We start from the raw sequence: 60,948 nt of genomic DNA on the forward strand, positions 1-60,948 counted from the left end.
CCTCATACAAGGGAACATGTCTCCAAACCCTGCCAGGAAAACCAGGGCATTGCACAGTATGCATCTTTTGGGTCTGGAAGCTTCATGGCTTCCAGACTCAAGCCATCCTGCTGGGTCTGCTCCAAGTGCAGAAAGGAGGATAAGTGTGTGGCCATGGGCAGGCAACAGTGATGGTGCCACTGTTCTGTTCTTCTTTTGTTCGTTTTCTCTTTGGGTTTTTTTTTTTCATGGCTTGGAATTGAACATAGGATCCTAAAACTGTTGAGCAAGTGCTCTACCATTGAACTACATCCCAGAGCTCCACTGACTTTACCATATGCCCCATGGATCTCACCCAAGAAAGGTGGCTCTGTCTATCAGACACGCAGCTGCAATGGTCCCCCTCACACGGTTTTATTCTTGAAGTTGTCATCAGGCTTGTCTTTATCATGATCACACATGTAGATAGCTAAATCATCAACTACAAACTATTAGGATGTTTAATGCATTAAACAAAAGTACAGTATACAAGATTCATATGTAAAAATTCAGCTAATGTACTATATGACTACAATGAAATATTTTCATAAAAATATAATATTTGAAAAGATAAATATTTGCATTCGCCAAAGTCCATATGAGATACTGGAATGAATCTAGCAGAAGATGTGTAACATTAGCAAACAACATTCACATGAGTCTACAGTAATTGCAGAGAAATTGGAAAGATATTGCCAGTTATTCTCCATGGAGTGATCCTTAAAACCAGTGCACTCCTAATAAGATTCCCAAAAGGAAGTTTCTTGAATGAGAAGCTAACAGATGCTACAAGGACCTGAGGTCTACAGCCCAGCCAGCACAAGGCTACCCTGATGTCACAGTTCTGTGTGAGGGGACAATGAGGATGGCCTGAGTCCATGCAGGGCTGGGAAGGGGAACATGTGGGACAGCAGTGGGCCCAGAAAGATGTGGCCCAGACCCACATGGTTTGCTGCATATGGCTTCAAATACAATCCCAAACATGGAAAGCTGATTATCCATAAGGAAAACTATCAGCTCAGCATGGAGCTCTATCTGTCCTCAGACATGAAATTCAGTACACTAAGGTCCACACAGGAGAAGCAAGGCTGCAAATAAATAAATAAATAAATAAAGACCAGAACTTTAAGGCACCAAACAATATTCATGTAACTTAGAAAAAAAAAACACAGTGCCATTGATAAGACTGATAAACTCTATTACTTTGGAATGACACGTCCATTGGTAGACATACAAACTTGAAATCTTAAGCCAAGAAATGGGAGAATCTATTTATGTTACCTATGACACACAAAGCCTGTGTTCAGAACACGGCAAAGATGTTTGCACATCAATAAGGAAAAGCATTGCAGGGCTGGGGCTGGAGCGCAGAGGTACAGGGCTTTTCCAGCATGGGTAGGGCCCTACATTCCTCATCCAGAACAGCTGTCTACTAGTGGATTTCTGTTCACTTAGGGGTAAGATCAAAACAGTGGTATTTCTTAAGCTTCAGCCTACTTTTGTTTGTTTGTTTGTTATTTTATTTTCTGAGACAGGGTCTTGCTGTTCAGTTCATTCTGGTCCTGAACCTTCTATGTAGCCTAGCTGGCCTTGAACTCTCCATGATCCTCTTGCCTCAGCCTCTCCAGTTCTGTGGTAATAGATGTGTCTCACCACACCCTGTAGCATAGCAGCTTTCCTGCATTTGGGAATATTCTAGGTGCCGCTTGCTATTACAAGGTTCCTTGTTTTTCCACAGAGAGCAAGAAAACAAGGGGAGATGGATTTGTGAACAACAATATAGGAAGCCAAGTAGCCTAATTGACAAATTTGGAATTTAATTCACTGAGCTCACAACCACTTGTATACAGAGCCCCTACCCCTGGTTCTGGACCCAAACAAGTGGCCCCAAACTGGAAAGAAACAGAGTTTTAAAAAAAGAGAACCACAAAAGACATCCTGCTGGAAACTATTTGGCTCGAATCTTTCATTAATTTTCAGTTGACACCTGTATCCTGCTTCTTTCGTTGAGCAGGTTAATTTTTCTCCTGTAGCTACAGTGCATTCTGCTTTCTCATGGGACTTTATACCCTGAGTAATTTGCTATTTTTCTGAGTCAAATACAGGGCACTAGTTAAATGCATCAGTTAAGCCAAGCCACAACAAAGTGAGGGTGCATTTCATAGGTTGTTGATAAGTGAGAGTGGGGGAAACACACATCTTCTCTCTCAGTGGGCAATCATCATGGATTAAGGCTGTAGACCTTGGCTCTTATCTCCATCAGGGACCCTGTCTGCTTCATTAAGAGAACACATAGGTGGAGGGGTGGCATAAGTACACATTATACTTTCACAGAGTGACAGGTAAAGGACCTAGTGTGCCTCCATGCTCTGTCTCTTGTTGGGGCATTTTTAGTTATTTGTCTAGTTTATTTTTGAAGAGACAGAAATGAAGGCATCCTGATTTAATAATGCTCTTGAGTTTTTAGGTCCATAAACTTGGGTGGGAAAATGACCATCAGGGAAGACCTCATAGCACACTCTGCTGGGAAACTGGCCCTGAGCTAAGGCTCCAGAGCAGGCACCTGCCCTTTGTTCCTTTGTCCCTGATCACCTGAGCACCCCTCAGGGTGATGGACGAAGACAAGCAGAACACACAGCATGCTCTAGGCGCTCTGAGACACAGGAAAGGGCAGGGTCACCATGGAGCACTGAGTGATCAAGCATTGACAGCGTGTGGCTAAGATGTGGAGAACGGGCACTCGGGGCATAGCAAAAACTGCCTTACTGTCAAAGCTGTGCCCCCACCGATGCCAGGGATGGGGAGCACTTTTTTTTTTTTGACAGTTTCTGAACTGATTTCCCAGGAAACAGAAGAACCTATAGTGATGCTTTTATGTGAAGAGAAGAGCCTCACTGCAGGTGTTGAAAACATTTTTGGTGCTGAGGACCAAACTCCAGGGTCTCATGGCAGGCAAATGCTCTACCCCTGAGGTAAATGCCCAAACTCCAAAGGTTTTTTCTTTATTTGGTTGAGGTTTTTTGGTTTTGTTTTGGTGTTTTATTGTTGCTGATGTTTTGTTTTCTTCTTTGGTGTCTTGTGTGGTTTTAGAAGTGCATCTTTCTAGGTATTTCAGTGATCTTGAACTGTGAAGCCCAGACTTGCATGGAACACTTAGCAAGCCTCCTTCTGCAGTCTCAATCCCGGACCCCAGCCTGGATGCTGCCTCTGACACCAAGACCCCTGACACCAAGACCCCAGCCCCCAGGACCCCAAGATCGGGCCCCACTGTCCACTGCCCTGCTGTCTGGACTTCTAGCCTCCCTGGCACCCGGGTCCCCTGTCCCCCAAACCCGGCTTGCCTAGTCATGCACACAGGCCCAAAATCTAGCTCCCTGGGTCAAGGAACCCAGCCCTGCGAACCTGGCACCTGCCCCGATTCTGCCTCCCCCACACCTCCTGGCCCCTTGTACCAGGACCCTTGTACCCAACCCCTGAAACCTCCCACCCACAGTGCACCCAGCTCTGACTTCTGGCCCCAGAAACCTGGCCCTGGGCTCCTCACATCACCCCCTCCTGTCCTCCTGCCCTTCCCCTTGAATCCTCATCCCCTGAACCATTCCTGGCCTGAGGCCCCCAAACCCCTAGCCTACTGAAACCAACTCTGTGCCCCAACCCTGGGACTCGGTGCCCTGGGGCCCCAGGCCCAGCCTTAGCACCTCACTTCTGGCTCTGGCACCCTACTACAAGGGCTTCTTGGCACCCCAGTACACCACAGCAGCGCCTTGGAGCACACATGGCAGGGCCCTGGCCCATGGGACCTTGGCTTTCTACCACCCTGGCCCTGGTCTCAGCCCTGGTCACCCAGCCCATGAACCGGCCCCCTGGCCTCCAACACCTACACCCAGCCCCCGGCCCCACCACCCTGTCCCCGGCCCCTGGCCTCCAACACCTACACCCATGCCCTAGTCCCCAAGTCCCCAACTCAACCCCAGCTCCCAGAGCCCCCAACCTTCTGGCCTGTGGGCCCCTGAATCAGGCCAGGGCTCTGACCCAATCCCCCAAGCTCCCTGGTCCCAGTACACCAGACCCCAGCCCCAGTCCCTGGCCCCTCAGTGCCCCAAACCCTGGATCCAGGAGCCCCAGTCCATGGCCATGGGACCTGGTACCTCCCCAAATCTGGCCCCAGCCCCTGACCCTGCACCCCAGCCTCAGGTACCTGGGTCCTCTAGGCCCCAAACCCAAATGCCAGTCTCCCAAAGTAGCTGCAGGACCACTACCACTTCCCCATCCCCCCTCCATCCTCCACCCTCCCAAAACCTTCCCCACCACCTAAATTCCAGGACCCTGTCCTGGAACCAAGGCCCTCTCCCTGGACCAACAGAAACTGCCTGGCCCTGACATTGGCCCCCTGGCTCTGAACCCAGTCACAGCACAGGCCCAAGCCTCTGCTCTCCCCACACCCGCCCACACCCAACACCCCTGGTGCAAAAGTCCAGGGCCCTGGCCTCCACCCTTGGTCTCCCTGGACCCAGTTCTGGCTCAGGCCCCATACCAGAGACCACCTGGCCACCTCGCTCCTATTACAGGCCCCTGGTCCCTGGGCACAAGCTCTCAGCTTCAGCACTCCAACACTGGCAATGGGACTCAGAAGCTGGACCCTAGACCGGACCAGGGTTCCATTCCCCCCACCCCAGGCCGCTGGCTTCCCTAGCCTCGGCCCTGGCCACCCCCCAATCTGGTCCCACAACTCGGGCCCTAGGTAATGACCCCAGGTCTTGGCAACCTGGCCTTGCGACTCAGGTCCAGGCCTTCGGGACCCCGCACCAGGACCCCTGGCCTCTTCCTCCCTCTCTCTCCCTACTCCTTTCCCTTACTTCCTGCTCCAACAAGTAACACTAGTCCCCTTCCCCCCACCTACCCACCGAGGCGTCAGGGCAGCCTCCTAGGCAGGCTAGGGCAGGAAGCAGAGCCCTGCGGTGTAGCTCAAGGCGGGCCTAGGGCGGGGATAGGGGCGGGGATAAGGGCGGACCTAGTTAAAAAGACTGGTAGTGCCCTCCCAGACGGACTTTGCATCCTGTCTTCACCAAGTACTGGTCTTCACCAAGTACTGGTCGGCTCCCAGAGCTGCGGCCCACTGTACGGTGAGGACCTACACCCAGCATCTATGGTCGGACCCTCTGCTGAGCACTGCCCGGTTCCGAAGGGCTGGACCTTGCTGCGCGCTTTGTGCCTGTTTGTCCTGTTGGAGCAGGTACTCACGGTGAGCACGGCTGGGGTTCCGGTGGGGAACCCGACAGGAGCCTCCGAGAGGGAAAAGGCAGCGACCTGGCTGAGCGCTCGGCGCCTCCCAGACCGGGTTTGCATCCGCGATCCGGGCCACAGCGGACGCCCGGGGCTCCCTCCCCGCAGCCGGCAGCACCCCCCCCCCCCGAGCCCAGCCCGGAGCGCGCGGAGGAGGAGCTGTGGCCGGAGCCCACTCTGCTGTGCAGGGTCCCTTGAACAACCGCGACAGCGCCCGGGCCTCTGGGGATGGCTTGCACGGGGCGCCTGAGTGTAAGCCTCGGTGGGACGGAACCGGCGGACACTTCCCGCGGCCGGGTCGGGACCACATGGGAATTCCCCGGGAACAAATGGGGAGCGGGGCGAGAGGGCGCTGGCCTGTTTAGTTTTCAGTCCTGCTTTTCATGAGCAAATGCTTGAACAGGACTTGCCAAAAAAAAAAAAAAAAAAAAAAAGCGACAAAATGTATTTGAATGGGACTCTGCACCGGAAACCGCTAGGCGTAAACCTGAATCCCAGAAAACCGCGAACACAGGAGGGAACACAGCGGGCACTGTCGTGGAGACAGGAGAGCCAGCTCTTGGGGTGTCCAGTCTCTGTATCTCCCATACCTCCCTGGAACCCGGAGAAGTTTTACTATGCCATCCTGAGACTTATTTGGCGCGTATCTTGATATCCTGGAATGAAGAAGTCTGCCTTATTCCCCAGCCAGCTGTGCCAGACCCTGCACCACCTTGCCCTACCAAGGGATGCCCTTAGCTAACAGTAGCCTAGTTTGGGGAGAGAACATTGATATTTTCTCTCATTGTATCAAAGGTTGACCATGCCTGTTTTTATGTTTGCTGTCCTGAGAATCTCAGAGTGTGCACTGATTTGATGGAAGCATCCTGCAGGTCTCTTAGGCTCGGTGCCCTTTTTCTCTTTAGCCATGTTTCTCTGTACTCCACAGAATTGTCGATTGTTTATTCCTATTTTCAGGCTCGCTGGGTTTTTCTTCTGTCCTTTGAAACCTGCCTAGTAAATTGCTCATTTCACATATTGTACTGTTCATCTCCAGGATGTCTGTCTTTCTTTTCATATTTCTTCTTGGGTTTGATATTTTCATTTTACTGATACATCATGTCCCTGCAGACTTTATATGTCTCACTTTGGCTTTCTGATCACAAGTATTGGAGCCTCTCTAGTAAGCCTGTGGTCTGCTGTCTTTTTGTTGAATGAGTTGTATCTTCCGGTTCCTTTCTATGCCGATGATGTTGTTGTTACTCTTATTGTTCTTGGTGTTGTTGTTTAAAGCTGGACATCTGAATCTTGTACTACTTAAACTGGAGTCAATGCTTCATTCTTTCGGTTTTTGTTTTGTTTATATTTTTCTTTTTGTCTTTTGGCCAGGTATCTTTGTTTCAGGGATCAGCCTGCAACATCAATTTATGTGCTTCTTGGATGGTTTCTGGGCCATCACTACCCCTGAGGATGCATGATAATTTCCAGAATCTTCTGTTTATGCACATGCATTTCAAGGTTATAACCCTTGAGTACCTGGCCCCAGATGGAGAAAGGAAAAATAACAGGGAAAGGAGCACAGGCCTTGATTCTTTATAATCCTCATTATCAGCTGCAGCTGGTGACAGCTATCACAGCTACTCCTCTGCTGTATTTCTGCTCCTCCATGGTGAGAAGCAGCCATTGCTGATCACTAAATAGAGCATTAAATTGGGATGATAGTTTGAAACTTTAACAAATCGGCCACCTCAACTCTCATCTTTTCCTAGGGCACATATACATGACTGGCTGCCAGGAGGGAAGATAGGTACCTATTAACGTGTAAAGTGCCAACCTAGACTAGAATTCACTGCGATTTATTAACTCAGCCTTCTTGGGAAGCAGCAAGCAGTAAGGCTCCTCGCATGCTCAGCTCAGAGAGCTCCTGCTCATAATGATTATTGTTAGGAGAGGAGAGGAGAGCACTGCCTACTGCTTCCTTGTTCACCACTGCTTCATAATATTGCTTCTAGACGAATCATTACCAATAGGGGTAGGCTGCTAGTTAGACATTTCTTGTGATTTCATCCGGAAGATAATCACCATAACTGAGTCAATTTACAAACAGACCCTACAGTACTCTGGCCTGGAGTCCTGTAACAGTGATGAATACATGAATGCTGGCCGCTGCTGCAAGATGTGCCCTGCAGGTGAGTCCTGGCATGTGGGTTTGGGTGGCCACTGGAGCAGAGCAGAGGCTGCACTAGATAGGGTGTGTGAGGAGCAGGGACTGCGCTCACCTGCTGGCTACTCTTTAGGACCCTAGACAGGTGTCTCTTGTCCTATGTGAGGAGGACCCCTTGTATGTACCTCAGCCTCTGTGTATCTCTCTGTATTGAGAGGGCCTGGTGTGTCCAGCAATTCCAGCTGGGTTAGGGTCACCCCCCATGGTGAGCACTGAATCCCAAAGAGGGTGCAGGTAGGTTCATGGAGGAGAACTGGAGGGACAGCTTCACAGGGATGCCCCCAGAGGAGCTGGCCACTTAATCATGTCTAGATGCCTGTTACTTCCAGATATCAGTTTGAACTTAAACTCTAAAGCATCAGCATTGCTGTTGACTCATTAGAGGCCTGAACCCCCAGGGATTGGGTAGAGCATAGCACAGCCCAGTATCCAGGTGGGCCCCTGTGAGGACTCACCTCTGCCCAACCGCTTCTACAGGTCAGTATGTAGAGAAGCCCTGCATGAGACCCCACACCCAGGGAGTGTGTGTAAAGTGTGAGCCGGGGACATACACAGCATATGCCAACGGCCTGGAGTCTTGCCTCCTCTGCTCCACCTGCCGGGCTGGTGAGTTCCAGGGATTTGGCCATGGCACCTGCACCCCTACACCCTGCAGTGCTCTTACTGACAATGGGCTCTAAAGCAGGACTTGAAGCTGAGCTTCTGATATTTAGATGTTCTGCGTTTATCTTTGAAAACATAGAGAAAATAGAGAATAGCCATTCATCCAGCATTCGGAGGAAGCAGTTGCAAACTGATGGTGTAACAAAGCAGTGCGCGACTTTTCATTGGCCTAAAAACTGTTCCTTACGTATTGTCAGAGTGAGAACAATGTGAATACAGCCTTAATCCCAAAGGATTAAGGACATCAGACCCAAAGGAAAGCATTTCCTTGAGATTTTTGTTATTTCTTCTCACCGCAAATAGCCAGTTCAATCTAGAAGCTCAAAATACATGGTGAAACAAGAAGAAGCTCCATTCCTAGGCAATGAGCAGTTCTGGATTAGGAAAGTTGTCAAACATGTAGGAAAGCTGAAAGAATAGAAGCAGGTGGCTACCACAGAAATTTTTTTGAACTGAGGTTTCACTGTACAGTTCAGAATGATTTTAAACTGACTTTGTATGTAGCCTAAGCTGGCCTTGAACTCCCTGCAATCCTCCTGCTTCAGCCTCCCAAGTGCTGGGATTCCAGGTGTGCCCCACCACGCTTGGCTTCCCATAGATCTTCAGCTTGAGATTAAACAAGACCTCAGTGCACCTGCTTTGATAGATTAAGCTGTGTACAGGGGACACACTGTGTTCCCGTTTCTAGTAATTACACTGTCATGGGCATGGGTGAGGTCAGGGCTTCCACCTTGAGCTGACCCCAGTGTCCCTTGGACTGCAGACCAAGAAGTGGTGCGAAAATGCTCCCCAACCAATGACCAGAAATGCGAGTGCAAACAGGGCTACTTCTCTGAGGACACTGGGTGTTTGGAACACTGCACGCCATGTGATAAGTATGTGGACATGGGTTGGAGGGGGCATGACAGGGTGTTCTACTTTACCAGCTGACAATCAGCAGGTCTGTGGGGACCTCCAGCAGTCAGTTCAGTCTGCAGTAGCCCAGAGAGATGGCTCCCACGCGGCCAGAAGCTTCTCTGATCTTTTCTCCCCAGAAGGCAGCCAAACGAATCACAGCCCAGGCAATTGCTATTTGCACACCTTCTTTTTACCTGAGTTCTTTATGCTGTGATTTTCTGATTGGCCTTTGGCTCTCTGATGTGTTCCTTGGCCCTTTCATGCCTCCACTTTCTCCACATCTCCATGACTCTCCTGCTCTCTGTCATGGCCACTCATTCCTCACGGTCCCTTCGGGTTTCCTTTATACTAATCAGCTTCCAGCTGTCAGGTGCAGACTTGCTGTCCTCTCCTAGCTCATCATCTTCTTGGTTTTCTTCCTCTTCTGCACATAACGCCCTGTGAAAGGATGCTGGACTTGGCTTTGCAGCACTGTCTAATGGAAGGCCTCATTCTCCACTCACCATTCTCTGATGGGCTGCAGTGTGGCCCCCGTAACAACGGAGTCTTCACATCAGGGTCCTCGGGCCACCAGGGTGCTGAGGAGCTGCCTGATGCCTCTCTCTGTCCCATGAGTGCTGTTCTGTACGCTATGGAGTAGCACACAGGAACAGGAGTCACCTGGCAACATCCAAGGCTGGCTTCTGTCAAAAGGAAGCAAAGCAACAGCCTGAGCAAGGACTTAGGGTCCCTAAGGGGTGTTTGTCTTAGCAATTTCTCCAGTGTTTCTTACCGTGAGTTCATGGTGTAAGAAGAAGCCTCATTCATTGCTGGGAGAGTTGGCACACCCAGAAGATGAGCAAGGCATAGCAAAGAAGGAAGAAGAGCCAAGGAAGAAGGTCAGGCATGATTTGTAGATAAATGGATGACGTTCACCACACTGTGAAATGCAGAGTTTAAAGCTGTGAAGGAAGTCAGCAAGTAACAGATCCCCTTCATCCAGGCCGAGCTAGTACTAATGTTTACCAGCATGAGCAACAGGCCTGCAGGTTGCAGTGACTAGGAGGGAACCCTGAGACCCTGACGCTCTGATAAAATAAAAGGACAGGTTCATTTTTGCTTCTGTGCATGGGCCACCAGTGGGGCGGCCATATTCATAGAAGAGGAAAGTTGGTCAGCTTTAGGGCATTAGCGCCCAAATGCCTTGTGAAGATTGTGATCAGGCTGGGAATAGTAGGAATGGAGGGGAAGGTTCCTGTCTCTTACTAAGAGGGGTGGGCAGGCACCAAAAGAGGCAGAGCCTCCTTCTGCTGGTGATGACAGGGATAAGCTCCAGGTGGATGGAACTGAGTGAGGGAGTCTCTCTCTAGGTGTCCTGATGAGACTGCAGTCCTGCGGGAATGCAATGCCACATCAAACACAGTCTGCAGAGCAGCCCATTCAGGTAAGAGGGTTACTATATTATTTTTAACCTGGCTGTTTTATACTGAGGTAAAGTTTACTGAGATGAAATTAACCATATTGTTTTTCTGCTCTTCCTCGTTGTTCACATTGGTAACATGGGGTTATCAGGTTTCATATTTATAGATTTGTATATATGTTTAACATGGTGTGATCATTTCCCCCTTATCCCACCCTCCTAAAATCAATCCTTTAAAAGTTAATGTGTTAAGCTTACTTGACATCACCTTCCTCTTCTAATTCCAAAACATGCCCATCTCCCCAAAATGGAGTCCCCACCCCTCCTCAGCTGTGACGCCACAGCCCATGAGCCTCTACTCCTCAGCTTTCTATCTCAATAGGTCGGGCTGTGCCAGGCGTTGTGTGTCAGTGGCCTCAGAACCTTTGTGACCCTTTAGGGTTGGCTGCATTCACTGAACATCACAGTTTTGAGGTTCACCCAAGTTACAGAGTTAGTTACTGCTTCATTCCTTATGGCTGAATAAGCAATCGCACTGCGTTTATGTTTTTATATTTGTTACCTGTGTTTTAAACTGTTCTCCATGGGACATAGACCTTTGAGTCCAAGTCATTTAACGCGTTCAGGACTGTCTTTTCAACAAATGATTCTGGAAAACCAGACACTCACTTGGACCCTCATTACATACCATGAACAAAAGTTCATTCGAGATAAACTAAAAGCCTAAGACCTTAAAGCATGTCCTAAACCTGTAAATTCTTAGAACTAGGGGACACTTTCATGCCATTGGACTTGGCACTGATTTCTGATACTACAACAAAAGCATTGACCAAGAAGGAAAAATAGACAAAGAAGACTGAAAATGTCTAAAAAGCTTCTAAATACAGAGGTCACAGGCCTAGCATGGACGGCTGACAAACCATTTCATCCAATAGTCGGGCCAGGAGGCTGTGTGAAGCTGCCACCTGCCCTCAGGGGTGGGAGCCAGGCAGCCTCCCCACATCCCCACCTGTGCGCAGCTTGCTCCCCTTGAGGCTGCTGGATTTACAAGGCCACAGAACAGGGATGCTGGTTTGCTCTTATAATGGGACTAGGAGAGAAATTTGATTTCCTGCTCTTATCAAGACATTTTCTGTTTCTCAGTTTTAGAAAAGAGAAACCGGTTGTATACGTTCCTGTGCATCATACCTCTCCTGGGAAGTATAGCCTTCTTCTGTTTCCTTATGAAACGGAGACCCTGGGTGCATACTAGTCTGTCTAACAGCAGAACTAATAGTAACAGCTCCTTGAGAAAAGCAGCAAGTGTCCAGGTTGGAGGTAGGTTGTGTGGGGTCAGATTCAAAGTGGGATTGTCCTTTTCCTCCTTAGTACACTGTGGTCACAGGAGAGAGTTCTCCTCCCTTAGGACAATGTCTGAAGGAAACTGAGGCCACCAGAGACCACAGCTCTATAGCACCTAAGGTTTGCTTGATGGCAGATAGGTCTCTGACATCTGCATGAAGGAGTTTCCTCTCCACCAGGTCCAGTCTCAGACAGACTGGCCTCTCTGGGCAGCACTTGTTCAGCCAGATTCAGTGGGGATGTTAAATGGGTTCAGGCCACAGATGGCCACTGGAAGCTGTTATTACAAAGGGCCACAGGCCACTTGGAAACTTCCAGAAAGTGTGTGGAAGCAGATGACTAGGAAAAGAGGCATGGTCAGGCTCTCCCCTCAGCTTCCTCGAGGCTTGATATGACGTGATTGCCAACCTGGGGCGAGATCAGTTGACCTGAGTCCTAAGACCTCAGGGTGGAATGTGTAGTGGACACTAATTATGAGCTTTCTGTCTGTTTTTTCAGAAAACTGCAGTGATTTGCAGGACATGATGAATGCAGACCTGGCATGAGGATGGCTCATTCAAATGTAAGACAGATGGAGATGACACCTCTCGACCAGGGTCAGCTCTTAGATCACCTGTGGGGGAGGTAAGGGGTAGCAGTAGCTGCTCAAGGAGCTGCCTGTGTTTTCGGTGCCTGAGAATTAGGTAGCTAAATATTCTAATGGCCAGATGGGAACCAAAGCTCTTACACAGGTAGGATCTTCTAATTTTCAAAGATTTGATTTATGATGGAAACACTGAGACATGAGAAAGGCAAAAATATGCAAGGGATACTTTGGGATTTGTTATGCTTGTATCTAGATGAACCTCACCCTTTGCAACCTCAAAATTGCAAATGGCTTTTGCTTTGAGAAGAGAGCCCAGAGCTCCCTGCTGCAGAATGGTGGCAGTCTAGGGACATTATCCTCAGGATGGGTTTCATAGTGCTCAGCAGTCCAGAAAACAGAGAAGGAAAGCTGGCTACTGCTCCAGCTGGTGGCAGACCTTGCAGACGTCACTAGTTTAGGTGCATTCAAAATGCAAGAGTTGTGTGATCAGGACGGTCTGCCCAGATTTCAGAACGTCTGGGAGACCAGGTAGTGTGCCCCTGAGACAGCAGTGTGCGAAACTGTGAATGTAAAGCATAAAATGCACTGGAGACCCCTGAAGACTGCAGAGGCCAGGAATTTGGATCATCTGAGTGGGGAAAACTGCCAGGAATGAGCCAAGCCTGCCCATGCTGGAAGCCAGGAGAACTGCAACCACCTACAGTGCCATATGGTAGAGCCACTCAAGCCCTTGGGAGTTGACATCTCTTCTCACGGATTACACTGGATGCTGGACTGGGAACTATGGAATTTAATGTGTGCCATGCTGGGTTTAGTTCTTGCTTTCCCATTCCTTTCTATTCCCCTATTTTTACCTTCTGGATTAACAGTGTTTATCTTGTGCCATTGTATGTTGGGAGTGTGTGGCCCACTGGGCATCATGTCTACTTTGCCATAAAGGTGCATTACTGAGTGTATATAATAACTATTTTTATTCTTTAGAGTATTTCTATTGAACAATTATTAATTTTAATTTATTATTGTTTAATTTATAATTTATAATTGTTTAATATTAAACAATGAGTATGTAACAGAAAACAATAACAAAATGTAAAGTGATCTTTTAATATTTATTGTTTATAAAAAGACATTAAAATTTTGAATATCACATTTTTGGTGTCCAAAGTCTAAAAAATACCAGCAGAAATAAATTCCTGTGTGAACTACAAAGGAAATACCCATAGAACACTATAGCAAGACTAATTGTCTTCATACATGACAACAACATGTTCCATACACACCCATCGCTTACATTGCCAGCACCTGTGTTTTGTTTTCCTGGCCTTTTTGTATAACATATGCGACATCTTGCTGGTCTAGCTGTTCTGACAGGAAGTTCTTACTATATTATACATTGTGTAGTTAAGAGGAACATAAAATAGCAAGAAATAAAGTAGTAAATGCTTAACACGTATTGCCTGTTTAGAATAAACATCAACATTTTCATATTAGCTGTGTAGTTGCTTACAAAACATAAAAGATAGCATCAGGAATAAATTCCTGTATGAACTACAATGAAAATATCACTACAACTCTACCATACAAATACTCTTTGCTTCAGCTGTCACACCTAAGGCAGTCTTCACGCGTGACAGCTGCATGATCCACGCACACATCTCACACTGAAAGCACATGTGCTTAGCTGTCCTTTCCTATGTGGCAGCCATTCTTGTCACCGCTCTTGTCCTGTTTTTTCAGGAGTTTCCAAATATATGTATAATGTGTACTTAGCAGGAAAATAAGATATCAAGAAAATAAAATCAAATATGTGTGCTAAGAATAGACATCAAAATTTTCACATCAGCTGTTTACCTGCTCACAAAACCTAAAAGATGGTCTGGGAATATAGTTCAGCAGCACAGCACTTGCGTGGCAAGCACAAGATCATGAGTTCGATACCTGGTAACAAAAGTAAAGAAACCCTGAAAGATAACGTCAAAGGTAAAAAACCTTTGTGAGCTACAATGTATATACAAACAAAATCTACCACACAAATAATCTTTGCTTTGACTATTACACGCTACAGTCTTTACACATGAAAACTGCATGTTCCACACACAACTAATGCATACACTGATAACATGCGTTTTGTCTTCTCCTTTTCTGTAGGCTACAGTTGATGTCTTTTTGCATTGCCTCTTGTCATGGTAGGTCTTTGTGATGCTACACATGATCATCCACCTGTCAGCTCAGCCAGTATGCGCCACAATTTTTTTCATAGTTCCCTGAGTAGAAGCGTTTTGGTTTTCCTCTGCTGTAAATAATCTCTGATGAGCTCACGTACCTATCTTCTTTTTTATGTAACACTAAGTACATTTATTGGAAAAGGAGAAAGTTATGAAATATCCTCTTATGTTTCCTTAAGAAATTAAGAATAGAAGACAAGGAAAGCAAAAACAAACAGAAGAAAATAAAGATCCGAAAACGATCCCATATCAAAATGCCTACGTTTTCCATAAAAATTAACAATTTAATTCTTACATTTATGAAGAAATAAAAAAGACTCAGAATAGCCTAAATAATTTGGAAAAATGAAAAAATTAGAGTTTCAGCCCTCCCCAATCTCAACTAATCAAAAAGTTAAACCAGTCATGACCAAACAGCATTGATATCGAGACAGACAAACCACCAAGATGCCATATTGAGCCCCAAAATAGATACCCACATAACAGACAATTGATTTCTGGCAAAGCTGAAAAGCAATTCAGAGAAGAAAGGATTTTACATTCAATAAGTACACTAGAACAACGGATATCCACATACAAAAAAAAAAAAAAGTAACCCTAAAGAGTTCTAATTTTCCAAGGAAATTTCATCATGATATTTTGCACTGATTTCCCCCCAAAACTATTAAACTATTTATGCCACACATGTTTAGGATCAAGTAAAACACACCTTTGGCCATTGCTTTGTGTTTCAGGTGATGTCATAGTTGCTGCATAACTCATCAAAAGCACCTACCCTGCCTTTGGTTATGTTGGAGAAAGGTTTCCATCTCAGGCTTCTCTTTTGTTGCTGTTTCCCTATCAACATTTCCATCATGGTGCCATGTCAACACCAGCAATACCCGTTTGTTTTCCTTTGTCATGTGTGAGGCCAATGTTAAAACTTTCTGAAATCCAAACACTGTACTATCCAATTATCTGTTTTGAAAGTGCAACCTCTCGTGTGCATTTTCTGCTTTGTTCCTGTGTCCTGTTCCTACACTAGTCAACTTGTGTTCTGTTAGCAAATGTAACCTCAGTTGGGAACTGGGAAACCAGTTATCAAAAGTCACATTCTAACATCTTTATTCCATATTTTGAAGGTTTTTGGGGAATACACAACGTGAAGGTACAGCAACCATGAAATGCTAGGAGATGTTAATCAGTGCTCATGTGTTTAGATGGTGTGCGAATTGCTTGACAATTACCCACAAGTTCTCCAACAGTGTGTGGTTAGCGGCCAGATTATCAGTTCTCTTTGTTTCTTGGAGGGTGATTTTGGGCAAATTTGAAGGAAACAAATATCCTCAATGTCACTGTAATTCTAAGATAGATCCATCACTTTTTGTTAAGTCTTTTCTATTCCTGTGATGACCATGAGAAATTCCTGCTGAGTACAGCAGACCTTTAAAGGCTCTGAGTTCAGCTAATGAAGTGAAATAATAAATACATTTTTCAATATATCTATGAGTGCCTTCAGAATGTTTCACTGTACTTCAGCATTTGTGTGTTTTCACAACGTCTTGGCGCATTCTATGTGTTAGAAAAAATTTCTAATATTAAGTAGTAATGCTGGTGTTATCAGTCACATGGCAAGACTCTCACTATGTTTGTGGCCCTGCTTCTAACATTGGTTCTTTGGTATTTGGTTGTATGACTATTTTGTACTATTTTGGTAAGTCAAGTATGTCCTCACATTAGCGGCTTTGGTCATCTAAATCAAGGAGGTCTGCAATCCCTGTGTCTCTATTGATCAACTCTTGCTTCATTTCACTCTCATGAGATGTTTGGTTTACCTGGCCATCGTCAAAATCATTACCCCATTCATCTTACATGCATCAATGATTTGATGATTCACTGTTCTTTTGTTTTGTTTTGTTTTTGTGTTTTCTTTTTGGTTTTTTTACTTCCTCCAAAACTTACTTGTATTTCACAAAGCATTTTACTGAACTGGCTAACATCTACCAGAAAAATCAAAATAAACCCACTTTTCATTATGGTAAAGTAGTTGTTTACATGGCAGAAAAATGGGATAATTGTATTGTATCCCTTGTGATGCTCAGGTAAAAATACACAAGACTCATTAGATGGAGCATTGTTGTGGGTAAAAATCTCTTGGATTGCCTTGGATCTCTTGTTTGCCTGTGAACATATTTTGCCATGCATCCTACCATAAACAGAAAGAATGCTTTCTGTATGCCATAGGCACAGCTCCTGAGATGTACAGCCAGGTACTGTCACGCTAAAGTGCCAATTTACAGCAGATAATTATGACATGGATTTTTTAATCCAATGTTATGTCTCACAGGTTTAAATTTTTTTCCCAATTGTACAGGGGCTCACAGCTGAGAGTTTGCCTGAAATCTCTGAGGAGACTTTGGAATTGGGCTCTTCAGCAATGCTGAAACTGTTGGGATTTGGCAACCCTTAGGGGCTAAGCACCTTTGCATAAAGGGAAGTGCATGATTCTTTTGAGAACCTGGGCTTTTGGTCCTCTTCTGTTGTGTCAGTGCTTGGAGGTTGCTTTGTGCTCTTTCTCTACAAGAGTACCATCAGCCAAGCCTAGTCTACTTCTTAAGAGATCACAAGGCTCACAGACAAAACTGGCTCAGCTGTGTGTCAGTGGGCAGGCTGTGACCCCAGCTTTAGGGACCTCAAACAACACAAGTGTATTCTCTAATGGGTTGGGATGCCAGAATCTGACATCAGTGTCAAAGGTTGTAGCAGTCAGTTCTGCATCGATGTAACAAAATTCCCACAAATCATCTAATGATGAGGAAAGGTATGTTTTGGCTCAGATTTTTGGGTAGAAAGATCCCTTCTGTGATTTAGTGACCTGGATGTGTGGTGAGGTGGACATCAAGATGAGACACAGCATGGCAAGCAAACTAAAGTGAAGATGCACAGATTGGGTCCCTAAGCCCCTTTAAGGACTCACCTCTCAGTGCCTAGAAGCTCCCCTCTCACCACAGCCTGTCTCATAAAGGGTCTAGCATTTCCCAAGCCAGGGCCTTTAGAGGATGCTGATCCAAACCGTAACTACTGCCTTTGGTCTACACAAAGGCTTATGATCCTCTCACAGCACAAAGTAGAAACATAGACTTAAATGTTAGTTTTATACCTCGGACACCAGACTGCTATCTAGGATATATAGATGACTCAGAAAAATTAGACTCGGCAACAAAAAAAAAGACCCATTAAAAATGGATGACTGAAACAGACACTTCTCAGAAGTACAAATGGCCAATAATTAAGTGCAGAAACACTGGACATCACTGGGTAGTAGAGAAATACAAATTAAAACAATACCAGGATCAAACTTACTGCAGTAAGAATGGATATCATCAAGACATCCAATAATAACAAATGCTGGTGAGCCCTTCGGGTAAAAGGAGACCTTCAGTGTTGTCAGCAGAAATGTAAAATAGTACAGCCACTACGGAAGTCACTATGGAGATTCCTCAAAAGCCTAAAAATAGAAATTCCATTTGACCCAGGTATCCCCCTTCTAAGACATCAATTCAGTGATCCATGCATACCCACATTTACAGCAGCAAATTCACAAGAGCTTAATCTTGAAAGTAGCCTATATATCCATCAAGAGACAAACAGATAAAGAAAAATGGAATTTATACATAACAAAGCACTACACTAGTGTCGAGAAGGATAAATTTGCATCATTGTTTGGGAAGTGGATGCACCTTGAGACCATAATTGTAAATAAACTCAATCAGACACAAGCTTAAATATTGTACAGTTTTTCTCACATGAGAAATCTAATACGTAAACAAAGAGCAAAATGAAAGAGAGATAAAAGGAAACTGTGGGATAGATCTTTTGTGAAGAGGAAGGAGAACAAAAATGGAGGGAGGGGGAAAGGAAGAGAAGGAGACAAAAAATGAATTAAGATGTGTTGTAATCAATGCAGCAACTCCCTACCAGAAATGTAATAATTATGCAAAGCAAACATGTACTAATAGCAAATTTAAAAATCAACAAATGATAGTTTTCCCAGACCAGACTGACTGTTCCCTTGGACCTGTTCACATCCAGTGTATAACTAACAGCAGGTGATGTTGGCATCTCTACCTGCACAGTCAACTGTCTTTAGTCCAAGTCCTTCTCCACAGCAGTCACTTTGGCTTCCAGCAATAACAGGTCTGAGCAATGACCATGTTGTGACAAGAGTCAAAAGCACTCCTTAGCTAATAACTTTATTTTTTTTAGGAGGCTCTGGGGATCAAATCCAAAGTCTCTCATGTGCTAGATAAATGCAACCCACTACTGAGCTCCTGCCACTTTTTAATTTTTAATGTTGAGAGAGGCACTTGCTAAGTTGCCTAGCCTGGCATCAACTTTGTCACCCTTCTACCTCTTCCTCCCAAGTTACTGGGATGACTGGCATTTACACTGTACATTGCAACAGTAATTTTTTTTTTTTTTGGTCACAAGAAAGAGGCACTGCCTGACCAATCCTCAGATAACGATCACCCAGACCATAGCCTCACCAACATTGCCATCTGTGGGAGCCCCTGACCCCTGTTCTACAACCCCAAGGCTATCATTTGCCCCTTATAGAGACAGACTTTATGTCACTACTTTTTCTCCCCAGCATGATCACACTGAGAATGGGTTTTTCCATTCATCTCTTCAATTTGCCTGTTAGAATGAGGACTCCAGGCACATAAACCTGGCTCCCTGTTGAGTCTCTTACTTACTTTTAAACTTGTCAAATAGCCACAATGTATCAACCATAAAAAGACTAAAGCAAGACTAAAGGCCAGCAGGGAAATCATTCAATCCTATTATAGCTCTGTATCCAGGACCTAGGGCACATGACTGTAGGGTAGAAGCACCCAAACGCTAGGGTGACTCTGCCCTCTATGGTCATCTTGGCTGCCCCCATGTGGCCTGGCTCAGGCAAGTTTTGCACAATCCCTATGGCTTCCCTAAGCATGTTCTGCCTTCCTGGAATCTCTTGTCTCCAAGAATGTCTGCATTCTTTAGTCTTCCAGGTCACTCTGTGGCCATGATTTAGAGATATACCATGTGGGTCTCAGTCATTTTCAAGTAGCTAAACATCTACCAGTAACACAGTGGATATTTCACTGGACTTTCCTTTGGTGTGGATACCTTGCTGTCCACATTCCTTATAGAAAGCAACACAGGTAGACATAGAGACACAGAAATCAAAGGTAAATGATAGATTTAAAAATGGTTTTCCAGGCACCCCAAGAAGAGAACAGCCAGCACCTCCCGAGATCCCACCATGTTGGAACTTAGGGTGCTGGAAAGAAAGCAATTCACTCCCCTGCCTAATAAGCAGCTGTGGCCCCAGCAAACAGCGGTCGCCCCAGGGAGAGAACCAACCAGCATCTCCCAAGATCCCACAATGTTGGAACTTAGGGCACTGGGAAAGAAAGCAACTCGCCCGCCTCACTGGTAAGGAGCCATGAGCCTACTAGCTTGCGGACTGAAAATCAAACCTCCCATCCCCACCCCCCTCCGCCATGTTAGTGAATGGGAACCAGAGGTCTGAGCATCTCTTGAGAGGTTGACCATATGCAATATAGCAAATAGGGGGATTTCCTTCTGCCATCTCTTTGAAGGCAAATATTTTTATCACTGTTTTGCTTTGTTCTGATTAATTGTATTGTTCTATTCAATATTGTTTTGATAAATTTTATAATGTTCTGTATTTCATTTCATTTTGCTATACCTCATTGAATTGACACCTATTGTAAAGATAACAAGATATACCGTGGTATCTATTACTGTTATCCCGGTAACTTGCTGTAACGTTCTGTACGAATTTCACTGCATTGTCTCAATTAGCTTTGTTCTTTCTTGTTCTGTTGTATTTTACTACCTATGAGACCAAGAGGTAGTCTCAGGCTCTTGTGGCTGAACTTGCTCGCTGCTGTAACCTCACCAGTCCTTCTCCACTCTGCTATCAGGAGTCTGTTAACCACCTCAAGTCTGCAACAGCATTCACAGATCTGGGGGAACCTCCAAAGAAGGGTCGCAAGGGGAAGCCACTTTTTACCCATGAATAGGACAGAAGCACTAGACCCAGGAGTCTGATCCCTAGAAAATGTCACAGTATAAAGGGGTCTGTCGGGACATGCTGCCTTTTTTCACCACCTCTTCTTTCAGGAGTCAAACCACAAAATCCCATGAGCCTCCACGGGAGAGAACCTGTCTCATCACCCAATCTATTATGGATTCCTGTGGATTCACATCTGTATTCACTAATACACAAAAAGAACAACCAGTAGATAAACAGTGGACAAGTGTGTATTACCTACAGCAGGAAATGACAGTATCACTGTTCTATGTAAAGCTCTACCCTCCCCAAGGACCAGAATATGGGTTTGTATTTGAAGAGCCATTAAACAATTGCATATAAAGCATGTTATAGGTAGACACATTTCTGAGCATGCTCAGTATTAGGCCATACTTCAAGAAAGGAAGATTCTGATACACTACACTCAAGGTCACAGAGCACATGATTGAAAAGCTGTATCCATAGTCATAAAGGTATAAATGTCTCTGAGCATGCTTAGTTTCATATCATAACCACCAAGTTTACTGTGGGTGCCAAAAAAATGTGGTAGAGAGGCTAGGTGACCTTGGATTGCTTCCTCCAGAGAATCTCAGTAAAGGGAGACAGAAACAGAGAGAGAGAGAGAGAGAGAGAGAGAGAGAGAGAGAGAGAGAGAGAAATTCCTAGCAGCTGATACAACTCTTAATTTCCATGACGAAGGGTGTTTGTTAAAATATCTGATGCAATCACCTCTATTTTTCTCTAAAAACTGCCTTTCCCTGCCCCTTCTGAATATTCTTGGCATTTACTACAGCAGTTCTCCACTGTTCTTCCTTTTGCAATGCTTGTCCCAATGCAGTGCTCCCTGGACCCTCCTTCTCTAATTAGGTTTTGTTTTTAGATCAGTGCAGGTGCAGGCACAGAAATGAGCTAACCCTTGGTACCAGTTTTCTGTGGTATTTTGGTCACCATCCCCAAATACTCACTTTGATAATACTGTAGTCAAAAGCTAGTGATAAAGTGTTTCACTGTAGTCACAATCCCCTGTATTCACTGAACACAACTGTAAAAATCAAACAAAAACAAACAAGGGAAGAGTCTTTTTTCTTTTTTGTAGGAAGGTTTGCTGTGCGAGAAGACTAGCACACACAGAGCCATTGTTGCCTTCGATCTCTGTGTGGGAACTTATTTTTCTTAGGATATCTGAGAAGGTTGAGAACAGAAGGACAGCATCTTTGACACCAATCATAGGATGTATTTTCTGCATCCCTGGTTGAGTGCATTGGCACTTTCCCATGTCTGGTACAAAATATTGACACTCACAATTAAGGAGAAGAGGTTTATTTTGGCTCATGGTTTCAGAGGGTTCAGTCCATGGTTCACTCCAAGGCAAAAGCAGCATAGTGCAGGTGTGGTAGAAGAAAACTGCCGACATCCTGACCACAAGAAAGCAGAAGGAAAGAGAGCTGTCTGGGACAAGAACATACCACTTTAGGTCCCCCGCCAATGACCCTTCTCCTCCTGTACCCCACCTTCTGCAAGTGTATTCACCAATGTCCCTGTGACCCCTCACCTTCTATCATACTAATCTCTTAATCCATGAGGTATATGGGGACATTTTAGATCTAAACTTAGATCTAAATTTAGATCTATAACTATTTAGAGACATTGTTTTTGAGTCAGAATTAAGGTAGGATTTAATTAAAGTTTGGGATTTTGTGATGAAAACATTGTTTTGGAGGGATTTGTTTGATTTTGGGGTGGAGTTAAGAGAGCTCTTATTCTAAGCAGCTGACTATTTTTACCCGTAAAATCATCTTTCTGTTCCTGTGATACAGTACATCAGAAAGTCAATTTAAAAGAGGAAAAGATTCTTTTGGTTCAAAGTTTCAGAGGATTCAATCCAGAGTGGCTGACTCCTGGCAAACTTCATGGCAGTAGGTTGACAAAAGCTATTCACCTCCCTACAACCAGAAATACAAAGTACAGAGGTAGGGAAAGGGAGAGAGGGACAAAAACAGGGAGAGAGGGAGATAACGAGGTTGAGTGGGGTGGAGAGAAAATATGGTAGAAAGCACTACAGTGGCAAGGACCTGTGGGCCACATGACGAAACAGAGAGAGAAGAATGGGGAGGGGCTGGGCTGACTCTTTCATAGCAACGCTCAGAGGGGAACTAACTGGAACCTACATGAACCACAACAGTTCCTTCAGAGAGCAGCACCATAGGCCCCCTCTATCTTTTTTCATTTCTGTTTTCTTTTTCTTTTTACACCGCAGATTGAACCCAGGGCATTTGCGCTGACCCATTTTCCACACACTTTTTTATTTTTTCATTTTGGGTCAAGGTCTGAAAACTAGCTAAGTTGCCCAAGTTGAGCTTGGGACCTTTCTGCCCTCAGCAGTCCAGAGTGCTAGTACTATAGGGTTCACCTGACTTAGGCACCACCTATTAAAATTCTGCACAACTTAGCATCAACATGCTAGGAGCCAAGTATCCAGCAGAAGAGCCTTTGGGATACACACCCATAATATCTCCCAGTCACAGCAACCTCCCAAATGTTTTTCAGGTTCAGGTGACCTGGGATTTTTGTGGGTAAATTAAAGATTGGTTTAAGGCTGTTGGTTGAATTAAAGCAGGCATGTATTAAGATAGCACTAGAAATACACCTTCTGGGATCTGGGGATTTAGCTCCGTGGCTTAAGTCCCTGTCTGGCAAGCACAAGGTTGCAAGTTCGATCCCTGATACAAGACTACTTCTTCCTAAGTTTCCTGTTTGAAAGCCCAGGAAATAGGATTTCTCTTTCCAGGATTCACTATAAATATAACTCAAGGCTGGGGGTTTAGCTCAGTGGTAGAGTATTTATTCAGTAGGTATACGGCCCTGGATCCATGTCAGCACCACAAAACAAAACCTACAAAATTTCCTCCAATTTTATTGACCCAAAAGCTTGCATATGCTTACCATTCTAAAATTCTAGTTGAACCCAGTAACAAAACCAACCACTTAAGTAAAATATGACTGTGATAGATTAATAGTAAACTTGGATCACTCTATTGAACTAAATCAGCATGGTTCTTGGTGTGGATGGCCCACCTCAGGATTGTTGCCAACAGCATAAAATAGGACTAGACGGGAAATGGTATGATTGATGCTCCTGGAGAGCTTGTCATGCTGGTTTTCCTGATATGAACCAGCTGTTCTTATCAGAGTAGGAGCTCAAGTCCTTCCTTTTGCTGAGGATGGCTGAGGGTCTTGGAACAGCTCTGGTCCTTACCTTGAGCATCGATTCCTGTCTCAAGTGCAGATCCCTCGGCCTGTAGGCACAGATCCTTCATCCCACTAGCACAGACTTTCTGGCTTCCTCCTTCACAATGGAGAATCTCGATATAGAGTAGCACAAGATATTGTCATGGGCTGTGGTCCTCCAGCTGGACTCAGAGAGGACATTACCATGGGTGTAAGGTTTTCAGCTGGACTTGTGAAGGACATTGCCATGGGATCCAGGCCCTTGAGTGAATTCTTTTGATTTGTAGTATGTGGACAGATCTCCTGGGTTTGATTGTTTGGGGAACTATTATAAAATAATCCTGTAAATTGTGTCCAGTATTAAATCTATTCCCTCACTAAGATGCCCATTCTGGTTTGACTATTATCTCCTTTGGAAGTCCTGTAATGTTTACAATGTTTAAGTTTTATTGGTCTTGTTCTCTACTGTTTTGTTCAACTTTATAATACCTAATGAGATAGACAATTCTTTTTAAGGAAACAAGAGACATTATGGTAACCATTGTTGATAACCTTGTACTCTGTTCTTGCATCATGTACTATGTCTATCCTTGGTTTTGACTGACAGCTTTGTTTTGCCATATTTGACTTTATTCTCTTCCAAAAAAAAGTAATAAAAACTAAGGAGTAATAAAACCCAAAATGTGTAAATTTTGTTGTAAAAAAGAGAGGGAAAAAAAGAGCTCTAAAGGATACAACTGCAAGTGTGTTTAGGAGTGTTAAATAGCTGACCATATTAATGTTTTTGGTTGGATCATTGAACACAACTGTTTGTAGTCTCACTGTTTGAATGTTCACTTTGTATGCTTTGATACTGTGACTTGAGCAACTATCTCTAAGACGATAGTGTGTGGTCTATTGACTGGTGATTTTTTCCTGGTTTTTTTTTTTTTTTTAGTTCTGTATTACTTGTACCCTTACACCGCTTTGTTTTGTTTTGTTTTTTCTCTTTTTCCTTTTAAATAAAATGAAAAAAAAATAAATCTATTCCCTTGTAAACTCTGACAACCACAATGACAATAAAATAGAGCAAAGCTAAAATCAGCCATTTAACTTCTAAGTCCTTTGCTTCTGTGGATTTTTTCTGATGCTTGCCGAAAGCACAAGAAAAATAAAGCTGGGCTGATGTTCTTTAATGTTTCATAAAGTTCTAAAGCATTTAAACTACCATTTTTTTAAGTGAAATAAGTTAAATATACATACACATGATGACCTCTGATGGCTTCTTGTGGTGTTCGTTTCTTTATGAGAGCTACAAGGCCATATAAAACTTATACCAAGGTGATTATTTGAGCCAACTTATGAGCTTGTACCTGACCCAGGGGCAACAAAGACAAAAAGCAAAGAGACACTGAATCAAGTTAAAATGTGGAGGGTGGGGGCTCTTGTCTCCCTTGAAAGAGGAGCTCTGAGTGCCTGGCACACGTTGGCTTTATTCACTCAGACACAGGTACAAGTGATTAGAATTACACCAGATTCATCTGCTTCCTACCATCCATGGTGCTTATCCAGGTAACCATCAGGATTCCAGCTGTTTTTCATTTTCTGTAGGGTGTCAGGAGGCTTGCACACTTCCTTTCTCCTTAGTGCTAATGGAGGAGGTCACTCAGGCCTCCATCTTCCTATCTGGCCTCCCACACATGTACATCTGTGTCAGCTAAATCCTTGTGCTTATCCAGAACACCCACCCCTGTGGGTAAATTCCAGACATGTGCTGGTACAGCATCAGGTATTGGGAAGTGGACAGTGAAATGACTCAGGGAATGGAAGTCTGGTTTTGATTCAATGACTGTCCCATGTGAAGAGCAGCTCTGCTGAATTTCCCCAAAGGGATGTTGAAGTCCTGACCCCCAGCATCTGTGCCTGTGAGCTGACTTGGAAATGAGTTGTTACACCATTGGGTGGATTCTAATCCACCATTGGGATGGATTCTAATACCATGTAGTTGGGTAAAAATGGAAAATTTGGGCACGAACACACAAATGGAGTAAAGAGCACGTGAAGACACAGGGAGATGGAAGCTATTGACAATCTGGGGTACCTGAAGCCATGAGAAGAGAGAGGAAGCTTGAAGCCAACTTACCCAAACCAGGATCTCAGACTTCAGCCTCCAAGATTGTTGTTACATATCAGTCTGGCCGTCTGGTATGACTGCCCCCAGGAAACCAATATAAAGTTTCAGAACAAAGTATCACAGATATGATTTAGAATGTGACCTTATCCCCAGATCCTTCCTCTCAGACTCTCAGGCTCTTCCCTTCTCTCTTTTCCCTGGCTGCCATGAGATGAGGAACCTCCCCCACCACACCCTTTTACCATGATGTTTGGCCTTGTCTTGGGCCTACAAGAAATGGAGCTGGATAACAGTGAACTGAACCTCTGAACACATGAGAAAAAATAAACGTTTTCTTCAAGTAGACCTTCTCTGCTATTTTGCAAAGCTGAGTAATACAGTTTCTCATGTTCCTGGGTGGCATCAATTCTAGTTTCAGTTAAATATCTGAGGATTGAAAGTGATGGAGAAATTTGAGGCCAAACGAACTGTCTTCAAGACGAACTTCAAGTAAATCTTAGAGATAAAGTAAAGAAAGAAAGAGACTTGGAGCATTGAGAAGGAAGAAAAGCAACTGAAAGAGTAAAACAATTGTCCTTCTGGAGATTTCTGAGTTACACTGTTATGATCAATCCTGAGGCATCGAGCCTGAGGGGAATCTGCACAGCAAGCATCCTTAGTGCGACTCTCGCCTGCTTAATCACTGCTATACCCAGTTAAGCACCCAGCCCAGGCCCCTTGGCATCATGATTTCTCATATCTTCCACCTCAGCTCCTGTGTGCTCAGCTCTGCCCAGGCCTTACATCTTCTTTCTGCTCACAGAAGCGCCTGTGCTGCATTAAATGTCAGTAAATGCACCTCCGTGTGCTTCCCTGCTGTGCATGGATGTGCCTTATGTTTAGCAGGTTCTCAGGCCCAGCAGAAAAGCCCTCCAAGGGCAGGGGTAAACCTTTCATCGCTGAAAATGTAGAAAGTAGTAATAAAGTTTTCACAAACCACATTACACAACGCTGTTGGTAGATCCAAATAGAATTCTTCATAAAACGCAACTCATTCTCAAGAAGAACCAAACATTGGAAACAAACCAAACATCCACTAACAGGCAGACAGGTGACACCATGGAACTCTACTTCAGGATGGGCTGTTGCTACACATAAGAGTGTGGATGGATGTCAAGGGGCTGATGCCCCTGGAAAATGTCATCTCGAAAGCTCACATGCTGTGTGAGTCTGTATGTGTGTATCTCCTCACCTTGCCTTGAGAAACCTGAGGGGCTGGGGACAGGTGTGATTGACGCATGGCTCTTCCAAGAGGTCTTGGTGGTGGTGATGCATTGCTGAGCTTGGGTTACGGTTGCATTACTTTGCCTGTGTGGTAACATGACCCAGACCTAAATAGGACATTGTGGGGAAGTTGCCTTCCTATATTAAAATCATACCACAAGTTATGTGAACCATAACCACTGGGAGAGGCAGGAAGACGAGGGGGGCCTTTTTGTGGTCTCTTTGTAACTGCTTGTCAATCTGCAGTGAGAAAGAGAGAGAACCAAGCAGTACGGGCATGGCATTCCTTGTTCCCATATTTATTAGCTATCATTTACACATCAAATGCATGCATCATCAAGACCAAATGTACCAGATTTCCACACCTACACAGAGTAGCCAACATAGTATACAGTTTAAATTTACACAAGAAAGTGTACAATTTTAATAGGGCTTTGTAAACTACCAACAATAACTGTGCTAAAGTAATTTACTGATCAAGAGATAAACACTGCAAAGCCGCCTCCACATTGAGCCCTTGTTCAACAAGATGTTATTCTTCATGTTTGCAAAGCAGATGTGCAGGCAGATGTCTCCCACCACTGTCCACATCAGCTCCCAGGCAGTTGAAATGTGGATTCGAATCACATCAACACTGGCCCTTGCCATCTCAGGTATCTGAAGATAAATCTGTATGTCTCCCACACATTTGGATACACAGGCATACCAACAGAAGAACTACGTATAATCACCAAGGCGGTGTTACCAGGTATTATCAATCCATGCTTCTCAGGGTGGTGCTCAGATTCTGTGGCAATGCTCCTGCATTTGCATTTCTTATCTTCCTCTTTCTTTTTTGTTTTGCTGCCTTCAGTGTATTGTGCAATCTTTCAGGAACTTTCAAAGTATTCTAAATCAAGTGGTCCCAAAAACAGAGTTCAGAAGACCTCTCATAAAACTTCACTCTTCCTTTTCCCCTAAACAAAAATACCCATTTTAAGTAAAAACAAATAAATATCTTGAAGTAAAATCATTTGCCACACATGTTATATGGCCTTCAGGGAGCTAACACACAAAGTACTCCTTGCACATTCCTTAAACTTCATTTTCTATTCATAAACAATCTTTTCCTAACATAGATTGCATTTGTTTTTGATCTGGAAACTTTTACTTTAATGATATGCCACCACCTATAAAACCTCCCATCTGCCTCGTACATCTCTAACTCACAATTGTTTGGGGTCCTGGTGTTTGTTACAAGCTGTTTTCTTCTTTCCTTCCACTCAGTGAAATTCTAGCACCCCTAAATGAATGACTCAATGTCTCCTTTTTCTCTTTCTGGAGAAAGTTACCTATATCAGTGTTTATTTTCAGACATTCAGTGCCTTACAGGTAATTAGGAAAAAACATATATCTACAATAAGCACGATCTGATCCCATGAGTCTTATTACTAGAGGCAAAATCACTTGGAGCCGAATAAAGCATGTCACCCCTATCGAAACAGAGATCTCTCAGACATTTGAACACTGTCTTTAGTCTGATGGGTACAAAACAATAAACAAATATAATCAAAGGTAAATCAATCAAAGGTAAAGATACAGTCATTGGCCATGGTTAATAAGCCAAATGTGATCTCCTGGAGGAGTCTTGGGGGTTGGGGGCAGAAAGAAATTCAAACTAACACTCAACTTCTACTCTGAAAAATTATTTTAAAAGGAAGTCCACAGATTGCTTTTCAGGGAGGAAGACGATGGTAGACAGGTGGAGCATTCATCTTTTCTCGTCCTGCCTTGCATAGGTATATTCTCTCTGTTAACAGTTTAGCTGCTGCAAATTAGCATGGCAATTCAAACTCAGGATGTCCGGGAGCACACACAGTATTCCCACTGCTTACGACTTAGTTTTGACACTTCATGAAGTATATTTTTTGCTAATCATACAGGTTGCCACTCCAAGCTCTGCATTCTACAGTACTACCAAACTTTATTTATTAGTATCAGAAACACAGAAATGTAAAAACATCACAAGATCTCAAAACACAAATACCTAATGAGACTACACACAAGGCACAGTAAACCAGAACAGAAAACAGAACAAGGCTCTCAGGAAACCAGACATGTTGCAACCCCCAGAATCAACAGGATTGTTGCTAAACAATAACTCAAATCATCTTTGTTTTCTTAGATGAGTAGAGGAACCTAGGACGAGGATCATGGTCACAGTGCCTTGCTGTGTCTAGATGGGTCCTCACTGTGAGCAGGTACTGCAGATGACAGTTGTTAAAACTGACCACTTATAGTTGGGGAATAAAAATCCTTGGAGGTAAGGCAAGCTTTTGTATTTTCCACTAAGTCAGTTGCTATACTATTGATGTCTCTTAGTTCACTGAAAAGGAAGGTGCATGCTAATATTGATTGGGGAATTTTTATGCCCATATCTTGTACGCCGAGTAACTACTTTGAAGACACCAGTATGCATAAGATTTCTGGTTGGCCAAACCACCGTGGACACCTTTTTGCCCATCAGCATCTTGGCAGTCAGGGTGACAGTGACATGGAAAGCAGGACTCCCCAGGTGCTCTTGGTACCAAGATCCATAGTAAATGGCCATCATTTATTCGTCACAGAACATATCTACCCACCCCACCGTTCCCCCACTCCCGCAGTGTCAGCCATTTGATGGAAAATGCAGGCAATCTTTGCCAGCAGGACCCAACCCAGCTGGGTAGGGACCCAAGCTCAGCTGGTGTAACACTGGTGATTCTGGACAGCAGCCCAGGCAGAGGGTGGGTCAAGTGTCTGTAACACAAAATGATCACGTCCTGATAGGTTTCTGTCTCACCATTTGACAGAAGGCTGTCGGTGTGGACTGTCCACAGGGACAGAGCACAGCTTGTAGGGCCCCACCAGGCCATGACTACTCTAGGTCCCTGGTTGGGTTCAGCTGCACAGAGTTTTCAGGGGAGGCCCAGAATTTCATTAGGTCCTGGAGGTCCTGTTGGAGACTTTCTGAGCTGAAATCCAGGCCAGGACAAGACACAGGGTTCCCTAGACACCCACAGGCTAACCTCCATACTACCGTTAGTTACTGGTCCCAGGCTGTCCTTTTGCTCTGCAGACAGCAATTTTTCAGGAAGAGGCAGCTCTATGTTTCGCCAATGCTTATAGCAGGAGAAGGAAGGGTGTTGTGTGTTTCTGCAGGAGAGGATCCAGGTGAGGGGCTGTCACAGGCCTGCCCCTCCCCCAAGTTTCCATCCCCCACCACACCTTACAGCTTATTTTCAGAAAAGAGCCCTACAGAGAATACCTGCGGTGAGAGGGCTGCTTTACTGTACTCTCTATACCCTTTTCCCATCCTCATTATGGTCCTGGAAAGTCTATATTTGTGATCTCATAGAGAAATTATTGCAATTCTGGGAGTTAATTCCAACCTATCACTTTCAGTGCAATCCAAGGTGAGAATAATGACATTAAGATTTATATACAGAGCCTCTTAAGTCCAGCCAAGATAGTGATTCACAGGAACTAAGTCCATGACCCAGAGCCCAACCCAGGTTTTATTAATTCTCCATGAAGGGAGTGGCTTGGGGGGATGGGTGACAGTGAGAATGGCGGGAAATACATGACTGCCATCAGCTGGGTTAGGTAAGATCACCTCTGAGATAGGCAGAGGGCAAGAAATGCAGAGAGTGAGTGACACAACAGAGGAAGTATCTAATAATTTGGGGTTGGTGCTTCAGTTCTGATGGACAATTCTCTTTGCCCTGGGAAGTCAGAGCCTTTTTCTGGAGGTTCAGTCCTCGCCTATAATGTGGAGCATTGCTCCCCATCCCACCTGGTTCAGTTACTATATTTGGGGAGTCACTGGGCGGGGTAACACTGACCTGTTGCCTTATGTCAAAGATTGCATATCAGCTCCTCAATTTACATTATTTAAAGTCAATTGAAGGGACAGAGAAATAGTGTAGCCAGCTCTTTACAGATCAGTGCATGGAGATGGGGCCAGGTTAATCCAAAATGGACATGGTTGCTCTTCTTTTCAAGGAAAGTCAAGGAACATTCTCTGGGTGGTTCCCCACAACTCTCTACTCTGACCTTTAAGTGATGCAAGATATGAGCTGACTATTCCCCATCCTGCCCTCTCCTGGCCAGGAGTCAGGATGCACAGGGACAAAGCGGGGGTTCCATTCCCAGCTTTCCAGGGACTCACTGGTATTGTTTTGTGTTCTCAGCTAACAACTTTGTAGATTATACCTGCAGCATCTCTGCCATTGAGCTGCCTACAAGCAGTTAGCCAGAAGGCCTGCAGCTACTTCTGGACTAAATGACACCTTTAATGCACCCCTTCCCATCATTGAGACCCTTTGGCTTCTCAAAATTCCTCAACAACACCCACCACTGACCTCAGCTCTTCCAGAAATGCTCTGGTTGTCCAGAAAAGCAAGGACTCTTGAAAAGGGAGCTTGGGAAGAATTAAGACCTTGCTTAATTCTTTTACAAACTGGTCATCTTTGTCCTGCTGGCCTCCCTTGCCATATTCTGCAGCTCATCTTTCTGTATGTTCCTTTTTGCTGAAACCCTCTCTCTCTAGAGCCCTCCTGGCACCTCTGCTCAGCTAGGGCTGATTATTCTATTGTTTCCTTTCTCATTCTGTCAGATCTAGTGGCTTCCTGGCTGATTAAACCAGGGACAGGTAAGTAGAAGTATTCAGAGTGAGTAAGCTTTATTTAACTATTTGGGTAACTGAGTCACAAATGTTGGCAGGCAGGTGCATGGGACTGCTCCGTGAGGGAAGGGCAGGGCAGGATAAATTAACATATTCAAGCTGCCAGTTCTTTATCATAGGCAGCCAAGGCTGAGCCAGGGTGCTCTCTCTCTCTCTCTCTGGTGCAGGCCTTACCAAAGGCACTTGGATCACCTGTGGACCTACAAGTGACCAGCCCTCATTCCCTGCCACTGCTCTAGTGTCCCATAGATAGTCTGTGTGGCGACCTGGGAAAGAGCATATCGACCAAATCACTGCTGAATGCCTAGGACAGGGCAACCTAATGGGTTGGGTTCATGTTTTGTTTCTCATTGCTATGGCTCCACGAATAGAAGGGAGATGACGTGCTCATAAATTAGGAATGCAAGTAGGTGACACACTCAGCATCCTTAATTGTCAGGTAATAATATATCGATGCATGTGAGACATTGGACTTGCTAACCAAGAACCATGAGATGGCATCAGTACACATTCTTAAGTGCAAGAACCATGAGATGGCATCAGTACACATTCTCAAGTGCCCACTCAAGGAGAATAAAAAGGCAGTGAGAAGAAAAGGATGCAGAATCTCAGCCTTGCTCTGAAACAAAGTGCAGGGCCAGAAACCCATGCAGGGAAACAGGCTAGAGGGTAAAATGAAGTGTCTCTGTTAACCTTCAGAGAAAGGAAAGAAGTCACCATAAGCCAAAGCATGTGGAGAGCCTTTTGTCAAATTCATGTCCTCTGATTGGTTTCCTCTGAGGGTCATCAGAGGCCCCAAATAATGTAGCTTCTGTTCAGACAGCAACACCACAGAATTAGTCAGCTTTCCAGCTCTGCAACAAACTCCCTGATGTCTGGAACTTAAAGGAGGAGAGCTTTTATTTTGCCTCACAGTTTCAATTTTTGTCCACAGGTGTCTGGCTCAAAAGTACCTGCCACTGGGCAGAAGGGTGAGGCAAAAGAAAGCTGCTCATTTCATGGTAGCTAAAAGCAGAGCATTTAGAAAGAGCACCAGAGAGAGATGAGCCCTCTAAAGACACCATCCCAGGGACCCATCTCCCACTGGACCCCACCTCCTATCAGCACATTCAGCCGTAAACCTCAGTGCATTCATCCACTGATGAGCATAGACTCATGATCAATCACTCTCCAAGGATCCTTTCATCCACTGAAGTTACCATTAGGGTAACTGTCCCTCACAGAGAAGACACACTGGCCAGTTGGGAACATGAGGACCATGACTGTGCAGGAGGAAGTATGCTGCTGTCACCTGGGATTCGTGTTTGCACAGAGGTCTCAACATAGCGCTGGGGCTCTGACCACCTATGAAACATCAGTGTGCTATTCCTGCTCCATGGTGCCCAGACACATCCGAGCTGTGCGAACTCAAGAGAAGCTGGGGTCTCTCTCGGTCAGTGCTGTGCATCATTCAGTTCCTACCTGGAAGAGATAAAGTCCCTGAGGAATCCAGTGCTTAGTTCTGCTTTGAAATCTGTGTGGCTGTATACCCAGCTCCCTAGTGGCTCCGGTCTTCACCCAGATGCTCTCCTGTGGTCCGGTAGCTCCCAAGTATCCTGATCCTCATGAAGTCAGTCTGGGTGATGCTGTGCTCATGGAAGACAGGATGCCACTCTTGCTCTTGTATTTCACAGCACAAAGTAAGTGGAATGTTCTAAAGATAGAGAAACGGTACTACCAACTGGAAATGGTACCAGATGGGTTGGAGATGACCAACAATTGAATTTTGGTAAAGCAGCAGGGCACCCTCAGGAGTCTTTGGTAAAGCAGCAGGGCACCCTCAGGGCACCCTCAGGAGCCTATTGTAGAAACCAAAACAAAGACTACAAACTTCACACCACAAAAGTTTCCTTGGCAAATCACCTGCCTCTACAACATCTAAACACCTAGCAATGGACAACAGAGTTGGTCATTCTGATTCTCATACCAAAGGACAAGAAGAGGAGGGACATTTGGATAATGCTGGGGTTGGTTCTATAGTTGAGCCTTATAGCCTTCTCTGTACTTGATTCCCTGGAAACACTTGGCAATTTTTTTAAGGTATCCATCAAAGTGAAGAGAACTGGAGACCAATCTACCTCACATCTGTCAATCAAGAGCGCATTCTCAGCCTGGGGTGTGTGTGTGAGAAACCCTAAGATAGAGGTGGAAAGAAGGGCACTAGCAGGAGGGATGGCTCAGAGAGCTTCATTCATGTGGGCCAAGCTTTTAACACTGAACTACATCTGCAGTCCAAATGGACTACGTGCAAATTATACAATTTTATGTGATGCTCTTAAATCGTCTTCACCATTTTAGTCTTTACTATTTTAAGTGCATATTTCAGGGGCATTAAGCACTTTCACAGTGTTCTCCAGTCATCACCATATCCATCTCCAGGACTTCTTTCATCTTCTAACAGTGAAACACTGTTCCCACTATCCTGCCACCAGCCCCTTGTATAGCCTCTGGCACCTCCTAATTTCTGTCACAAGGAAACTGATGTTTTCCCCTATTGAAATGGAGTTATACGAGTTCAATCCTTTCCTGAGTGACTTGTTCCTCTGGCATAATTCTTCCCCTCCCCTTTCACCTGTGTAGCAGCCATGTGTCCTGTCTGCTTGGCTGTATTTAGTTCATCCAACCTCCATCCATGAGTGTTAGTATTGCTTCTACCTTAGGCTGGGGTCAGTAACACTGCTGTGAACATACGCACAGAAAACACCATATATTGCTTTCAGTGTTGAGGGAGTGAAATTACTGGATAATTTGGTAATCCTATTATTTGGGGAGATAGGAATTGAGGAAACTCTTAACTATTTTCCACAATAGCTAGACCAAAAATGTCCAGTCATGGAGCGGAAAGATTGCACAAGCCAATGTGAGCTTCAAAGCAGGCTGCAGAAAAGGACACTGCAGAATTCTAAGCAGGTGCCTCCTCCAAGCCACTGACTTTTCAGCTGGGCTTGCTGCTGGTGCCTCCCCTGGGGTTACCTAAATCAGGACATTGGAGCTCCCTGGTCAGAACAATGATTAGACCTGGGCGACTGCTAATCCTGGTGTTGGTGAGTACATTCCCTGTGCAGGGACCAGGAGGCAGGCAGGCTCTGCAAGCAAGGGAAAAGCCTGCTCCTGGGGAAGTCTAAGCTCACGTCCAAGGTCTCAGGGTCCTCTAGGCCCTCTTCTGCCAGGATCCTGTAGACCTTGCTCTGCCAGGTGGGACTACTTCGAGTTGAGGGCCAGGTTCCTGGGTGGCACCCCTTTTCAGACTCTTCAGATAAGTTCTGGGCACCTGTGGCAGCCGTGTATTCACCTGCTGCCAGCAAGAAAGACAGTAGGAAGAAGAAAGAGTGGGCGAGGAGTCTGATTTTTAAATCTTTTTGGCTATAACTGCTTCTCCACTGTGTGCTCATTTGCAGTGAAATTGTTTCATCAGACACACATTGTTCCAATAATTATTTTCCAGGATTGTCACAGTAACTATATTTGTCTAAAAAGTAGCCATCGGAGAATTCATAGCTGGAGCTGTTTTGACCTGGAATTAGACAGTGTGGAGTGTGCACCCTGGGGAGCCCCGAGTTCCCTTTTCTGTTTGTGTAGGAGCCACCCCAGCTCTGCTTCCTCAGGAGTCTTCTGTAGGTTTCCTGATGCGGGTTTCCTGCGCTAAAGTTCCTTTTCCTGTCGACACACTGTGCCCAGCTTTTCAGTCTCCCACTGAGTAGGGAGACCCTTTGATCCAGTTCTCACTTAAGGCTGGACCTACAATTGCTGGGCTTATGCAAGCAATTTGGGGTGGGCCTTTGCTCCCAGGCACTTGGGGTTCCTTTCTCGTGGAGTGTACTGGACTCTGACAGAGCTGTGCAAGCTCAGAGCGCAAAGCTGGTGGGGCTAAGGGAGGAGGAACTTGACAGCAGGAGGATCCTAAGATCCAACCCAGTCCTAGCGGGGCAGGAGCTGAGTGAGACCCTGCTTCAAAATAACACTTGGAAGGGCGGGACTGTGGCTCAGTGTAAAGACCCAGAGCTCAATTCCCAGTACTAGGGAAGTACCTAGAAAGGCAGTGCTGGCTCTGCATTGGATCCTTTTGGGATCCTAAAGGCCCATGGCCTTGCTGTGCAGCATAGATGTGAGGAGGCTTGATGCTTAAGGCGCTGGGTACTGGTGAGGTTAGGAACAGTGGGAAGGGGGGCGGGGTGGGGGAGAGAATAGGCAGCCAAGAGGAAAATGGTAGGGTGGAGCTAAACTCTTAAAATGCAGATTTAAAGAAGATTTGCAAATACTGTGGAATCCTGTCTGGCTGGAGGGAAGAAGAGTCAAGAGGAAAATTCTGGCTGAGCAGAAGGAAGAGGGGAGCTGCAGAAGAGAGAGCCTTTGCTAGAAGGCAGGGATCCTCTGGGCAGCAGTAAGCACTTAAATTGGGAAGTCAAGACACAGGTGTGAGCTAAAAGAGTAAGAAAACAAACTTTTTCTTTCTTTTTAAAGGATCACGTTACAGACCCAAGTGGGTAGAAGAATTGGGATATTAAAACCAGGCAAGAGAGGAGAGTGGGGTGGTAGGGAGAAATTCACTGAATTTGTGTTGTTTTAGTCTTGCTGACAGATCAGATAGGGGTGCAAGAGAAAGGCTGGATTCAAGGCAGCACCTTGGATAACTCAGGAAGACTGTACTGCTTCTCTGGAAGCTGGAACACAGCAAGGAGGCTTTGCTAACTGCCAGGGATGGCTCTCGGGTTTTGTTTGGGAAACTAGAGGAAATGGAAAAACAATGAGAAACTCTAGTAAGGAGACAATCCTGGAGATTCAAATCAGGATGAGCTATCATCATGTACTCACTGTAATAGCTAGACAAAGATTCTTTTGAGACAGGAAGCACCAAGTCTTACCAGGGTGTGGAGCAACTCATTAGGGAGTTGCAGGTAAGAATGCAAAATGGTACCAGGTCCTCAGACCAGGTGAGGCCTGACATCAAGATTGACAAAGAGGACAAAGGGATAGAAGAGAAAACCCAAAGGTAGCCTTGTACCGTGTGTGGTTATCACAGTGTAAATATGAGGTGACCCACAAAGACCTGTGTCATGAGAGCTTCATACTCCATGCAGCAATGTTCGGAGATGTGATTGGATCACATAGCTTAACTTCAACAGTGTCCAGCTCCATCCACTCATGGGTCTGCTAATCATGATTTATTGGGTAGCATGGAAGCAGGAGGTGGGTCCAGCTGAAGGGAGTGGGGCTCATGGGCAGGACTTTGGGGACTACATCTGAACCCAGCCCCTTCCTATTCTCTGGCTTTCTGTTATCTCTCTCTCTCTCTCTCTCTCTCTCTCTCTCTCTCTCTCTCTCTCTCTCTCTCTCTCTCTTTCCTTTCTGCCTCTATCAAGTGTGCAGCTTGCTTTCTTCTGTCACATTCTTCCACCACGACATTTCTGCCTCCACACACACCAGACAGTTAGGCTAGCTGACATGGACTAAAACCTCCAGAACTGTGATTCAAGACAACTCTTTCCTCCACTAAATTGTTTATCACAAGTATTTTGTCACAGTGAGAGAAAGCTAACACAGTGGTCAACTGATTTTTAACCAAGATGCAAATGGAGCTCTAACAGTGGAATAAGCATATGTGAAGTAAATGGCCCAGAATCCAGAACTTGTCCTGAAAAATTAATCTATGTATAAAGGCTAAGACTGTTAAATTTCTAGTGGAAAACAGAAAAATGTGTGACTCTGGATTAAGTAAAGATTTTTTATTTTTGGTATGTGTTTAAAAGCATGATCATGAATTGGATAACTGATAAATTTGACTTCATCAAAGTCAAGAACTTCTGCTCATTAAAAAAAACTTTAAAAAATGAAAAGAATGCATTGACAAACCACACATCTGATAAGGACAAAAAGCCAGAATACACAGTTAGCTCTCAGGATTAACTGAGAATTGGTTCCAAGACCTCAAGGAAACCAAAACCCATGAATGTTCGAGTCTCTTACACTTATGGCGTGTAGTTTCCTGATCTAAAAACAAACAAGCAAAAAACGATGTTGTGTTGTTTGCAAACAGACAACGCATATCCTCCTGTATACTTTTATTTTTTGGGGTACTGGGGATTGGACTCATTACCTCACACTTGCCAGGTGGGGGCTTACCCCACTGAGCTAAACCCCCAGCCCCTCCTGTGTACTTTTCTCTCTCTTTTTTTTTTTTTTTAAACTTTTTATCGGTATGGGGGATCAAACTCACAACCGCCTGCTTGCAAGGCAGGTGCTTATGCCGCTGAGCTAAATCCCCAGCCCTGCCTCCTGTGTACTTTAAACCTTCTCCAAATTACTTATTAGTACCTGATATAAGGTAAGTGTTCTGAAAATAGTTATGGTGTTCAAGGAATAATAACAAATGTTCATGTTGGGAACAGATAATTTTTTCCAAAATATATTTTATAGTTGCTTGATCCAAAGTTTTGGGACCTTCCTATACCCACAGCCAACTACATAAAGAATTTTAAAACTCAATAATCAGAAAACATTCAGTCACTAAGTAGACCACAGGCTTCACCAAATATGCACAGATGTTCATGGAGCCCAAAGAAAAAATGCAGTGTTATTGGTCACTAAGAAAATATGAATTAAAAGTATATGAATTTGCCTCTTTGGGACATTCTATATAAATTGTATGGCGGTTTTCACTGAGTGTAATACTTCCAAGGTACATCCTTGTCTGTCCAGCGTACCTTTTGTTGCTTAGTAATATTCCACTGTGATAGGATACATTTTGTTATTCATCAGTTGTTAGGTATTTGGGTTGTTTCCCTTTATTTGGTTATTATAAATAATGCTTCTATGGATATTCATACACACAATATCTGTGGATTCTCTGTAATACCTATAAGTAGACGTCCTGGGTCATATGCTAGCTTAATGGTTTGAATTCTGAGAAGCTACTGTTATTTTCAAAAGGAAAAAGGTAGCAGTTTTAATAGCCCAAATCAAGAAAAATGCCAAGTGTTCATCAACCAATGAATGGAAGGGTAAACAAGTTGTTCTATGTCTACATTCAGTATCCGTATTTTTACATCTATTACTAGCTTAACCATTAATTATCATGTGTGATGACTAATTTACTAATGTCTGTATTACGCTGCAATAAAAATGATGAACTATTGGAACAGATAATAGCAAAAAACAAACAAAAAATGTTAAGTGTGGTTTTACTAACCTCTAACCACAGGTCCTACAGAGGCAGGGACAGAGGGATTACTTTTGGCCAGGAGTTTGAGGCAGGCCCGAGCCACATAACTAGAACCCACCTGGAAAAACAAAAACATAGGCAAAATTTTTAAACTCAGAGGACTTCCCATAGCTATTTTCTGGGCTACATAGGTGATGACCTGTTAGATGTTCACCGACGTGGTCAAAGCCAGGAAACAAGTGCTGAGAACACTGGTAACTGTCCTAAAATCTACAGAGAGAATCTATTCCATTCTTCCGTGAGGAGGATGAGGAAGGGGGGGTGCTTCTGTAAAGTGATCAGTAGATAATCTTACATGTTGCTGTGTAAGACATCTTGTTCACTGTATGTTGCTGATTGGTTAACACTGAACTCACGGCCAACGGCTTCTCTAACACACATGTTTTCCCATAAGATGCTCACAGCTTTCCCAGGGTCCATGGCAGATGGGTCGGCTCTTTACCACTAGGCCTGGGGCTGTTTCAAACATTACCACCAAAAAACGTGAACACAAAGGATGCTCAATGGGCCACAAAATGGACAATCTTGTTTTTCTCTCTATTCTCTTCCTTGCTTCCTTTCTTTTCTCTCTTTCTTTTTGGCAGCAATGGAGATTGAACCCATAACCTTCAAACTGAGATATGTTTTAATGCTTGTTTCTTTTTTTAAAATTTTGAGACAAAGACTTAAGTCAATAAGTTGCTAGGCTAGGCTGGAACTTGTGATCCTCTTGCCTCAGCCTCCTAAAATGGAAGTTATTTACAGTTAGAGATGAAACATGAGGCAGACAGCCATCTTGTTCAACCTCATGTAAATGTGTTAGGTGAATAAAATCCTTTGCCACCCTGCATATTAGTGAATGGCTTTGAAAGCATCACTTTAGAACTAAAAAATACATTTTAGAATGTAAGTGGATTTGCAAGCACACAGTCCAAGGATAATGAGGACCAAATATTCTAGTGAAATAGTTGTGAAGTTGTACACACTAGTACCATAGCTTCAAAATACAACATTCAAAAATTGACACACTTTTACAACAAAATCTAGAAATCCACATCATAGGAGATTATAAAATACCTCAAAACCAGAAAATCAAGCAGACAAACATATTAATAAGGTTTAAAAATGGGACTGGATGAGGTATCACACACATGAAATCTCAGGTACTCGGGAGTCTATGGCAGGAGGATTCACAAATTTAAGGCCAGCCTGGGCAACATTTTTTCTTTTCTCATCTTAAAAAATTGGGAAGGCTTATTTTGCTACTAAATTTTTTATTGTATGGGAAAAAAGATAAAATCAAATTTTATAACACAGTAATAGAATAACCATAGTTAATACATTACATGCTGTTATCTGTAAAGTAGTTGCTCAGGGTACAAGATACAAGTGTAAAAACTTCTCCAGTTGATACTAGTACGAATCTTTTTAAATGAACTAACAGATTCTAGCAGTATAACTGAGTTGCATTTTTTCCTTTTCCCTACTGCCCTTTTTCCTTTCACCCATCCTAGTTTCTTTTTCCTTTTAAACAATTTCTTCCCACTGCACACTGTCTGTTGTACGATTTAGACTTTATTTGCTTTCAGGTTCTCACACTAGAGGGACAATACAATGTTTTCACATGTGAATTTGATTTCTTTGTTATGAGTATGAGTCTCAAGATCTCTAAGTCTCCATTACCTATAAAAGTCTCGAGTTTATTCCTCTCTATGGTTGAGTAGTACTCCACTGTATAAAAATACATCTTTTATAGCACTTCTCAGTCGATAGGCATTTGTATTGTTTGCAAGATTTAGCTATTATAAATCATGCTACTATAAACATGGGTGCACATATATTACTGTAGTATGATGTTTTTTATTCTTCTGAGAAGATATCTGGAAGAACAGCTGAATCAAAAAGGACCTCTAAGCCTAGTTTTTTGTGGAATCTCCACACTGATTTCCAGAGTGCTCACATCAGTCTATACTCCAAACAACAGTGGAGAGGGTTCCTTTATCCCACAGCCCTGCCAGCATTTGTTATAGGTTGATTTCTTGATGATAGTCATTCTTTCTGAGTTGAGATGGAATCTCAGCATTGTTTTAATTTGCATCTCTCGAATGACCAATGATGTGGATCATTTTTCCATATATTTATTTGTCATTTGTATTTCTTCATCTGAGACGTATGTGTTCATCTCAGATGCTCATTTTTGGATTGGGTCTTTGAATTTGGGGGTCTGATTTTTTTCAATTCTTTATTATGTTCTAGATAGAGCTCCTTTGTCTGAGAGACAACTGGATAAATTTTTCACACTCTGTGGGTTGTCTTCTCACTCTGTTAGTGATTTCTTTTGATATAAAAGGCATTTTGATGAAATGAGATCCCAGTTGTTGATTCTTTGAAGTACTTCCCTTGCAGTTTGTGTTTTGTTCATGAACTCTCTACCTCTGTGTCTTCAAGATTTCTTTCTTTCTTTCTTTTTCACAACCTTGTGCTTGCCAGGGAGGTGCTTATGCCACTGAGCTAAATCCCAGGCCCAGTCTTCAAGATTTCTATTTAACTTGTCTTCTAGTGGAGTTAGTGTTTCTGTTGTAATATTTAGATCTTTGGTCCACTTTGATTTTAGTTTAGTGTATGCCTGATAGACATGTGTCTAATTTTAGTCTTCAGCAATTTTTCCAGCACCATTTATTAAATAGGCTACCTTTCTTCCAATGAACATGTTAGGCCCCTTTGTCACAGATTAGGACTGTGTTTGTAGTCTGTACCTTCTAATGTGTTCCACTGATCCTCAAGTCTTTTTCTTCATCAGTACCATACTGATTTTCTCACAGTAGCTTTGTAGTATAATTGCAAGTCAGGGATTGTGATGTCTCCTGCTTTGCCTTTGTTGCCAAGGACTGTGTTTGCTATTCTAGGTCCCTTCTGTTTCATAATGAATTTTAAGAATGTTTTCTCAAGATGTGTGAGGTATGCCAATGGTATTCTGATCAGGATTGCATTAAATCCATGTAACAGTTTTGGAAGTATGCCCATTTTTATGATGTTGGCTTTTCCTAACCAAGAGCAAGGGATATCTTTCTATTTTCTTATATCCTCTTCAATCTCCTTTTTCAGAGTACTGGAGTTTTCAATATACAGATCTTTTACATCCTTTGTTAGACTGATTCCTAAACATTTCATTTTTTGGGTGCTATTGTAATAGGTATTATTTCCATTATTTCTTTCTCAGTGAGTTTCTTGTTTATGTACAGGAATGCTGTTGATTTTTGAGTGTTGACTTATATCCAGCTATACTACTAAATTTACTTATTAACTCTGGTAGACTTTTGGTGGAATCTCCAGGGTCTTCTATGTAGAGTATCATGTCATCTGCAAATAATGATAATTCAAATTATTCCTTTCCTCTCTTTATTCCTTTTATTTCTCTCTCTTGTCTAATTGTACTGGCTAGTGTTTCCAGAACTATATTGCAGAGGAGTAATGATAGTGGACATTCTTGTCTTGTTCCCAACTTTAGAGTAAAAGTTTTCAGTTTTTGTCCTTTTAGTATGAGGTTGGCTATTGATTTGTTATGGGTGGCTTTTATCAGATTGAGATAGAGACCATCTAGCCCAATTTTCTGTAGTTTTCATCATCAGTGAGTGTTGAACTCTATCAAAAGCTGTTTCTATATCTATTGAGATGATCATGTGATTTTTGTCTTTCATTCTTTTCATATAGTGTATTACATTTATTGATTTGCCTATGATGAACCATTCCTGCATTCCTGGGATGAATCCCACGTGGTTATGGTGTATTAATCATCTTGTCGATTTGCTGTATTGTGGTTGCTAGTATTTTATGGAGAATTTTTGCATCTATGTTCATTAGGGAGATTGGCCTATAGTTCTCCTTTTTGATTGGGTCTTTCTCTGGTTTGGGTATCAGAGTAATATTTGACTCCAAGAAACAGGTGAGTGAATTGCTTCCCTTTCAATTTCATTAGAGTTTGAAGAGTATGGGCATTAAATCTTCTCTGCAATTCGTATAGAATTCAGCTGTGAATCCATCAGGACCTGGACTTTTCTTTGTTGGTAAATTTTTTAATTAAGTTTTCAATCTCAGTAACTGATATTGGGTTATTCAAAATTTTTATACTTCTTGATTCAGCTTTGATAGTTCATATATTTCTAGGAATCTGTCCATTTCTTTTGTGTTTTCCAGTCTATGTGAGTAAAGATTTTCAAAGTTAGATATTGATGATCTTCTAAATTTTCTCAGGCTCTGTAGTGATTTCACCCTTTTCCTTCCTCATTGCATGAACGAGAGTTTTTTACTTCCTTTTCTTGATAAGGTTGGTTAGGGGTTTGTCAATTTTGTTTTCTTATTTCAAAGAACCATCTCTTTGGTTCATTAATCTTGGTATTATTTTCTTACTCTCACTTGCACTAATTTCTGCTCTGATCTTTATAATTTACTACCTTCTGTGAGCTTTGGTTTTGACTTTCTCTTGTTTTCCTAGAAGCCTGAGATGCAGCATTAGGTTGTTTATTTGTGCTCATTTGTTGGGAGCCGCAGCCCCGAGCCCGGTCGCCTCACTTGGCAGACGTGAGGCCTGTAGTAAAGAGTAAAGCCTGAGGTAGATTACCCCTCCCATCGAGCACGTTAGTTTCCTGCTTACCGCGTAAGCAACCCGCTCAACAATATAGTCTGCCTGGCAACTGATGATGTTAGCCAATCAGCTTGCCTTGCTCACTTTAACATGATTGGACACTGTATCCATATATATACTGGTGCCACCCCTGGGGGGGAAGAAGAAGCCCGGAAGTAGAAGCCCAGAAGGAGCCGCGGGGAGCGGACCAGAGGAGGCTTCGGCTGGGAGCGATCCCAGGGCAGGCTGTACGGAGAAGGAAAATAAAAGAAAAGGTTGTCCACTGCCAGACTTTGTCGTGTGTCCTTCCTGCCGGCCGGGAGCGGACATCGACACTCATTCTATTTTTCTGATGTGAGAGTTCATTGTTAAGTATTTCCCTCTTAGGACTGCTTTCATTGCATGCCACAGGTTCCGGTATGTTGCAGCTGCATTTTCATTTAATTGTAGATATTGTTTAATTTCTTCTTTAATTTCATCTGTGACCCATTGGTTGTTCAAGACAGTGTTAATAAACTTCCATGTTTATGTACTTTCTGCAGTATCTTTTGCCATTAATTTCCAATTTCAGTGCCCTACACTCAGATAATATTCGTGAGATAATTTCAATTCCATTGCATTTATGTAGGCATGTTTTATGGACTGGTATATGGTCTATGTTAGAGAATGTCCCATGTGCAGCTGAGAAGAATGTGTTGCATGGAACGCTCTGTAAATGTCTACTAAGTCCATTTGTTCATAAGTTTTATTCAGATCTGGTATTTCTTTCCCAACTTTTGGTCTGGTTGATCTGTCTATTTGTGACAGTGGGGTATTAGGCTCTCCCACTAAACTGTGTTATTGCTTATCTGATTTTTCATGTCTATTAATATTTGTCTTATATAGTTGAGTGCCCTCATATTTGATGATACATATTTATGATTGTTATTGATAGATTTGGATTCCCGGTCAGGAACCATATGATAGAATTCTGGCACAGCTGAAAAGATAAGAAGTATGAAATATAAATGACCTTTATTTCAAGAATGCAGGGAGATCCCCCTGACCCTCTGGGGTCTGACATTGTCTCCAGGGGCTGGCATCCTCTCCGTCAGACATGTGGAGTGGGGGCATATATGTAGCTTAGGTTTGGGGTGGTGCCTAAGGTGCATTAGTGATGCACAGGTAGCCCATTGGTATTCATTTTGCGCCACAGGTAAATTCCTAGGAGCGAGGAAGATAGAGCTCAAGATAGCGCCCCCTGGTTCCACCTCTAAGCTTTTCACCAGCTACAGTGTCCCAAATGGGGCAAAATCCTTTCAGTCCCATCTTTTGATTATTAGGAAAAAGGGTGAAGTTTTTCTTTCTTTTACTGATTCCTGATGGAAGGGGGCTCTGTATTGGGGTTTAGGAGTGTTGATGGGATGATGGTTGATGCCCAAGTAGAAGCTGGTGCCAGGTGTTTTAGCTAGGACAACTTTATCACTGGTGAATGCACATATGTTAGACTGGAAAAATAAAAAGGCAAGATGTTATGAGGAGGCCACTTCATATTTAAGGACACAGGTGAGGTAAAAGGAAAGGTGCCTTTGATTTTGATATGTCATTTTATCAGGTCTATGCTGAGGTAGAATCATTGCCACAGTAAGGTAGAATTCTGAAAAATAAATGTGGGATTAGGAGGAGTGAAGTTATGAAAGGTGATTATTCCCCCATCTGAAAGGGTAAAAGTTAAGAGGGTAGGTAGGTAAGACTTGTCTCCGGTATGCATGATGTAGGAGTCCTTAGGAAATACTGTTGAGAGTCCTGCTGTAAAAAGGATAAGAAATTAGGAACCAAATTGGACAACAAAACATGACAGCCTGAGAGTTGTGGCTGTGAAGCCTTGATGAGGTGGAGATGAGTAGGCAAAAGAATGGTTAGATCGAGGGCTGGAAGGGCAACACTTAGCCTGAGTGATGTGAAACCAGGATGGCAGTCTAGCAACTTTGACCACTGTTGAGGCTGACAAGAAGACCAGGTAAGGACTGCTCTAACTTGGTTGTAGTCTTTGGGATGATTTGCTGTAATAGGACCTTGTAAGTATATCAGCAGTCTCCCTGGTTGTGGGAAAGACTTTTATGTATCCTGAAAAAATATAAATAAAGGTGAGAAGATAAAATTTATCTGTCAGTCTTGACCAGAGTTGTGTCTGAGAAATTGGTGAATAGGAAAGGAAGGGGGGTGCTATGTATCCCTGAGGAGAGGTTTACTAGCAATAACAGGTGTAAGCTGCTGAGACCTCAGAGTCTGGGTCAGTCTTCAGAAACACAAGGGAATAAAAAGCATTTTTAAGATTTAGGACTGTAGAGTAAGGGGTGGAGGGAAGATTTGGCACCACTGGGTAGATTGGGAAGAAGCAGTCTGGAACCTGCACAAAATAGGCCCTGTTTGTAAATGGCATAGGTTGGCCATCAATACCCCCTATAGAGACTGAGGACTTAATATAGCAACCTGAAAGCTCAGGAAGAGCCTATCTATACATGGCCTCTGTGTCCAACCAGTATAGAGAATGTATATCTGGATCTGAAAGAAAACATTTGTCATGGCTGGAACACAAGAAAAAAGCAGCAGAAACAATCCAAATTTTATATTTGAAAGCATGAATACACCGTCAGATCAGCAAAAATGAGTTGTCTGCTGTGACCTGTTGTGTCTGTCTCTGAGCTGGCAGTCAGAGCCACTCCTGCAGTCAGAGCCACACCCGAGTTTGGGGGTGGGGGGCTGGGACAGCTCCAGGGCAGCACATAGGGTGGGCGGAGTGCACAGGGGAGTCAGAGCACCCAGGGTGGGGACGGTACATGCAGAGCGATGGGCGCAGCGTGCAGGGCAGAGCCAGGACTGCTCCAGAGATGCACGCAGGGTGGGGGTGGAGTGCAGAACTGGGGCACGGCGTGGAGCTGGGACTACTCACAGGGCACGCAGAGCAGGGCACGGTGCAGATTCAGACCCGGCATGGATGAAGCTAGGACCACGCACAGAGCTGGGGCACGGCATGAGGGCTCAGAGCAGCCCATGCGAACCTCCCAACACTGTTTGGGCGCACCTCCCCCATCTCAGCAGGGAATGGGTCAGAGTGTGGCAGGGGAAGGGGAAGCGGGAAGGAAAGGAGATGCTGAGAAAGCTTTGAAAGGCTGTCCTCAGTGTGGGGAGGGGGAGGGATCGTGCAGGAGCAGGAAAAGACACATTCTTAAAATTAAGGCTTAAAGATAGTTTTTGTAAACTTGTCGTCAGTGTGATAAGCTATAAATAGGTATGGTTTTGAGGGGGACAGGAAGTGGTCCCCAAGATAAAATCTGGTGTGGGGTCTGGCCCACAGAGTCGCAGTCAGGTAAGGCAATGGACTGTGGCCTAATCAGCTTAGATCATCATCTTTACCTCCTAGGCCGATGGGTAATCGGTAATTTAGTTCCAAAGCTTGTGATAATTGGCCATCACCAACACTAGGGGATTTCCCAGTGATTTCAGTAACAGCTCTGCCTGTGAGAGCTTAAAAGCTCTAAAGGATGTGAACATTTTCCAGTGTGGGTCCCAGCCCATGGAGAAAGACTCTGCCTTGGGCTGTCTAAGGATGTGAGGAGCCTCACCCGAGTCCAGGGAAGGTAGAGAAAACCCGCATGGGGCCTGGCCCAGCGGCCAAGTAATCTCCAGAGGTTGCTCACCTGTGGTAAATGAATTAGACAGGTGTTGTTTGCAAATCAGCAGCACCAAGTTTAGCAGCTCCCCAAGTGTTGAGAAGTGAGGAATTTATCCAGGATGCAGTCCAGTTCGTGAGTTGGCAGGGGACTCCGAATGGGGATTCCAGAAGTCACTCGCCTGCCGATCAGAGTCAGGGCACTATATGATAGAACTGGATTCCCGATCAGGGAATCATATGATAGAATTCTGGCATGGCTGAAAAGATAAGAAGTATGAAATATAAATTTATTTTATATTTATTTTAAGAATGCAGGGAGAGATCCCCCTGACCCTCTGGGGTCTGGCACTGTCTCCTGGGGCTGGCGTTCTCTCCGTTGGACACATGGAGTGGGGGCATACATGTAGCTTAGGTTTGGGGTGGTGCCTAAGGTGCATTAGTGATGCACAGGTAGCCCATTGGTATTCATTTTGTACCACAGGTAAATTCCTAGGGGCGGGGAAGATAGAGCTCAAGATAGAGCCCCCTGGTTCCACCTCCAAGCTTTTCACCAGCTACAGTGTCCCAATTGGGGCAAAATCCTTTCAGTTATCACCTCCTCTCAAAATTTCCCCCTAAAAAATGTGTAGTGACCTTTTTTATCTCTTTTGATCATTCTTGGTTTGAAGTTCACATTGTCTGAAAGCAGAACTCTGTTTTTTTCTGGGTTCCTCTTGCATAGAGTATTGTTTTCCATCCTTTGACTTTTGGTCTATGAATTTCTTTTTGAGTTAAATGTTTCTTGTATATAGCATATTGTTGGATCTTGTTTCTTGATTCATTCTTCCAGTCTGTTTCTTTTGATTGGTAAATTGAGGCCATTTATGTTGATGGTTACAATTGATATGTACTGATTTAGTTTTGTCATTTTATTTTTCTGCTGTTGATTCCCTGCTTTACCCTTTTGTTTAACTGTTTGCCCTGCTTGGTGGTTCATTTTTATTATTGTTCTGGGAATTGTGGTCATTTTTACCTTTATCTAAAATACCTTTCACTACTCTTTGTGTGTTGGTTTGGTGATCATAAATTTTTTTCAGTTGTTCTTTGTCATGAAAGTATCCTATTTCTGCATTAATTTGGAAAGGTAGTTTTATAGGGTACATTAATCTGGGCTGGAAGCTTTTTTTTCTTCTTCTTCTTTTTTGGGACTTGAAATACTTCATTCCGAGCTCTTCTTAACTTGAGAGTTTGTGTTGAGAAGTCTACTGTGATTCTGATGGGCTTTTCCTTATATGGAACCTGTTTCTTTTCTCAGAGCTGTTAATAATATGTTCTCATACTGAATTTCTGGAATCTTGATTATTATATGTCTGCAAGTAGATTTATTTTGGTTGTGGGTGTTTAGAGTTCTATGTGTCTCTCTTATCTGTTTGTATGCCAGTTTCTTTTCCTATGCTTAGGAAATTTTCTGCTGTTACTCCTGCAGATAGGTTTTTTTATGTCTTTGGTGTTGACTCCTGCTTTTTCATTGACACCAATTAGTCTTATATTATTTTTCTTTGAGTCATCTTACAGCTGTTGAATTCTTATTTCTTGATGCTTTGTTATTTTCAAGAAATCTTTCCTTTCATGATCGTTGGCCACAATCCTGTCTTTAAGTTCTGAAGTCTATCCTCAGTTTCATTCAAGCAGTTTTGCCAGCTTTCAATGGCATTTTTACTTTCCTGAATATGTTTGAATCTGTTTCATGCATTCTGTTTCTTTCCTATATTGATCATTAATGGTTTCTGTCCTTTTCCTGTCATCATTATCTTTTATCTATCTCTACTCTAGATTTGCTGAGCAGTTCTTTTTTGAATGTTGATATTTCTTTTTTTTTTTTTTTTTTTGGACCTGAGAGATTATTTCTGATCTGATTTCCTCTATAACCTCATGGATTTGTTTCTATACTTTGGTTGCTATCATTTCAGAATTTCAAGTGTGCCTCTTCCATTTTCCTCTCTCTTGTTGTCTCTTGGGCTTGCTTGTTCTGGGTTGGCCTGAAGTCTAAGGCTTCATTTTAGTTCTGCATCTTATCATTTTCTATTTCAAAAGCTTTTATTTTGCTTTCTGTGTTGTTCCTTGTACATGTTTGTAGTAGGTAGCTTTATCATTAGTATCAAAGCCTCTCTAGGCAAGGATTATTCTTCAGGGATATCATCTGTGTGTGGGAGGTTCTTGGTTTGTGTCTCCCAAGGTCCTACCTTTCCAATTAATTAAGAGTGAGATGTTGGTACCTGTTTGGCTCAGCCCCCAGTCCTTTGATGCTGGCATGTAGTGAAGTTGTGACCCCACAACTTCCCAGTTTGTTATAGAAGTGAGAACAACTGATTAAAACAGATATAGCATCCTAGTTAAAGTAGTATAATTAGCAATAACAAACCATCAAGCACAGTATGGAAACTGACCAACTGTGGTGACTATTAATTTTGTACCTTTAACCATAGAAGAAAAATCTCCAGTTATATAATGAATCAATCATAAACTGGAAGCTCATATGCAAAGTGTCTCCCCTTCAGCCTAGGCAACTTAGTAAGACACTTCTGAAAATCAAAAAAAATTACAAAATAGGGCTGAGGATGAGCTAAGTGGTGGCATACATACATACCGTATGCGTGGCCCTAAATTCAATCCCCATTAACACAATAAAGGAAAAAAACAACAGAAAAATTAACCAATTTCATATGTGTATATACATATAGACATGTGTATAATATATGTGTACAAAATACATGCACAAATTTACAGAACATAGGCTCTCAATCATAGATAATATTCTTTTTCCTTTCTTCTTCTTCTGCCTCCTGCTCTTCCTCCTCCAACTTCTCCTTCTTCTTCTTATGACATTGGAAATTGAAGCCAAATTCTTTATAGATAGCTACATCCTCAAGCCTTTTTATTTTTTGGTTTAAGTTGCCTTTTTACTTTTTGGTTTAAGTACTGGGCTAGAATTTCGTTTTTTTTTTTAATTTAAAAGGAAAAAAAAGAAAAAACAAAACAAAAAACAGTGTAAGGGTACAAGTAATACAGAATTGCAAAAAAATGGTAAGAAATCACTGGTTAATAGATTACATATTGTCATTTTAGAAGTAGTTGTTCAAGTTACTGGAATAAAGCATACAAAGTAGACATTCAAACAGTGAGACTGCAAACAGTTGTGTTCAATGATCCAACAAAAACTCAGTAATATGGTCATCTGTCTTAACACACCTACACTTGCAGCTGTATCCCTCAGAGCACTTTTTTTCCTCTCTTTTTTACAACAAAATTTACACATTTTGGGTTTTATTACTCCCATAGTTCTTATTACTTTTGGGGGGGAAGAGAATTAAACCAAATATGACAAAACAAAGCTGTCAGTCAAAACCAAGGATAGACATAGCACATGATGTAAAAACAGAGTACAAGGTTATCAACAATGGTTACCATAATGCCTCTTGTTTCCTTAAAAAGAATTGCCTATATCATTAGGTATAATAAAGTTGAACAAAACAGTACAGAACAAGACCAATAAAACCTAAACATTGTAAACATTACAGGACTTCAAAAGAAGATAATAGTCAAACCCGTATGGGCATTATAGTGAATTTGCCTTCAAAGAAGTTGCCTATACCCTCAAATTTGATACTATCAAACAGAACCGAACAGAGTCTAATCAGTCAAAACAAGATAGTGGGAGTAATACAGAGCTTCAAATCAAGTTAATAGGATATCAAAAAAGTTACTATAATATATCCTGCTAATTTTTTAAAGTTTTTCCCCTTAATTAAAAAAAATAATAAAAATAAATAATTTTTTAATGAATGAGGGGGAGATTGAGATAAAAGAGGACATAACCACATAACAATACAGATCAAAGCATGACAATTTCAGCAACCTAGTGCTTCATAAGCACTGGGTTGCAGGCAAGTGCTAAACCACTATTTGGATAAAACACTTTCTTGACAAAGTGTATTTGCAACTACTGAAAAAATTACATACTGGAACAAAAAATGTGCACTGAAAACCAAAGGATCCCAACCACATAGGTTATAGTTCTGATTGTGCAAACACATGAGATAGAAACAGCACAGAAATGTTGTTTGTACCTGAACAGGTGCTACTGCTATTGCAAGTCAGAGCACTAGGAGGTCCTTGAGAGAAAGTTACAGTGAACATTTGCACAGCAAAAGCTTCCCTGTGGGAGCCCTGGTTCAGGATTGAGCCATCCACTTCCTCTGTGCTGAGACATGGATGTGTGTATAAGCCTGTGGGATTGGAGGGTAAGTGCCACAAGCAGTAGGGGCATCTCTTGATAATGCCAGTCTTGCTTTCTGATTCAAGGTGATCGTGGCAACAAGTGCAACCACATGTAATCCAGGCGAGTGCTTGTCTGATACTGGTCACTGCTGCCAGTGTTGCTCAGCTGGTGAGTACAGGATGCATTCCCAGGCCTCCCATAGCTAGAAAAGAGCTGGAAAAGCATTGTATATGTACAATGTGGCAGCCACCATGGTTCATCTCTCTTCACTTGGCAAGTAGTTTCTCTGCACTTGCTTTGGAAGAACCCCTATGTGAACAGAGAAGTGAAGTTGGTTGTCCTTCAGGGGCTGTGCTGTGTTCTATAGGGCTGGAGGAGGAAGGTGATGGATGCAGGCCCAAGCTGAGTCCCCCACCCACTGTCTCTCCTTTCAGGATGGACCAAGACAAGGTGGAGAAAAGGAAGCTTAGTGAGGAGGTAGCTTAATGCCACTACTGTGAGCTTTACCCTCATGATATTATTCCGTGACCAAATATCTACTCCTTATTGCAAGGAGGTATATAAAAAAAGGTATAAGCTTATCCATACCTGGGCCACACAGCACCACACCATCCCCACATACCTTCACACACCTATTCATACCTTCACCAACACACACATCTGTAACATACCTGTGCATACACTCCCCTGTTGACAAATCTCTGAATACATGCTCAAATATGAATAAGCACATGCACACACTAACATGTGCAAATCTGCATACCCCACACACATCTGCACATCATACACAACACAGTAGAGGAATAGAGGAGGCAGGACTGTCCTGACTTAACGTCTGCTGAACTCAGCACATGTGTGGGATATGTGAGGTGTATGTAGCCAGGAGGTGGGCCTGTCTCAACTATGCTGCTGTTGAAGCCCTTACAGGAGAGCACTAGAGCAGGAGCCCTGCTGCACCTTGGTTGAACACTTCTTTCTAGAGCTCCAATGTTCCTCAAATGAACTGGCTTTGGGAACTTTAGGAACTTGAGACAGGAGATTGTGATGGATGAACAGGCACCTGCAAGGTCTTGGTGAACCCACCATGCAGGCTCAAAACCATACACCTGTGCATTCTGCGGAGGGCCCTCAGTTCCTGGGGACACATGAACATCAAATTTAGCTTAAGACTATGGTGGGTGCCATAGTCTTAAGCCAAGGATATTGCAGGTCCTGGAACAGGTACTGTGTAGGTGACCTCTTCACGATGTGCCTCAGGAATGAGTAACCAGCCGCACAGTCTGTAGGTTGGAACCTCCTGGAGAAGGCACCCTGACCCTATGTCACCTGTCTCACTTCCTCATACAGGCGAGCATGACACCAAACTCTGCCAGGAAAACCATGGAGCTGCAGAGTGTGCATCTTGTGAGTCTGGAAGAACCTTCATGGCCCACCCCAACCTCCAGCCATTATGCTCTCCCTGCTCCGACTGCAGGAAGGAGGGTAAGTGTGGCTATGGGCAGGCAAAGGTGATTGTGATTGTTCTGTTGCTATTTTTTGTTTGTTTGTTTTCTCTTTGCTTTTTATCCACCACCCCTCCCCCCTCCAGTACTGGGAATTGAACACAGGGCCCTGGAAATTCAAAGTAAGCAAGTGCTCCACCACTGAACTACATCCCAGCCCTTTACTGACTTTAAAATATGTCCTCTACTCCTGGCTTACAGAGATCTCACACAAGAAAGGTGGCTCTGTCTGTCTGAGATGGAGCAGGCAATGTATTCCTCACAGGGTGTGGTTCTTGGAACACTCATGGGGCTCCTCTTTACCATGATGACACACATACAGAGCTAAAGCATCAATCTACAAACTGTTAGGATTTTTAAGGCATCTAACAAAAGTGCTGTATATAAGATTCATACACAAAAATTCATCTAAATTTCTATGTGTCAACAACAAATTGTTTTTATAAAAATGTAATTAAAAAATAATACATGTTTGCATTAGCAAAAATCCATGTGAGATACTGGAATGAATTTAGCAGAGGATATATAAAATGAGCAAACAACATTCACATCAGTCTACAGTAATTATGCAGAAAATGACAAAAACATTGCATGAAAAAAGTCAGTCTCACTAACATGTCAGTTATTCTCCGTGGAATGACCCTTAGAACCAGTGCACTCCTAATGAGATTCCTAACAAGAATTTTTTTGAAATGAGAAGCTAGCAGGTGCTACAATGCTCCTGAGGACCACAGCCCAGCCAGCACTAGGCCTACCCTGATGTCACAGCTCTATGTGAGGGAAAAATGAGGATGGCCTGAGTACATGCAGGGCTGGGTTGGGGGACCTGTGGGCCAGCAGTGGGCCAGAAAGACATGGCTCAGAGGTGAACCCATGGTTTGCAGCACATGGCTTCAAATAGAATCCTAAATGTGGATAACTGATAATCCATATGGAAAACTGCCAGCTCAGGGTGGAGCTCTGGCTGTCCCCAGACATGAACATCAGTATACTGAGGTCTACACAGGAGAAGCAAGGCTGCAAGAAGAAAACAGACTAGGACTTTAAGGCACCAGACAGTATGTATGTAACTCATAAAACATCACAGCACCATGGATAAGATTGATACACACCAGTACTTTAGAATGATGCAGCCATCAATAGACATAAAAACTTGAAATCTTAAGCCATGAAATGGGAGAATCTATGTTACCTCTATGCAAGGCCTGTGTCCAGAACATGGAAAAGCTGTCTGTATGCCAGTAAGAGAAGATATTACAGGGCTGGTAGGTGATATTACAGAGGTAGGGTGCTTTTCCAGCATGGGTAGGACCCTACATTCCATCTCCAGAACAGCTTCCCCCACAAAGAAGAACATATATGACTGGAGTTCCCTTCTTATAGGGTTAAAATGAAAGCAAAAGTTTGGGGATGTTTCTCAAGGATCATTCTGTTACTGATTTTGTTTTTCTTGGTTTGTTTGTTTTTTGTTTTGGGGGGGTTTTTTTGTTTTGTTTTGTTTTGGGGTTTTTTTTTTTTTTTTTTGGTGTGTTTGTTTGTTTTGAGACAGGGTCTTGCTATGCAGTTCAGGCTGGCCCTAAACTCACTCTGTAGCCCAGGCTGGCCTCAAACTCTCGGCAATCCTCTTGCCTAGGCCTCCCAAGTGCTGGGATTACAGGCATAGTGACCATGCCTGGCAAGGTTCACCTTGCTCCCATCCTAGCCTAGACTGCAGAGCTCCTGCTGGACTCTCCTGAGATCACAGAAAAAATGATCTGATTGTAACCTTTTTTTGTTCCTGTGTTGAAAGACAGAGTGAGGGCAGATTCTATCCCCAGATTCAAGAGCCCTGGGGGGGCCTTACTGAGTTGTGTCCAGTGAACAATATAACAGAATCCCACACTGATAACTGGTCCTTAATTTTCTCTCTAACAGACCAGAATCCAGTTTCAAACTGCTCCTTGACCTCTGACAGGGAGTGTCAATGTGCAGAAAACTACTACTGCGACTCAGAAAAGTGTGTGGAACACTGCTTCCAGTGCAAGAGGTACAGCCAAGAAGGGGTTCTCCAACCGCCCCTCACTGCTTGCTTTTCTTTGGGTCACTCCAGCCTTAGTTTCCACATCTGGAGTAAGTAAATAGTATCTGTACTATGAAGGTTCAAGCAAACAAATCATCAATTTGTTTCCTAGCTACCTGTCTGGAGACAGTGCTCATCTGTGTTAAGCTTTCTTTCAAAATGACCAAACATCTTGAAGGAGGAAAGGTTTATTTTGGTTCACGGTTTCAAATGTGTCAGTCCCTGGTCAGCTGGCTCCACTGTTTCTGTGTTGTGATGAGGCAGAAACATCATGGCAGAAGAATGGGGTGGTAGAACATGGCCAGGAAATGAGAAGGGAAAAACCCAAGAGAAAGGATCCAGGGACAATATACAGCCCCAGGCTCACACCTCTGACCCACTCCTTTCAATGAGGTGCTACCTCCTGTTTCTATCAGCTCCAAAACGTCACTGAATTATGATCTCTTCAGTGGATTGATCCACTGAAGAAGTTAGAACCTTTATGATCTAATCAAGTTCCTCTTTTCCCTTCAATCCATAGGCCTCCAACAAGGCTATAGGTATTTCTAGAAGAAGAAAATTGATCAACTTTGGGCTGCTAGGGAGAATAATAGCAATGCTGTCTAAAAGGCTGATGGGGTGGCAGTAGCTAAGAGGCCAGCCATGCAGTCTCATGGTGCCTCTAGGAGGAAGTCTGGCATGCACCAGGCCTCTCCTGGGCACCAGGAGGCTGCTGCAGAGCCTTTCTCCTGGCAGTGGTAGGGTTGGGTCCCAGAGGGCCAGAACTGAGGATGTTTCACTCCAGGTGTGATGCTGGGATCCCTGTCCTGGTGGAATGCAATGCCACAGCAAACACGGTCTGCGGGATGGCTCATTCAAGTAAGAGACCTTTGGTTTTTCTTCTTAAATGTATGTTTTACTGGGGTAAAAGTTATGCAATGTAAAATTAACCATTTTTTCCACATTTTTAATTAGTGTGTATTTGTTAGACAATTTGTAGGCTTCATTTTGGTACATTCATACATGTACGTAATATACTTTGATCATTTTCACCAGCAATAAACCCACTTGCCCCCACCACCACCACAAATCAACCATTTTAAAGTTGATGGTTTAGTGTCACTTAATACCACCTCCTCCTGAAAATTCCAAAATACACCTATCTCCATGAAAGGAGTCTCTACCAGCATTATATAATGATGTCCCAGGTCTTGGCATCACCAATCAGCTTTCTATCCCAATAGATGGGCCTCTTCTGGACACTTCATGCAAAAGGCATCAGACTACATGAATCCTTTTATGTCTGGCTCCTTTTACAGAAATAATGTTTTTGAGATTTGCACAGGTCATAGCATGTATTAGTACTTCATTCCTTGTTATGGGTAAATAATTTAAACACATTTTACTGTTCATTATATGTTCTTGGGATTTTTAGCAGTTCTCTGGGAAACAAAATAGACTTTTGAGCCAGTACTATTCAAAGGGCAAAGGATAGACTTTTTAAGAATATAGTGCAGCTATTGTGGAAAACAGTACAAGTGTTTCATAGACTATTACAAATTGCGTTATCATACGAGCCAACAATCCCAACCTGAGTATTCTCCAAAAGAACTAACAGCCTGACTCAAAAAGAGGTTTACCCCCATATTCATAGCAGCCAAGAGGAGGAAGCCAACTAAGTGCCCACGGATGGATGAATGGACAGATGAAAAGTGTAAATGCATTGAGTGAAATAATATTCAGCCTTAAAGGGGAGGACACTACAACACACAACACCAAGGACACTGTGCAAAGACAAATATGGGAGTTACTAAAGGACAAATGTTATGTAATTCCACTTATATGAGGTCTCTAGAGTTATAAGATCTAGAAAAAGAGTACAACAGTGGTGAAAGGAACTCGAATTCATTGTTAAATAGAAACAGAGCTTCAGTTTGTGCAGATGAAAAAGTTAGGATGCTGGGGGAGGTAATGACTGCAAAACAATGTAAATGCACCTAAAATTAATGAACTGCACTCTTTAAAAAGGAAACTGTGTAAATACATATATTTTAGCACAGGTATTATAAAAAGTAAGCAATCAAGTCCTTAGTGGAATTGGGCTTCGCCTTACCCACAGGAAGACTAAGCCTCTGGGTCTTTAAGGTCTCTGTCCAGGGCTGTGTTCTGGGACAGGACATGTACACCTAGTCCTATTGCCAAGACTGCAACTTCCACTGCCAACACAGAGAGACTGGGAATTTGTGGGTCACCCTACGTGGCTTAGGTGCTACATGATGCCTCCTGGGGTGATTCTCCTCGAGGTCATGGGTCCGGCTTGGGACTGGTAGTAAACCATTTCTTCAAACAGCACCTGGATGGGAGAGGCCTTCTGGCCTACGTGAGATCAGCACACTACCTTGGGGAGGGCTCTGTCACCTGCCCTCATGTGTGGAAGCCAGGCATCCTGTCCTTGCCTCCCTGCCCTTGTCTGCCCAGTGCTCTGGCCTTCTCACTCAGGGCTGCCATGTCCACAGAACCAGTAATTAGGAATGTTGATTTGTTCATTATCATGGAACCGCTGGGGGGAAAATTCCAGGTCCTCCTGTTACTAAGACATTGTCTGATTTTTGCACTTTTAGAGAGCAGAAACTGGCCAATGATGATTGTATGCATTCTACCTCTCCTGGTCTCATCTGTTTTCTAAGAAAACATGGATTCTGAGAGCATGTTGTTCTTCCATAAAGAACTGTGGTTAGCAGCCCCTTGACAGAAGCAAGTGACAGCCCGATGGCCACCAAATCCCAAAGCCCTGATTCACAGAGGGGCCAGCCACTTCCTTCTGGGAAGCTACGCTCAGCTTCTGCTTCACACACAGCTTCATGAATCACCCTGTCCATAAACATTTGTAGAAGTACTGACCCTGCCAAACAGTCCAGCATCATAGGTGTCTGAAATCCTGGTGGAAGCCCACATGCCTATAAATCCAGCAGCACTTGGACAGCATCAAAGTATACTCCCAGCACACGATGCACCTGGGCCCTCTTGAACCATGGCTGCAGTGGCCTGTGGATGCCTTTCTGTTTTATGAGATCCCAGGCAAGCAAACTCCCCATCCTCAAAAAGACTCTGCTCTGGAAAGTGTTTGAAATAAAATTGTATTTCTATACCTCTGAGTTTTTTTGGCCGTGGACCTGAAGGCTCCTGTCATGCCCTTAATGCATCTTTCTTGTTGCCCTAGTGGTGAGTGCTTGGATTTGTTTGAATGGTGCTAATCTCTTTAGCGACCATCCCCTCCTTGGCTATGCCTTTAGATGCCCTCCTTTTCCAGCCAGGATGCAAGTCCTCTAAATCTTTCAGCTCTCCTCTTTTTTCCTTCCAGTTCTAACTGTAAGTTTGGTTAAGAGCAGTCAGTAATACCCACACTGCTCCCTGAGTGGGGTGATGCCTTGAGATGTTCTCCGTCAGATAATCCAAGCAAACACCTCCAAACTTAGCCTCCCGCAATTATCGGGCACAGACAATGCAGGCAAATGCTTTAAGGATGGTAAAAACATCCAGAAATACATTACAACTACCTAAGTTGAAGAGAATGTCCTCTGTGGGCAGGCCAAGGACTCTAGCTGACCAAGGCTTGTCTTCATTTGTGGAGTCAGGCAGGTGTCCTAGCTGGCTGGTAAGCTCCTACCCTAGACAGAGGTTGATGTCTTTTGCTCAGGTGAACCACTGGGGAGGGAATGGTATGAGGGTTCCCATACAAAGTGTTTCTGAAAGATACCTAGAAAGGGACTAGCTAGTTAGGTTGAATGGAGTTTCTATTTCAGTTTTTGAAGACTCACCCTACTGCATCACATAGTGACTACACTGGTTTACATGTCTAAGGGTTCCGGGAGAACATCTCTGGCCTGCAGGCTTGGGACCAGGAGCTGTGGCCCCTCAGGTACATGGAGAAGGACGAGCCTGATAGGCCCAATGCAGAGATAGCTTGACTCACTGATACCCCACTCCTTGCCTTACCACACCCACAAACTTATTCTTCAGTTATTTGGGGCCCACAATCCTCAGTCATCATTTGATTCAAAATAATGTAGCATTGATCTCCAAGGGTAATAAAGGATTTTTTAATTCCTTATGTTTTAAAAATCAAGAAAAATTCTCAATATCATATAATATTTCCAAATACCCCTCATAGCCTGATAATTACTTTTTTAAAAAAATCAAATGGGTGCAATATGCCTGGTTTGTATCATTCACTTCCTCTCTCCCCCTATCAAAGTTTTTGTTATGGTTGAAATCCAGAATCCCCTAAACCATGGCTGGAGATGGGCTTGGGAGAATATGATTGGATCAAGTGGATAATTCCACTGATGAAGGCCTGATTTGATGGCATTCTTAGGATGTGATGGAAGCCCATGTGGTGGAGCCTAGTGGAAGGCAGTGATCCCTCCGTGCATGACCTTGGGGACCGAATCTGGGCCTATGTCCCTTCTTCTCATCTGTCTCCATGTCTCTCTGCCTTTCCCACCCTTCTGTCCCTCTTTCTCTCTTTCTGCTTTCTGGCTGCCAGGAGGTGAGAAGCCTTTCTTCACTGTGCTCTCTGTCTTGATGGTTCTGTCTCACACCTCAGGTCTATCAGGCAGTGTTTACTAGAGAAACGGATGTAACACAGGACTGTTGACTCAAGATAGAATTCTGGACCTGCAGCCTTTTCTTTCGGTTCTTGAAAGTGCTTTGCCACTTCCTTTATTTTTGGTGGCTTGTAAAGAGCCACATCTCTGTGACTCAAATATAAGAAGGGGCTTTTTCGATTTCACTGCTTCAAGATGTTATCTGTCCCTAGTTTTTAGAAGCTGGATTAAGATGTATCTCCCAGGGCATTCTTTTCACTTTACCCTATTTGGGGTTCACTGACTTCTTAAATCTGCAGGTTTATATCTTTTTCCAATTTCCAGCTGCATCCTCCTCCCTCTCTTGCCTGAACTGGGGTAGTGTAATGTTATACAGTCCAGTGGGGTGAACCTTCAGCACAGATGCTACAGAGAGCTGTTTCTTTTACTGAAAGCTCTAGAGGGTTCACTGTCACAGGTATAGGCCTATTTTATAGTCCACAAGTAATTTCTATTGATTCCTGTACTCCAAGTTTGTAAAATGTCAGTTATATATTTCAATTCTAAAAACTCAGTGGAATCAGGTAGATTGGAAATGCTCAAAAGTTGAGGTTGGTGATAACAGGGTGGCCTCTGATGTCTTTAGTATTTGTCTAGGAACAGAGACTATAAACTTCAAATCACAGAGGTTTCCTTGGTGAATCACCTACCTTACAGCATCTGCACCACCTAGCAGGTAGCCGGTCCCCATTCTCATGCCAAAGGACAGGCAGGTGTGGGACATTTGGATAGGTGAATGCTGAGGTTGGTTCTGGGACCGAGCTTCATACCCTCTCTCCACACTTGTGCATTTTGTGAAAATTCTCAGCAATCATTTCATTCTGTATTACAAGACCAATCAGGCCGGAAACCAGAGCTGACAAATCACCTCTCACATTTTCTCAAACCAAAACAGCATTCTCAATCAGAGGGGACATGACTTTAAAACAGAACTGAAGAGAAGGGCAGAAGCAGGAGAGAAGGTACCCAGGGCCTCATTCTG

The 60,948-nt window shown here is 43.6% G+C and overlaps 2 protein-coding genes across 4 annotated transcripts; both read left to right on the forward strand.

The window, feature by feature from the left end:
- The first annotated feature begins 5,064 nt into the window (after positions 1-5,064).
- On the forward strand, positions 5,065-13,539 carry LOC101788676 (tumor necrosis factor receptor superfamily member 23-like). 2 transcript variants are annotated; one of them, XM_063227712.1, is made up of 8 exons: positions 5,065-5,260; positions 7,388-7,469; positions 7,982-8,110; positions 8,931-9,042; positions 10,414-10,487; positions 11,607-11,780; positions 12,303-12,366; positions 12,895-13,539. In XM_063227712.1, exons 1-7 carry the CDS (start codon positions 5,165-5,167, stop codon positions 12,347-12,349), a joined length of 714 nt encoding a protein of 237 aa, XP_063083782.1. In that variant the 5' UTR covers positions 5,065-5,164; the 3' UTR covers positions 12,350-12,366; positions 12,895-13,539. The 2 variants fall into 2 exon arrangements, with proteins under 2 accessions (XP_063083782.1, XP_013006331.1); XM_013150877.3 differs by having other exon boundaries at positions 12,303-13,539.
- A 21,396-nt stretch (positions 13,540-34,935) lies between these two features.
- On the forward strand, positions 34,936-58,468 carry LOC106027347 (tumor necrosis factor receptor superfamily member 26-like). 2 transcript variants are annotated; one of them, XM_063227713.1, is made up of 6 exons: positions 34,936-35,092; positions 51,864-51,948; positions 53,128-53,262; positions 55,197-55,391; positions 56,126-56,199; positions 57,942-58,468. In XM_063227713.1, exons 1-6 carry the CDS (start codon positions 35,057-35,059, stop codon positions 57,960-57,962), a joined length of 546 nt encoding a protein of 181 aa, XP_063083783.1. In that variant the 5' UTR covers positions 34,936-35,056; the 3' UTR covers positions 57,963-58,468. The 2 variants fall into 2 exon arrangements, with proteins under 2 accessions (XP_063083783.1, XP_013006461.1); XM_013151007.3 differs by having other exon boundaries at positions 55,197-55,308.
- Positions 58,469-60,948: the final 2,480 nt, after the last annotated feature.

The sequence above is a fragment of the Cavia porcellus genome, unplaced genomic scaffold (genome assembly GCF_034190915.1).
Source record: "Cavia porcellus strain 051 isolate PalLab524CR breed Dunkin Hartley unplaced genomic scaffold, mCavPor4.1 scaffold_17, whole genome shotgun sequence".
In the NCBI taxonomy this organism is placed as follows: Eukaryota; Metazoa; Chordata; class Mammalia; order Rodentia; family Caviidae; genus Cavia; species Cavia porcellus.

Coding starts and splice junctions, on each gene's coding strand:
- LOC101788676 (XM_013150877.3), top strand. CDS start 5,165: ATGGTCGGACCCTCTGCTGAGCACTGCCCGGTTCCGAAGGGCTGGACC. Junction 5,261..7,387: donor TGTTGGAGCAGGTACTCACG/GTGAGCACGGCT, acceptor ATTTACAAACAG/ACCCTACAGTACTCTGGCCT. Junction 10,488..11,606: donor CTGCAGAGCAGCCCATTCAG/GTAAGAGGGTTA, acceptor TCTGTTTCTCAG/TTTTAGAAAAGAGAAACCGG.
- LOC106027347 (XM_063227713.1), top strand. CDS start 35,057: ATGATTAGACCTGGGCGACTGCTAATCCTGGTGTTG. Junction 35,093..51,863: donor GACTGCTAATCCTGGTGTTG/GTGAGTACATTC, acceptor TTCTGATTCAAG/GTGATCGTGGCAACAAGTGC. Junction 51,949..53,127: donor CTGCCAGTGTTGCTCAGCTG/GTGAGTACAGGA, acceptor TTCCTCATACAG/GCGAGCATGACACCAAACTC.